Here is a 60,948-nt window from a genome sequence, read left to right on the forward strand (position 1 = left end):
GAGACCTAGCTTCCTCCAGGTTGGAAGGTTCTAACCATGGACCAATAGATGTGAGTATAGATCTAGGTGAACTTGACATCTTTGTCACACAAGTTGGATTGTATATATCAGATAACGCCATCGTTTGTCGTGTTTTCGCAACATCCTTGAATGGACTAGCTCTATGTTACTTCACTGATCTTCCTCCCAATTCCATAGATTGCTTTGAGACATTGGTCACACACTTTGGAATACAATTTGAAACTAGCAAGCCTTATCACCTTACCTATTTGCCCTTGGTCAAAATTCGCCAAGAGAAGAATGAATTGTTATGGGTGTTCATAGAACGCTTTGGCAAGGTAGCATTGAATATACACAATTTAATTCGAATGTAGCACTACATCATCTCATCACGCCTGTACATATTGCAGACAATTTATGCAAGAAGCATGTGGCTGACATGGATGAACTTAGAACTCGAGCTGCAAAGTTCGTGTAAAATGGAATAGCTAAAAGAGTTTCGCAATGCTACTAGAGCGGAAACTCGTGAATAAAGACCTTCGAAAAGGGAGAGACCATTATAGCCAAACAACAGGTTTAAAGAGGCAAAGCAACTGAGATATAGCCATTATACTCTGTTGACTTCTGTGACACCCCGACTACTATACTAAATAATTATTTCTTGATAAAAAGATATGGAATTAATAATTTTTTTTTCCATAAGATTATCCTTGAGAGAACATTAATAATAACATAACTTCATATTCATATATATAGTTTATATCTCTATAATTGTTCATGAAATATTACAAAAATATATATTTGTAAAATATTAAGAGTTCTACATCAGAATAGAAGATTATCTATATTTTTAATATCTCCTAAACATATTAATAGAAATTATCCATGAGTCAATCTTCAGAAGATCCACCAATAATATCCCGAACAACTCTCATTGAGCAGGTTCCTCTTCTGCTCATGCAACGGGTACATATGAAAGAAAAAAATATGAAAGGAGTGAGGTCTTTATAAGCCTTAAATATCAATCTTAATAAACTCAACAAACAATGCAGACACCGGGGGCCTAGATTTGGACCTATAACCACCAAACTTGATCTTGTTTTACCAGACATATGGATCCATATTCCACTTCTGATGATCCAATCTGAACATCAAAAGTTGCTTTGGGAAGTGATTAGGTAGTTGAGTATTTCTCATAAAATATTGGTACAATCATAATTATTTCTTTCTCGAGAATATTAGCCATTCATCGGCTCACAAAAGAGATATATACTCACTACCTAACCTTGGCGATGCCGAGCAGGTATCGGATAGTCCCAAGTTTGGCCTATGAATATCCTAGTCCAGGGCGCTATTCTGAACTATCCAGATATTCACCTACTTGGTAAAACTTCCTTAGACCCCACCATGGTCCCTGCCTTTCATCCCGTAGTGTACCAAACTGTGACTTCCCAAATACAAACACTTTGACACTGGTTTAATCTCAACTTATTGAAACCAGACTTAACTCTTACTTAACTGACATACTCTTGGATATTTTCAAAGGTCATTAAATGTGATGACTATCAATTCATGTCATTGTATAAACTATACAAAGAATATAAAACAACGATAAAATGTACATACAATTTTCTTACATCCAAGCTCACTGAATAAAATAATATATACTTTCACTTCACATTTATTTATTTTTAATTGTAAAAATAATGATAAAATAAGAATCAAAGCAAGAACTTTAAATAAATAATTAGATAAGGGTAAGAACGTTATAAATAAACAAAAATATAAATTAAACAGGACCAGTACGTAATTGGAGATTAAATAAAATAAATAAACAGGACCAATGCATAACTGGAGATAAATTAAATTAAATAAAATAAATAAATAGGACCAGTGCGTAACTGGAGATAAATAAAATAAACTAAATAAACAGGACCAGTGCGTAACTGGAGATAAATAAAATAAAATAAATAAACAGGACCAGTGCGTAACTGGAGATAAATAAAAAATAAAATAAATAAATAGGACCAGTGCGTAACTGGAGATAAAAATAAAATAAAATAAATAAATAGGACCAGTGCGTAACTGGAGATAAATAAAATAAACTAAATAAAAAGGACTAGTGCGTAACTGGAGATAAATAAAATAAAATAAATAAACAGGACCAGTGCGTAATTGGAGATAAATAAAAAATAAAATAAATAAATAGGACCAGTGCGTAACTGGAGATAAAAATAAAATAAAATAAATAAATAGGACCAGTGCGTAACTGGAGATAAATAAAAAATAAAATAAATAAATAGGACCAGTGCGTAACTGGAGATAAAAATAAAATAAAATAAATAAATAGGACCAATGCGTAACTGGAGATAAAAATAAAATAAAATAAATAAATAGGACCAATACATATTTGGAGATTAAATAAAATAAAATAAATAAATAGGATCAATACATATTTGGAGATTAAATAAAATAAATATAAGAGGATAATAAATGAAAATAAGTTAAATGAAAGTAAAAAGAATAATATATGAGTCAAAATAAATAAAAGATTAATATAAAACTCATGAGCTTATCAAGATTAATATATAAGAGCTTAACCTCACTCCCCCCTTACCTTATTGATCGAAGAGCACACTAATAATAGTTGTAGAAGACTAAGATCTCTTTGAATGTTGCTCTAAACTTTCTTTCCCTATTTTTCTCTTTCCCTCTCTCACTCCCCCCTTACCTTATTGATCGAAGAGCACACTAATAATAGTTGTAGAAGACTAAGATCTCTTTGAATGTTGCTCTAAACTTTCTTTCCCTATTTTTCTCTTTCCCTCTCTTCTTTCTCTTTCTCTTTCTCTCTCTTCTTTCTCTTTCTCTCTCCTTTCTTTCTCTCTCTCTTTTTCTTTCTCCTTCTTTCTTCTTTCTCTTTCACTTTTTACGTAACTTCTTCATCCATATTCATATATTTATATATGCCTATCCATGTGCTAAAGTCATCATTGCTTTTATTAATTAAAGATATAATGTTTATCTCTTTAGTTTTTTTTTTCTTCTTATCTTATCTTATCTTATCTTCTTTTTCTTCTTTTTTTTTTCTTTTCTTCTTATCTTTTCTTCTTATCTTCTTATCTCTTCTTCTTCTTTTCTTTTTTCTATATTTTTTTTTCTTTTAAAAGATTCTTCATATATTTTTTTTTTACACACACCTATTTAATTAAAATAATTTTTCCTAATATATATATATATATATATATATAATTTGTTTTGTTTTGTTTTTATTGTTATTTTTAATAAGTAAAAACTACATCATGATAAAATATATTTTTAATGTTTAAATTACATCATAATAAAATATAAAGCATTAGTAAAAATAGAATTTTTCTAAGTGTTTTATTTAAAATAAATAATACAGTTTAAAAATAGGGATGTTACATTTCTCCCCTCCTTTTAGGAATTTCGTCCCCGAAATTCACGTGGTTGTAAAAAGATGGGGATACATCTCTCTCATATTGCTTTCTAATTCCCAAGTTGCATCACCTTCATCTTGTTGACTCCACAATACCTTTACCAAAGGTATGTCCTTTCCTCGAAGTTGTTTAATCCTTCGATCTCCAATCCTTACAGGAAGCACATCATAAGTAAGGTTTTCTCGTATTTGTACTATATCAGGTTCTATCACATGAAAAGGGTCATGAATATATTTACGAAGTTGAGACACATGAAAAACATTATGAAGTTTTGAAAGGTTTGGAGATAAAGCAATTTGGTATGCGACAGAACCAATTCTTTTAAGGATTTGATAAGGACCTATGAATTTGGGTGTAAGTTTCCTAGATTTGATAGCTCTACCAACCCCAGTTACAGGTGTAACTTTCAAGAAAACATGATCTCCTTCTTCAAACTCAAGGGGTTTCCTTCGTTTATCATAGTAACTTTTCTGCCTATCTTGAGAAGTTTTCATCTTTTTCCTGATTATTTTAATTTTATCAGTTGCTTGTTGAATTACCTCTGGACCCAAAACTAAGGAATTTCCATTCTCATACCAACACAACGGGGTTCTACATCTTCTCCCATATAGAGCCTCATATGGAGCCATTCCTATGCTTGAGTGGAAACTGTTGTTATAAGTGAACTCTATAAGTGGTAGAAATTTCTCCCAACTTTCAGTTTGTTGTAAAACACAGGCTCTCAACAAGTCTTCTAAAGATTGGATAGTCCTTCTGATTGTCCATCAGTTTGAGGGTGATAAGCTGAACTAAGCCTAACTTTTGTTCCCAAGGCTTTTTGTAAGCTATCCCAAAATCTAGATGTGAAACGAGGGTCTCTATCAGAAATTATACTAAAAGGTACTCCATGTAGTTTGATAATTTCTTTTATGTACAAATGAGCTAACTTTTCTAAGGAAAATCTAATGTTAATAGGTAGAAAGTGAGCAGATTTTGTTAATCTATCTACAATGACCCAAATTGCATCATGACCTGACACAGTCTTTGGTAAACCTGTCACAAAATCCATGGATATGCTTTCCCATTTCCATTCCGGTACATCTAAGGATTGTAGTTCCCCATAAGGCTTTTTATGTTCAACTTTTGTTTTCTGACACACTAGACAACGTGCAACAAACTCCACCACTTCTTTCTTCATCCCAGACCACCAAAACATTTTCTTTAAGTCTTGATACATCTTTGTAGTACCCGGATGAATACTTAAGCTACTCTTATGAGCTTCCTCCATTATCAACTTTCTCAACTCTTCTTTTGCAGGTATGCAAATTCTATCTCTAAACTTGATGATTCCATTTGAATCTTTGTGGAATTCAGATTCTTTTCCTTCAACTTTTGCTATCAACTTTTCTTGCAAAAATTTATCTATTTCTTGAGTTCTTTTTATTTCTTCTAAGAATTCACTTGATATTTTTAACATTCCTAAGCATATGCTATTAGGTCTAAGTTTTACAGCTAAGTTCAAGTCTCTGAATGATTCTATCAAATCCAATTCCTTCATCATCATCATGGATGCATGTATAGACTTTCGACTCAAAGCATCTGCAACAACATTTGCTTTTCCAGGGTGATATTGCAACTCAAAGTCGTAATCCTTAAGAAATTCCATCCATCTACGTTGTCTCATGTTTAGCTCTTTTTGATCAAAAAGGTATTTCAAACTTTTATGGTCACTAAAAACTTCAAACCTTGCTCCATACAAGTAATGTCTCCATATTTTCAATGCAAACACCACTGCAGCTAATTCTAAATCATGTGTAGGATAATTAAGCTCATGTTGCTTGAGTTGTCGTGAAGCATAAGCTACAACTTTTCTTTCTTGCATCAACACACATCCTAATCCTTGTCCACATGCATCACAATATACCTCAAAATTTTTTGTAGGGTCAGGAAGGATTAAAACAGGTGCAGATGTTAATTTTTTCTTCAATTCTTGAAAACTAAACTCACATGCTTCATTCCATTCGAAAGGTTTTCCCTTACGTGTTAACTTAGTCAAAGGCAATGCTAATTTAGAAAATCCTTCAATGAATTTTCTATAGTAGCCTGCTAATCCTAAGAAACTACGTATTTCTGTGATATTCTTTGGTTGTTCCCAAAGCAATACTGCTTGAACCTTTGAGGGGTCAACTGCAATGCCATTTTGTGATATCACATGACCCAAAAATTGAACTTCTCTCAACCAGAATTCACACTTTGACCATTTTCCATACAATTGTCTTTCTCTTAGAATTTGTAACACAATCCTCAAATGCCTCTCATGTTCTTCATGATTTTTGGAATAAATTAAAATGTCGTCAATGAAAACAACCACAAATTTATCCAAAAATTCATGAAAAATACGGTTCATATAATCCATAAAAATGGCAGGAGCATTGGTCACACCAAAAGGCATTACCAAGTACTCATAATGACCGTATCTTGTCCTAAAAGTTGTCTTTTGAATATCTTCCGCCTTGACTCGAATCTGATGATAACCAGATTTTAAGTCAATTTTGGAATATACCACAGCACCTCTCAATTGATCCATCAAATCATCAATCCTTGGTAGAGGGTATTTGTTCTTAATGGTGATTTTGTTAAGCTGACGATAATCCACACACAACCTCATAGTGCCATCCTTTTTCTTGACTAACAATACTGGCGCACCCCAGGGAGAAACACTAGGTCTGATGAATTGTTTATCCAACAATTCTTCTATTTGTTTTTTTCAATTCTGCTAACTCTAGAGGTGACATCCTATAAGGGGCTATAGACACAGGTCTTGATCCTGGTACCACGTCTATAATGAATTCTATTTCTCTTTGTGGAGGTAACCCAGGAACATCTTCAGGGAAAACATCAAGATACTCACAAACAACAGGAAACTTATTAATGTCTGGAATTTCCTTGACTTTTAAAGAAGTTAAGATCATGTATACTTGAGATCCTTTTGGGATTTCATTGTGGTTGGTAGTACTCTCTTTTAATTCTTTTGAGTCAAAAACTTCACCTATGTGTGATTCAAAAATTAAAGTCTTATCGTGACAGTTTAGGAGAACATGGTTGGAAGATAACCAGTCCATTCCAAGAACAATATCCAAATGAGACAAGGGTAGACATATAAGATTTACAGAAAATTTTCTATTCCCTATAGAAATATTGCAATTTGTACATGCAAGTGAAGTCGTGACTGGAACATTGGTAGGAGTAGACACAGTTAAATCATATGGTAATAAAGAGATAGGTAACTTTAAATGTTTGACACACTCATGTGATATGAAAGAATGAGTAGCACCTGAATCATATAGTACATTAACGAGGTGACCATTTATGATGCATTTACCTTGGATTAGATCTTCAGATTGAACAGCTTCAGTACCATTCATCGTGAAGACTCTCCCAGTTGTCTTTGGTCTTCCAAGTTGATTATTTCCTTTGTTGTTGCTTCCCCCACTTCCTTGCTCCTTAATTAACTCTTTGCATTCATTACGATAATGACCCAACTTCCCACAATTGAAGCAAGTTATAGTCCTTATGGTGCAATTTCTTGACAGATGAGGTCCTCCACAGTGGAAACATTTGATAGGGTTGGTTATTCCTGAATTATTGGCAGGAGAGGAATGTCTTTGTCATGAAGAATTCCATGAAGCATGAGATGGACGTTGGTAGGGTTTCTTATTATTAAAATCATTTCTTTTGTGCCTCAAAGGCCCTCCTTGCCTCCATTGAGTTTGCCTTGCCTTAGTATCATCCTCATAAATCCTACAACGGTTTACAAGAGTGGGAAAGGAAGAAATCTCTAAATAACCAACTGCTTGTTTAATATCAGGTCTCAGTCCACTTTCAAACTTGGAACAACGGGAACGTTCATCAACTCTATCATGAAAGTAAAGACAAAACTTTGACAACTCGTCAAACTTTGCTGCATATTCTCCTACAGACATGATTCCTTGACGAAGATTAAGGAATTCAACTTCTTTCCTCCTCCGAAGATCCTCTGGAAAATATTTTTCCAGAAACTTTTGTTTGAAGGCTTCCCAAGTAATTTGTCTCCCTTCATCCTCCAATTGTTGTTTTGTAAATCTCCACCAGTTTTCAGCTTCTTCAACGAGCATAAATGTAGCAAATGTGACTCTATTTGCATCTGCACACGTTATTGCGATGAAAATTTTCTCAATTTCTGCTATCCATGACTGAGCACCTTCAGGATTAAATCCCCCTTTAAATTTTTGTGGATTATTCCTGCGAAAGGTTTCTAATCCTTGATTTTCCATGGGTTCAACATTTTGTTTTTGGCTCATATTTTCCAGGACAATTGTCATTCTTTCCAACAACTCATTGGTAATGTTTGGTCCATTATCCATCTTTTCCTGAAAGAATGAACAATTTCCTTAGTTTTCTTTAGATTTTTTTTTTAACTATTGTTAAAACTTATCCTTACTACAAGTATTAATTGTTGTTATTACTTACTTTTATTAGTCTACTTATCTTGCATTTCTCTTTTCCAAGAAAAATGTAAGAACAAACAACTTGCACCTCTACTTACTAGTAGAGACTACAAACATGGAAGACACCATACCCAAGGTCTTGACAGAAAGAACTGCTCTGATACCACTCAATGTGACACCCCGACTACTATACTAAATAATTATTTCTTGATAAAAAGATATGGAATTAATAATTTTTTTTCCATAAGATTATCCTTGAGAGAACATTAATAATAACATAACTTCATATTCATATATATAGTTTATATCTCTATAATTGTTCATGAAATATTACAAAAATATATATTTGTAAAATATTAAGAGTTCTACATCAGAATAGAAGATTATCTATATTTTTAATATCTCCTAAACATATTAATAGAAATTATCCATGAGTCAATCTTCAGAAGATCCACCAATAATATCCCGAACAACTCTCATTGAGCAGGTTCCTCTTCTGCTCATGCAACGGGTACATATGAAAGAAAAAAATATGAAAGGAGTGAGGTCTTTATAAGCCTTAAATATCAATCTTAATAAACTCAACAAACAATGCAGACACCGGGGGCCTAGATTTGGACCTATAACCACCAAACTTGATCTTGTTTTACCAGACATATGGATCCATATTCCACTTCTGATGATCCAATCTGAACATCAAAAGTTGCTTTGGGAAGTGATTAGGTAGTTGAGTATTTCTCATAAAATATTGGTACAATCATAATTATTTCTTTCTCGAGAATATTAGCCATTCATCGGCTCACAAAAGAGATATATACTCACTACCTAACCTTGGCGATGCCGAGCAGGTATCGGATAGTCCCAAGTTTGGCCTATGAATATCCTAGTCCAGGGCGCTATTCTGAACTATCCAGATATTCACCTACTTGGTAAAACTTCCTTAGACCCCACCATGGTCCCTGCCTTTCATCCCGTAGTGTACCAAACTGTGACTTCCCAAATACAAACACTTTGACACTGGTTTAATCTCAACTTATTGAAACCAGACTTAACTCTTACTTAACTGACATACTCTTGGATATTTTCAAAGGTCATTAAATGTGATGACTATCAATTCATGTCATTGTATAAACTATACAAAGAATATAAAACAACGATAAAATGTACATACAATTTTCTTACATCCAAGCTCACTGAATAAAATAATATATACTTTCACTTCACATTTATTTATTTTTAATTGTAAAAATAATGATAAAATAAGAATCAAAGCAAGAACTTTAAATAAATAATTAGATAAGGGTAAGAACGTTATAAATAAACAAAAATATAAATTAAACAGGACCAGTACGTAATTGGAGATTAAATAAAATAAATAAACAGGACCAATGCATAACTGGAGATAAATTAAATTAAATAAAATAAATAAATAGGACCAGTGCGTAACTGGAGATAAATAAAATAAAATAAATAAACAGGACCAGTGCGTAACTGGAGATAAATAAAAAATAAAATAAATAAATAGGACCAGTGCGTAACTGGAGATAAAAATAAAATAAAATAAATAAATATGACCAGTGCGTAACTGGAGATAAATAAAATAAACTAAATAAAAAGGACCAGTGCGTAACTGGAGATAAATAAAATAAAATAAATAAATAGGACCAGTGCGTAACTGGAGATAAATAAAAAATAAAATAAATAAATAGGACCAGTGCGTAACTGGAGATAAAAATAAAATAAAATAAATAAATAGGACCAGTGCGTAACTGGAGATAAATAAAAAATAAAATAAATAAATAGGACCAGTGCGTAACTGGAGATAAATAAAAAATAAAATAAATAAATAGGACCAGTGCGTAACTGGAGATAAAAATAAAATAAAATAAATAAATAGGACCAATGCGTAACTGGAGATAAATAAAATAAAATAAATAAATAGGATCAATACATATTTGGAGATTAAATAAAATAAATAAATAAACAGGATCAGTATATAATTGGAGATTAAATAAAATAAATATAAGAGGATAATAAATGAAAATAAGTTAAATGAAAGTAAAAAGAATAATATATGAGTCAAAATAAATAAAAGATTAATATAAAACCCATGAGCTTATCAAGATTAATATATAAGAGCTTAACCTCACTCCCCCCTTACCTTATTGATCGAAGAGCACACTAATAATAGTTGTAGAAGACTAAGATCTCTTTGAATGTTGCTCTAAACTTTCTTTCCCTATTTTTCTCTTTCCCTCTCTCACTCCCCCCTTACCTTATTGATCGAAGAGCACACTAATAATAGTTGTAGAAGACTAAGATCTCTTTGAATGTTGCTCTAAACTTTCTTTCCCTATTTTTCTCTTTCCCTCTCTTCTTTCTCTTTCTCTTTCTCTCTCTTCTTTCTCTTTCTCTCTCCTTTCTTTCTCTCTCTCTTTTTCTTTCTCCTTCTTTCTTCTTTCTCTTTCACTTTTTACGTAACTTCTTCATCCATATTCATATATTTATATATGCCTATCCATGTGCTAAAGTCATCATTGCTTTTATTAATTAAAGAGATAATGTTTATCTCTTTAGTTTTTTTTTCTTCTTATCTTATCTTCTTTTTCTTCTTTTTTTTCTTTTCTTCTTATCTTTTCTTCTTATCTTCTTATCTCTTCTTCTTCTTTTCTTTTTTCTATATTTTTTTTCTTTTAAAAGATTCTTCATATATTTTTTTTTACACACACCTATTTAATTAAAATAATTTTTCCTAATATATATATATATATATATATAATTTGTTTTGTTTTGTTTTTATTGTTATTTTTAATAAGTAAAAACTACATCATGATAAAATATATTTTTAATGTTTAAATTACATCATAATAAAATATAAAGCATTAGTAAAAATAGAATTTTTCTAAGTGTTTTATTTAAAATAAATAATACAGTTTAAAAATAGGGATGTTACAACTTCTAACATGGCTCGGATTTTGGAAGAGGCTCTAAGTGCCAGCCTCATCTCAACTCTCAGAAAACTGTCTACACTCAATATGGCGGATACTACAAAACATTGTACAAATCATTGCAATTATAGGCATACCATTGAGGATTCCCATGCCTTGAAAGATAATAAGATAGCGGAACTGATACAAGCTGGACATCTTCATCATTTTGTGAAATGAGATGACAAAAGTTATTCAAGAAGGAATGAACGAGAAGGTTGAGATGATGACAGGTCTTGTCAGGTAGCGTGGTATCGAGAAAATAGGGAGGAAAACTTAAGAAGAAGAGTTTTTGAGAAAGCCAAGGGTCGAGAACCTCATGAAACACCTCTCAAGGGTGTCATTAACATAATTATGGGATGTTTTTCAAGAGGGTGAAATAGTGGACACAAAAAGGTTATATAAACATTTTCCTAAAATAAGCCAATGTAATTAATAAGGATCATAAGTGTACCGTATGACCTATCAACACATCAGCCGGCCCCTCGGCCAGACAACCCAAGGATAAGCTGCCGAAGGCCACTCGCTACAGGTGGATTATCCAACAGTTGGGGTTCAAAGTTGTAAACTTTGTTGATGTGGCAATTTCTCCGGAGTGATTTTAGGGAGCTCACAACCGAATGGCCCCAAGGAAAATCACACTGAGATCCTTCTTAATGTGAGCATCGACAAACACTGGCCATGATTTGTCATTCTCATCCAACATTTGGGCACAAGAACATGGCCGATCGGTATGCGAATGCCTAACATTGTGAATCAAGCGGACCAAACAGGTAAAATCTGTAGTAAAAGTAAAGCAGGTCAGTAATCAAATTTCAAAAACAATTGGGTCGTGATTAAGAAAACCTTAATCACAGGCCCATATAAAAAAACTATAAATAAGATCCCAAAGTAAGTTGGTAAGGACTTTTGCCTCGCATTTATTACAACATTAATTGCATTCACCATAACGGACTTGAACTGACTTAAGCATTAGAACCTAATTGACATGTATCCCGATCGTCTAGACAACCGAACGAGAGGAAAGGAAAGCACACCGAACAGGAGAAGTGAGAAGAAGAAGAAGAAGAAGGAAAGTTTAGTGAAGACTAATTGAGTGTTTTAGATAGGTACTTGATCTCTATACCCAAAACAATAGGTATATAAAGGTGATTCATTTCCGTGTAAAGAGTATCTTAAAAATTTATCTTTGCTAAACTAGTTTACTTATATTACCTCAACTAACTTGAGTGTTGACAACTTAGTTCCACACGAGAACATATACAATTACTTAAATTTACTTAAAAAATAAAATAGTAAAAAATTATGTACGCCAAAAAAATTAATTAAAAAAAATTCTTGACAATTTTCATAGATAACGATAATTAAATTCCATAATCATATAAATACTAAAAATTAATAACTCATTGAAAATAATATAAAAATATTAAAAGTTTACATGACATCTAACTAATTTTAATCTTAAACTAATTGACATGAGAATGAGTTTGCATCAATTTGACTTGTTATGATCCATTTGGATAAGTGTGTATTAAATCTGAATACTTTCTACAACATCATTCTAACAATCATATTTAAAGGTCAAAATACGAAAAAAAATCCCAAATATCATGCAATATAGTATGATATCAGCGGTCTTGACTCCTAATAAAAAAATGTATTTATTTTCCGATTAGGATACTGGACCTGATTACATATATTTACTGTAATATAAAGATTTGATATAAAAACTAAAATCTGAATGCTCTTAAGGAGTATCGAATTTTTCTTTCTCTAAAATATTAATTATTTTTAAGTTTAATAATTTTTATTTTTTTCCTGATAATAATATATGTTCGAGTACATTGCATAGTTCCATAATATATTAATATATTTAGGGTTGGAAGATTAATGCTACCTATCATCATTATACCCAATAGTCTAATTTAAAAAGTTAAGATGAAGATAATTTAAATACATATTCATAATTCAATCCTTCAAAATGTCTTTAAAAATAAAATCATGAAATTCAAACTCCGAAAGGAATCTCAAATATAATTGATTTATCATAAGAATATTATTTCAACAAACTTAAAATCTAGAAGAATATATATTATTAAAAAGTTGTTTTAGTTATTTTAATTTTGGAAGAAAGATAATTTATATGGGTGGTATGGTTCCACAATCAGAAAACAAAGTTTTGCTTTTTGTCAAAAACCGAAAAAACGTGGCTGTTTCTTGAGACAGTTGTTGCATTCCGACCAGTGACTGAATGGACACAAAATGCGTATCATGCCCTCTAAACTTCAAGTCAACCTCGTCTTCTATTTCTATTTATTGAATTCTCACCACATTCGCCGTTCCCAACAACCAACCACCGCTTATGTTTTAACAGACACTTATATTTCTCATAACCCTTTCAGAACTAATCTCTGTTTAAGGTCGTTTTAAAAAATTAAGGAAATTGTTCAATCTTTCCGTTTTAATTGTAACTTTTGAGTAAGTTATATCTATCATATAGTAGTTTAATTATCATGACATGTGTTCAATATCTTCATATATTCTTATGTTTTGACGAAAATGTATAATTTTTGTATGGGCCCATTCTTTTGTCGTTTGTCTTCTGCGTGTAAATTCACGCGGTTAACGAGACTTGTTTTGGTTTTTCTTTGTACACTTTTGGTAGTACAAAACGTGATAATATTGATTTTAGTAAAATCTAAAGTAATAATACTACTACTCCATCCCATTCTGACTTATACGTTTAATCATAAAGTTTGGAATAAAAGTAGGGTAGGGATGATGATGAGGGTAACGGTTTCATTCTCTCATTTGAAACAAAATATTCATATTTGTATTTTGTATATTTAATGTTTATGATTTTTTTATATTTTTTATTTAACAGTTTCATTGTCTCATTTGAATAAAATATTCATATCCGTCTTTTTCTTTTACTATTTTAATTAAGTAATTTTTTATAAAATGAAAATCACATTAAAAAAATACATTTTTAATATTAAATATAAAAAATTATAATAATACAAATATTAAATAATTGTCTATTAATTATAGAAAAAAGTAATAAAAATAATCAAAGATAAAGATAAAGAGTATTGAGATAAAATAAATATGTATGTAGTTATTACTGTTCTCATACTTAATTTTAAAAAATAAGTATTATTTATACTTGTACTTAATTAATGTAATTTACTTTTATCAAAATTAGACGATTTCGAGAATACTCACCAATACAAAATTATTTGCTTGTGTCTTTTTTAACTTTTTTTTAAGTTTATAAGCAAAAGAATGCCATTGACTTTCACATATTTGAAGTTGCTTTCCATGTTGAATTAAATGTAACAAATTTGGGTTCATAAAATTTGCACATGTAAAGTGAACAAAAATAACTTTTCAAGTGAAATAATTTGATGAAAGAGTTTGAGGTTTAAAGAAATACTTAACAAGAGAGAAGGTGAATTAGCAGCAGCACGTGACGTTAACGAGGTGGTTTGAATAACACGGTACTTTGAAGCATTCTTCTGAGTCAGCATGCATTTTCCTCGAAATGTTAGGAACACGTCCACTGCTTATACTACATACCTTAATTTTCTCTCACTCTTTCCACTTGGGTCAACCATATGTTTCTTTACTTCTCACTCCTCCTCCTTCCAAGTCCACCATTCTGTCTCCTACTTCCAATTTTCCTTCTCTCCTCTTTTTTCTTTTCTCACAACACCACAATTCTCTCTTTTCCAAAATAGCACACATCTTCTGAGGCCTTATTTCTGTGTTTTTCCATCATGGGGTTCTCATATTTCCCTCCTTTCAAAATGGGCTTTCCGCAAAAAGGATTCTTTTGAGATGAGTTGGTGAGTTCTGTGCTGTATTTACTTCGGGTTTGGCCTCAATTTGGACTGCATGAAATGGCTTCTCTTCTGAGAAAGTTAAGGCCTTCTTCTGCGCCTGTTGCTGCCGTGAAAACTGAAGACAGCATAAACAGCAGCTATGAGTACTCCATTGCCATGGTCTACAATGGCCCTCCTCTCTGTTACTCCATTCCTGAAATTCCTGCTTTCAAAATCGACCAAATTCCAGTTGCAACCATTGCTTCTCTCTCTCACGATGACTTCTCTGTCCCAGTAATCCAACCTCTCAGCAAAAGCCTTAACAAGAGGAAGCAGAACCCGTGCTCACCAGATTCTGCTGTTCCTCAAAACTTGGATTCTCGTACGATTGATTCACCCGCACTTCTGTCTGGTACTGATGGTGATGATGATATGCACGAGAGTTTGGAGACTTTGAAAGTTCCCTGTGCTAGAGATGGCGCCATTCTTAACATAACTTTGGACACCACAGAATCAGGTCCAGGTTCAGGTTCAGGTTCAACCTCTCTTTTTGCTTCCTCTGATGGGATTTGTTCTTTGGGAGAAGAGGAGCAAGCAACAAGTCCGAAGCATGTGAAGCGTGTTTCTGCCGTGACCTTCTGTGATCCTGAGTCAAACTACATGGAGAGCGATAGTGATGAGTTTGGTGATTCTCAGGTTGAGAGTGTTCCTGTGATGGAACGCGCAGTGAGACCTGGGAAGAAGGGTTCTTGCTATAAGTGCCTAAAGGGGAACCGATTCACACCGAAGGAGGTTTGCATTGTTTGCAGTGCAAAGTATTGTCGCAGCTGTGTGGTGAGGGCCATGGGGTCCATGCCACAGGGACGAAAATGTGTGACTTGCATTGGATACAGAATTGATGAAAGAAAAAGGAGGAAACTGGGGAAATCTTCGCGGATGATGAAGCAGTTGCTTTCTGAGTTGATTGTGTCTGAAGTCATGGATAATGAAAAGTCTTGTGAAGAAAATCAAATACCACCAGAGCTTGTTTTTGTCAACTCACAACCTCTGGATCGGGAACAGCTTTTGTTGCTTCTGAATTGTCGAAATCCACCAAAACATCTTAAACCAGGATCCTATTGGTATGATAAAGCATCTGGATTTTGGGGAAAGGTGAAAACTTTATCTCAACAAATACTTACTTTACTTCACTCTGTTTAGGTCGTGTATGGGTGAAAACTTTATTAAACTCATGTTCAACAAGCTCTTATTATAATCTGAAAGGTTATGTCTTAAATTTGAACATAACTTTATTAAATTTGACTGTGCAGGAAGGTCAACCACCCAGTGAGGTTATCAGCCCCCAGCTGGTTGTTGGAGGTCGCTTGGACAAGTATGCAAGCAATGGAGACACAAATGTGATTATAAACGATCGCCTGATTACAAAAAAGGAGTTATGGGTACTGAAGGTTGTTGTCTTGAACAATATCCTATTCTATTGCTGCTTGCACATATATTTTTTATAGTATTAATCAAACTTTTGCACTGCATTGATTGTTGCAGTTGGCTGGAGTGCCGTGTGAGGGAACACCAAACTTTTGGGTGAACGCTGATGGATCATACAGGGAAGAGGGACAGAAGAATGATAGGGGGTGTATATGGGAAAAGGTGATCATTATTGAGATGCATGCTTCCTTTCCTTGTTTGGTTTTTTATAGCAATAACACCGCTCACTAATATTTTTGGATTTCCCTTTTGCAGCGCACAGCAAGGTTGGCTTGTGCAGTTCTGTCTTTGCCAGTTCCTTCTAAGTCTGCAACTCTTTCTTGTGAAGGTGAAACACCAAACAAAGACAGTCTTCCTCGGAAAATACTTCACAAATTTCTACTTGTTGGTTCTGTCAATTCTGGTGCATGTACTATATTTAAACAGGTAGATTTCTCCTTGAGAGAACTCATTTTTTCTTTTATTCATGCGCTGTACTATACTTTTTCTTTATGCTTTTAATCAAAACCTTCATTTTGAGTGACATTAAAGACTTGATTTTTAGGCCAAGCTTCTGTATAATGTGCCTTTCTCTGAAAATGAGCTCGAAAATATCAAGTTGGTGATCCAAAGCAACCTGTTTTCCTACCTTGGTATTCTGCTGGAGGGGCGTGCAAATTTTGAAACTGAGTTTTTGTTGAAGAATAGGAGAGAAAGGCCTGTGGCTGAATCCACTTCATCAGGTAATCAGTTCTCCCTTCTATAAAAGGTTAACCAGAAGGCCATTTCTATCTGGACTTTGGATGAAGTAGGGGGCAACAATTTTTTGAATATCTTCCTTTGTCTAAATTTTCTGGATAGTGTAGACTGTTGAGGAAGTTCTTAATTAGATGATAGAAGAAGCTTGTCTGCTATTAGTTGGATTGGGGATACGTGTTATGCAGAGAATTCATTAGTTTTAATTTGCAGCAGAGAATATCAGCAGTGATGAAGTTGAAACAACTCCCTATTCCATTGGCCCACGACTGAAAGCTTTCTCAGATTGGCTACTGAAATACATGGTGTCAGGTAACCTTGATGCAATATTTCCTGCTGCTATACGTGAATATGGACCACTTGTGGAAGGTGTGTGGAAGGACAAAGCCATTCAAGCAACGTATGACAGGCGAAATGAACTAGAAATGCTACCTAGAAGTGCAAACTATTTTCTGGACCGGGTAAGTTAATACTAGACAATAAATTGGCATGGTGTTTGCATCGTTGATTAGTTGACACATAATCAGATGATAAAACTAGACAATAAATTTGGATAAGATCTCAATGAAGCTTTATCCTTGTATTATTAGTACAGTTATAGTCTTGTTTTTTTCTTTTTCTCATTCAATCCCTTTTGAATGCCATGTGTTTCAATGAGGTTCATGTCGGTTAAGTTGATTGATTACTAGAGATTTTGTGAATTTAAGCAGAGGTGAAATTTTCTTGAACTGATAAACTTTAGCTATAATGATCTGATGAACAATTTATTGTCTCAACTCAACAGTAGATGAATAAATTTGGTTATGAATGTGGTAGGTGCATCACATCAATGAACACCAGCTAGGTTCATCAGAGTCTCATTATCTCTCACATGCAGGCTGTTGAAATTTCCAAGACAGACTACAAGCCATCTGATATGGACATCTTGTACGCTGAGGGCATATCGTTACCCAAAAGCCTCACTTCAATGGAATTTTCTTTTCCTAAATTAAGCACTGAGGACTCTTTGCATGCTGATTATCAACATGACTCTTCTCTCAGGTTCGAGCAGTTCTTATCACAGGAGCTTGTTACTTCTTATTTGAGTTTGCAGCCACTAATGTTTTTAAGTTTCTGGGTGATGTGTTAAAAGCTTTAAGTTGTTAACTGATTTCTTACTCCACTTTTTGTTCCATTTATAGATACCAATTGATCAGATTACATCCTAAAAGCCTTGGACCGAAGTGCAAGTGGTTGGAGATGTTCGAAGACACGGATGTTGTAATATTCTCAGTTGCTTTATCTGACTATGATGAGTACATTACAGACAGTGAAGGTGTTTCTACAAACAAAATGATGGTAGCTAAGGCTCTCTTTGAAAACATCATTGCACACCCAGCCTTTCATAACAAAAAATTTCTCCTAGTACTGACCAAATTTGATCTACTTGAGGAAAAGATTGAAGACGTTCCTCTACGGAAATGTGAATGGTTTAGTGATTTCAAACCATTTATCAGTCCCAATATGAAGAAAGGTTGTAGCAATGGCAATAACCCTTTGTTAGCTCAATCTGCTTTTCAATACATTGCTGTCAAGTTCAAGAGATTGTTCCACTCTCTCACTCACCGAATTCTCTTTGTTTCACTGGTTAATGGGTTGGAACCTGATACTGTTGATGAAGCTCTCAGAAATGGAAGGGAGGTCATGGAGTGGGAAAAATGGGACCCCTCTATTGTAACAGATCCAAAGTCAGAGATTACATCAACAAGCATTGAGGAGCCAAGTTACACATAATTTTAATTTTCTCCAAAATATTTGTACAGAGTTCATGGTTTTTCATGTGGGGATGAAAAGTGATAACAAAGTAAAATTTTGACTAGATTCATTAGGCTGGACCCAGATTATCTAGATATGATCTTGTTCACATGGGTCTCAGTCTTGCAAAATTCTATGTATAGATGTACTTGTACACCACGATACATAAAGGGAAGAACACAGAAAAGGGTTGGCATTTTGGCATCTGTAATGTGGATTGAAGATAATTTGTCTTCTATTTTTTTTGTGAAGAGAAGAGAACGATGTTCACTTGTTTGCACTTAATTGTCTAAGAGGATCAAAATCCATAAGCTAACCTTAAAATAGTAGGACTGTGAAAGAATAGTATAAGTTGAACTCTAAACCAAAGGAAAACAGAGAATATATAAACAACAAATAATCAAATAGAAACGAACTGTGACATGCGTCTATAAAAATATTCTTCAACTCTTGAAGGATTTCTTTCATAAAAGATAAACGAAAAATATATTTTCTGGATACATTCTACCTTTCAACATATGTTTCGTTTACATTTATGCAGTAAATGATGGTAATGACATAAAGAATTTTAAATTGGAAATTGAGTTTTGGAAAAGGAAGTATGAGAGAAAGAAATGATGGAAAGATTGGCACTCAAATACCAAATGACATGTTAATAATAAATTCAAGCGACTCTATTGTTACTGTTGTTCATAACACTTGTACATCATCGCTAGAGAGTATTAATGATCTTTCAGTTTTTCCAACACATTTATTTTAGCAAAATAATACTAAGATTCCCATAATTATATATATCTATTAGTATATATATAAAAATTAATATCTATTAGTATATTATGAAGGAACATCGAAGAAAACACAAAAAAAAATTCAAAAGAAAATGCAAATTCAAAATTATCTTGTAAAATCCTAACTTTTTGCTATCCAATATAATTTTTTTCAAGCGTTGAATATTGCTTCTTTATTTTGTTTAACATCAATAATTGAAATCGCGAATACACTTTCTTTTTTTAATCTTTGATACACGCATCCCAAATATATTCTTTCAGAACTAAAAAATGGATTCATTGATATTATCGTAAAATTGTTACTGAAGGAGAAACAAGTTTCCCAACCACTAACCCTTTTTAAAAACCTTTAATAATCAATGATATGCTACAACTTTTGAACTAGAGATTCTTGAATTTAAGGTTTCCATAAGCACTTTTATATATATCCTCCAACTTTCAGCATTGCAACAAAAAACCAGCAACTATAGACCAAACAGTTCTTCATTCTGGCAACCACAAACATCTATGAACTAAATCATACAACAAGATGAACAAAGAAACAACACTATTTCTGAGAACAAAAAGCAGAAATCATCAGCATGGCACAAATCTATCCAAAAGAAGACACAGTGTTGCCTCTGAGATATTAGTGTCTTTCTGAACAGCCATGATCCCCTTCTGAAGAACCTCATTTTCCACTGCAGATTCGTCTTCTTCTACCTTTTTCCCTTTGAAAAAGAGACTCTTGCTGGCCATAACTTTGTCTCCCAGCTTTGTCAGCTCCCCCTTCCACACCTCTACCATGGCAGCCATTTTTCCCTCACCACTCAACTCTCAGTCACTCACAAATAAAAGTGTGTAATGTGTTTATATAGTAATTAGAAAGAAGAATGAAGCAGGAGGTTTCGTGAGAGAAGGTAAGTTGCAAAGAGATGTTTTGGCAGTTGGTGGATGCAGTGTCACATATCAATTGGATATACTGGTATTATGGGATATTCTTTGCAAGATTTCATGGCTGCTTCGTTGCAAAAGAGTGGTGCATATTTCACTTCGTACTTTTCTCTTTTCGTTACTTTGACTCCGCGTCTATCACTTTATTTTATTATATAATAATGAATATAATAAAAATCAATTAATAATTACCAGTGAACACACATTTGAGATCAATAATATTCACTTTTAAAATTTAAAGAATATACGATTAACTTTAAAATAATTTTTAAATATAAAATTAAAAAAATAAAATATGTACATAAAATAGGTTTTTAAAATAATTGTTAAAAAACAAAAGAGATTTTTAGAATTACCGTTAAAAATAATTTATTTATAAAATAATTAATTTTAAAAATAATAATTAAGAGTAAAATTGAAAAAAAGGATTGTGAATACAAAAGAGAATCTCTTTATATATAGTCATAGATTCACTAAAATTTTAAAAATATATTAATGACAATTATACATTTTTTTTCTTTTAGACTATTTCGTTCAAATGATCATGATAATTTTTATTTTTTATAAATTTTTTTATATTTTGTTTTCATGTGAAATTTTTTTTACTGTTAATTGGAAATGTTCAATAGTGTATTTTTAATTTGTTAATAAACTTATCAATTTTATTTTCTAATTATTCTCATGTTATCAACATTACAAAAAAAATTTCATATTTTATGACAATTTTGTTTTAAATTTTGTGTAGGAAATACTTATAAATTTTGTTAACAAAAACCTTTTGTAGAAAGTTACTCTCAATATTTTTACAAAATATTTTGTATAAAATACTTTTCATAATAAATTTTATAGAAAATACTTACAAGTTTTATAATTTTGTAGAAAATAATTATCAACAAAGAAATTATTTGTCGATTAAGATTCTTAATAAAAATATCAGAAAATTCTTACAAATACTTACAAAGTCTTTTTTTATAAATTTTTTTAACAAATTTGTAAGAAAAATCTTATGTAATATGAGAATTTTTTGTAATGTAAATAATATATTTAAGATCGATGTATTTCAAGAAAAAAAATGTGTCTTTTGATTTGAATTTTCAACAATATCATTTTTATAAATTTGGGATAAAATGGGATTGAATTGAATATAAATGTATCCACTACCGGATATGTTATAGCAGCTGAATATGAAATGTTAGTTTTTATTTTAGAAACTATATAAGAGGATATGTAGTGACGCACTCTCCCACTGTTCCTAAATTATTTATTAATTAAACATTTTAAAGTAAATTAAATTTAATTATTACTAAATTAATTTTTAGAATAATAATAGTCAATAACCATTGGTGAATATTTTTGTTTTAACATAATTGGAAAATAGAAAAATATTTGTTTCTAAAGACGATTATAACAAACCTATATATAGACCATATATATAAGAAAAAATAAGAGATAGTAAGAATGCTAATAGAACTAACATGTTTGAAATTTATAAGTTTTATTACCAAAGGTTAATAAATAATTTTGTAATTTTCAAATAAATATAAAAATTTAATAAACTCATTCGATTATAAATTATAATTATTTATAATTTTCAAAGTGATAATAAGATGCAATTACTTAATTATTCCTTATAATTTATCAAACTTTTTTAATTATTTTAGCACTGTCACCTTAAACCGGAAACTAAAGAATTAAAAATGATCAACATAAATGTAATATTCCAATTTTAGCAGCTTAGGATCTACTAAAAATAAAACATTTTATTATGAAGATTCAGAAAGTAGATAGTCCAATGTATATGGTATATTAGTATAATCATATTATATGGGACTATAATAATATCACACACATACATTTCTCAAGCTACTACTATTTCTTCTGTTTCCAAACTATACTTAACGGGATCTAATCTCGCTTGAATGCCCAAACTGATAGCACCTCAACCACAACAGGCATCACTACACCTGCATCTTCATCTGCTCACACCAATAAGGTGATCATTGCAAAAGAAAACAAACAACACAAAGGAGAGAACACATAAGAAGGTAAGCTAACTGAATAAGAGACTACAATTGCATTATAAAATAGTCCATATGCATACAAATTTCCATATTCAACAAATATAGCACCACCATACAACATATTATATTATAAATCAAACTCTTCTAAACTCAATATTATCAGGATACTTGCTCTTGTGTCAGACTAGTGAAGTCATGCACCTGTGGTGAAATAATGAAATAACCTACTCTCCCCGAGCTACCACGCACAAGGTTAATCCCTTTTATAGTCATAAGAAAAATGGAACCATCCTTATGATAGGACTTCCTGCTACTCTCACCACCTAACCATTCTTCTCTACTTGAGTATGAATAGCTAGTAGAGTTCATGATAGCTTCACAAAAATGGAACAATATTGACTGTCAAGGCACACTCTAATGAAACACATCACCAATGGGATTTCCTCCCCAGGAAATACCTTACAATAGTTCACTAGATACCTTTATTTCATAATATAAACCAATCATATACATATATAAAGTACATCAAAACGGTGAAAATCATTTCTCTAACCCCAGACTTCAAAACAAAGATCACACCAGTCAAAATGAAGAATCACGTGCCTAGGATCAACTGTCAAAATTTCAGCTTAATCTGACGGTTAACGAAGCGGGAATCTTCATTTTACCAAGAGGATGTAGTGTTAAAAAACTGGGTAGCGCCCTACGCCAAAAAGTGGCACCTAGCGCTGATCAGTTTGCAAAAACCAACTCTCAACGCCACCTGGTCAACGCTCAACGTCAATCGATTCGCAAATCGAGCACACAATACCCACGTGAGGCTTAGCATTGTATCAGATATCAACAACATCAATTTTGCAACTTTTGGCAATCTAGTCCTATTTCATAGCTCAAATTGGTACTTCTCTATTAGATATTGTTTTAAAATAGTCTTTAAACCATGGAGTTGATACCAATTTGATCAATGACTCAAATCCTAAAATTCCCAATTACTACCAATTCAAGCAACAACATAGAAATCAAGAATCACACCTCAATTTAAACACAAAGACAATCAATCAAAATCATATCAATTTATAACACCAACAATCCAAGGAGAATTTCACAAATTTAAGATATACTTAGTTAAACACAAACTTAAAGTTAGCTTCCTTTACCTGTTATCCAGCTTAAACAACTTTAAAAACGCCAAACATAACTAATTCCACAAAATTTTTTATCTACACATAGAAACATCACAAGAACGATTAGGACATACCGTTATGATCACTGATCAGCAAATACACATACAGATGATTAAAAGAACACATGCAAGCAGTAAAACTTTACATGTGACATAAACTAGAATAAGACCAAGGAAAAATATTTGAAACTTAACTTATACGAGTGGAGAAACCGATCAGTCCATTGGAGGAGAATCCTTAGAGAGAAGTCAGAGAACCCTAGAAAAGTGGTTTTTAGAGAGATAGTGTGTTTTAAAATAATGAAACTCGTTTATAGCAATTTTATTTATACTAAAACCTTTTAATATTAAAATAATAGTCTCACTATTTTTAAACCACTATCACTTTTAAAATGCCATTTTCTAGAGCCTTACAATAAACACTAAAATAGATTAAAGAAGTTATTGTATAATATACTTAAAACATATATTTTAAGTATATAGGATTAAATTGAAGAATTTTGTTTAATATGTGAAATAAATGAGTGATTAAACCTAATAATAATAACATTATAAAAGAAAAACCATTAGAAAAAAATAAATGATACTCTAGTATTGTATTTATCACAAATTAAAAATACAAATATATATATAAATAAAGGAACATATTGTTAAAAGAAAATTAAATAATATTATTTATACACGCTTGGACCCCTAGAATAATGAAATTTGTTTTTAGTCTTAAGCCTCAGAAGATATCAACAAGTTGAGAGGATCCTTCCCATTTATTCGCATTTTTTTTATTAGGGTTTGTCTTGCTGCATTGGTCCAGCAAGGAGTCAAGAATGGCATACATATTATTCTGTAACGTTGTTATGAGAGCCACAAAAATGTTATAAAACAGACAACACAGTGGTCCTAATTATACTATTTGATTTTCAGAGCAAACGTGCTTTTACATACTACAACCATATAATTTATTTTTTAGCACCATCCACCTTCTTTCTCGCGTTTATGTGTATGGGAAAATTCTCACCCGTGTGGTTATGTCTATTCACATTTTAAGTTATTTTGAAAAAAAAAATTGATTCGAAAGAAAATGCTTTATCTTATATAAAAAGCCTTTTAGGTATAAAAGATCACCTTTTAAAAAATATAACTACCATGTTTTCAGTATTTTTAAATTAAATGTTTTAATCATATATTACATTTATATATTGACTTACCTTTTTCTATTACTAAAATGTTATCAATAAAAAAAAAGTTAAACTTATATAATTATTGAGAAAAAAAGTAAATAAATAATTTATTATATTATATTTTATATGTGATTATTGACTTTAAAATGTGTTTAGTAGATGATTTGATGAAAATTTTGATCAAATGATTAAGGCGTTTGATGAAAGGAGTAGAAGATTGTAAACAAGAGATCCTTTAATAGCCTTAAGACTTATAACTATCTTAATGATTTTTTTGTTTTTCTCTTAGCTTAGATTTTATATATTGTTATGGACATAGGGAGTATATTGTATTGTGATAGAATCTCTATGTATAAAACTATTAAGGCAAAATCAACGTTATATAATTTTGATTAAGTGTTAAAAAGAATAAAGCATACATGGTTGTGCTTTGTATGTAAAATGATCATGTAAGACGTGAGTGTTTCGTCTAATAGAAGATATAACATTGTGCAATCTTGTTGCTATGTCTGATAAACAATTATATGCTTAGAGGGTATTCTCATAATTTTAAACTATCATTGTGTCAACACCCAATTTCGTCTGGATGAATGCATTTGTTTTGTTAAATAAATAATAAAAAGTAAAATAAAATAAAAATATGTTAGGTTTTTAACTTTAAGTCTACCAAAAAAAGAGAAAAAATAAAGAAAAAAACAAAAAAAAAGGAAAAAGAAGGGAGAATCTAATTCGTTTTTAATTATCACACCCTTTTCATGAGCCCAAATGTTTTATACATATTTTCACCTCCACTGATGACATGTCAGAAAATGACATTTTATAATTTCTGTTTTTAGATAAGGGTATAATATTAGGAGCAATGTTTTTTATAATAATCTGAATAAATATCTTGTATTTACTTTTATGTGATGTGTCTCATTCATTGATTTGTCAATCAGGAAAGATATTATTTTAATTATTAGAAGCAAATGCAAATGTTCCTGATAATAATGCTTTCTAAAGAATGGTACGATTTTAATAGTTAGAAGAAAATATTCCTAGTAATAATTAGAATCAATTATACCAATAATATGTTATGGTTTGATCAAGATCTTATGTGATGAAAAATATTATGATTCTAGTAATTACAAGCAATATTTCGTTAATAATTATAATCAATACCGTGGATATTATGTGAACATTTAATTTCTCTAATATATTTCATCAGGACCAATTCCTTCCTCATATATTTTATTATAATATTATAATATTAAAGACTAGGATTTCAGTAGTACCCAAGGTGCTCTATAAACACAAAACTTCTCCAATACAAGACAGAAAAAAAAATCGAAAACCCCCTTTTTTTTATTACCAGAACACACATGCAAAAGGGGGTCACCTTACTATCCTTTCAGTCAGTTTTCCTCTGTTTGTGTCCCTAAAAGGTAAATTCTCCTTGCTCCTAATGTTATTCATGATTCTCTTATATATCAAATGTATGATCGATTGACTTGTTGTATGATTAAATGTGTTTAGGGTTCGCACGTTAGATGATTTTGGGTTTGTCATTGATATGCTCAACCATTCTCTTTCCTTTTATTTGGAATGCCATATATTTGATAATTAAAAAGGTTTCTTTTGTAGGCTTTAATTCTCCTTAAACAAATAATAATATATAAATTAAAAAAATTAAAAAAATTATATTAGTGCTTTTATATAAGTATTGAATATCATGTCAAGTCTTGGACTTGCTTGATAATCAAAACACTCCTTCATAGATTTTTAATTCTTTTTTTATTAAAAAACAATAATAATAAAAAATAAAAATTATAAAATTGTTTTTGAATATCATGTTAAGTTCCGGATTTGTTTGATAATTAAATCTTTTATCAGGTTGAATCTCGGATTCTCTTGATATTAATACAAAAAATATATATTAAAATCTAAAAATTAAAATCTCGGATTCTCTGTTTTTTTTTTAAATTATTTTTGTCATCCTGCCGCGATTTCGGTTGCGACACATTGTATTATACAGATTTGTCTATGCGTATATTGCAAGGAATGTTTGCCTTCTACAAATGACTAAGAGAGTCTACTTTGATGATTACGTTACATCAATGATCTCTTGAAACTTAAGTTAAAATTGTTTTGCTTCACCAAATTCTTAAAGTTGTCAACACTAGAAAGGACTATCTACTTATTATGGATATTATTTTTACATTATTTCAAGTAAAGGCTCTCTAATCAAGACTTAATAAATCCAATCTACTACAAGGATGTTGTTTGATGAACATTAAATGCATTTAACACATCTTCCACTACAAAGCTCATCATATGCAGGACAAACACTCAAGTCAATCTAAGTTGAATTTATAGTTTAAAAGGGATTTGCAACGTTTCTTGTCTTTCATATCTATATAAAGTCATCCCAGAAGAAAAAGAGTAAGAGAGTTTATTTGAAAAATGTTCTAAATTATTGAAAATATATTTGAGCCCAAAATAAATTTTATAAAAGACATTGTTTGTGGTAATTTTAGCTAACTAGTAGAGAAAGCTTAGCTTTGTAAATGTTGAAAGATGCAACCCCTCTCTAGTGAACAAAACTTGCGTTTTGTAGATCACTAAGACATTTGTTTTTGGTTAAATATGTTTTTGGTCCCTCAAGTTTCAGTGAAATTTGGAATTAACCCCTCTTTAAAACTTTTAACCAATTTAGTCCTTCATCTTTAGAAATGCGTGGATTTACTCCTTTTAACCAAATTTTGTTAAATTTATCTAACGTTTCAAGCACATTTCATGATAGTATTTGAATTGTTTATACCGTTTGACACATTTTCACTTCAATGTTAATTCAAATATTATCGTAAAGCATGTTTGAAACGTCAAATAAACTTAACAAAATTTGGTTAAAAAGACTAAATTCACTCAGTTCTAAAGTTTGAAGACTAAATTAGACTAAAGTTTCGAAGAGGGACTAATTACAATTTTCACTGAAAGTTAAGGGACCAAAAACATATTTAACCCGTTGATTAACTTAAGAGAGGTTTGTTATTGAAAGATACTTATACATGTTACTCAGGAGCGACTACGATATATAAAAGAATACTTATGTTGAGTTAGAAGTGACTTGTTGTTGAAAGAATACTCAACGGGGCTAGCCATGAGTAGCTACAATCCAAATGAATACACATTTGTACTTCACAACTATAATTTCCCTACTAAAACTTAATTAGTTTGTCAAGAATTGAATAATACGTGCTATCACGCAAACTAATTTTAAAATAGTGAGTAATCCTTCTTTTCTTATCTTTCTTGTTGCATGTTATTTAATATAAACTAATTGAAGAAAGAGAGTTTTCCAAACCAAGATTTTTGAAGGTCTTGGCAAATCATTTGTCAAATGTAAAACTATCCTCTAGTAGTGTATCATCAGAATATATTTACAAAGCGTTTTTAAAAACACAATTCAACATTCCCTTCTTCTTCTTCTTTTTTACCTATCTTCTACAATTTGTGCCGTAGCTCAGCCTATAAGGGGTTAAGTGTTTGACAATGTCTACAAGAAAATATCTAACATTTCAAGAATGGAGCCACAACAATTGATTGTGAAATGAACCTCTCTTTCCTAACCTTTGACATTCCTAGGAGAAGCATTCCTTATTGGAAAGATAGAATAAAAATGTACATCAAGTCCACACATATCAACAATGGCATATCATCAAACATGGAGACACAAAGATTTCATCCCTGAAAGAAGACTAGGAAGAACAAAAGTTCAACCAAATACAGTTGTTCAATAAAGCAAGATACATTCTTATTTGTGTCTTACTATAATATTTAACATTTACACAATATATAAAAATATAAAATAAATAAATAAATAAAATAGAACTCCTCTTATTAGTGGTGATAGAAAGAACGAGACTTAGGGGTGCTTGTTGTAACACAAATTCTTGCATGTAAGTGGTGACACAATAATTTGAAGGTGATAGTATGACAAAAGTAAGTTCTTAAAGGTAGTAGAGACACACAACTTACAAGCAATGGCAAATCTTGACCAATGATTTTGGGAGAACCAAAATAATATACTCAAAATTTATATATTCAATTATTGTCGTTAATACAACAAAAATGAGTATATTTAAAATAAATAGGATGACAAACAATAAGCTTCATCATTAGTCAGGGAATACTCTAGCCAAGAAGGAAACATTTTAAACCAATTAGATTAAAATCTCCTTGATGTTTCTCCTTATAAAAAAGGATAGTTTTGAAGTTATATTTGATATAGACCCCATTTTAAATAAAATTTTATGATTTCATCTCTTTGACTCATTGGATATTCCTATATTAGAGTAGGATGTTTTCCTAGATCACGTTCCAAAGAATTAATATAAAATTCCTCACATGTAATTTTTGAATCTTAAGGAAAGGCTCCTCTAATTGAACAATTGAATCATTAGTATCATGTTTCAGAATATGTGAAGAAGTTGAATTTGCGTTGTTTTCATCTTTACGAGTAACTTTTCTTTTATCACATTTAAAAATGAATCTATTTTTTTTCTATTTTTCATCAATATGCCTTTTTTAAATAAAAAACATAGTTTAAGACTAAAAATAATTTATCAAATCCAATAAAAAATGAGAGACAATTACTAAAAGAAAAATTAATGATAATCAAGTCATAATTAAAATCTAATTTATGAAAAACACATAGTAACTTTTCATTTTGTGTTCATAAAAAATAAATATATAAAAGGTTTAAGAGATAAAAAAAAATGCTAACTATAAAACTAATATTTCATTACACTACAAAAAAATCCCTAAATAATGACCAATTTTAGTGACAAAAAATAATTAGTTATAATACTGATCAATTTAGATACTAATTTATAAACTAAAAATTATTGGTAACTAAAATAATTTCTAAATTAGTCACTATTGTGAGTTGGTCTCTAAATTGGTCACTAGCATTAGCTACCAAAGTTTTGGCTACCAAAGGAATGGTCTCGAAATCGATCACTATTAGAGGCCAATATAGAGACCAATTTCTTTGGTAACCAAAACATTGGTAGCTAACTTTAGTGACCAATTTAAAGACATATTCATTGTAGTGACCAATTTGGAAACTAATTTAAAAATTATTTTAGTTACGAATAATTTTTAATTTATAAATTAATATTTAAATTGGTTATTATAGCGACTAATTATTTTATCACTAAAATTGTTTATTATTAAAGATTTTCTTGTAATGATGTCAACTGAGACAATAGAAAGTGAGAAGAGAAAATGAGAGAGAAAAGAGTTTTTTTTTATTGCGGGTGGTGAGAAGAGAAGGGACTACACGAAAATGAAAAAGGGAGAAGAAGTATTAGATCGGTTGTTTTTAACCGATCTAATAAGAACATTTTTTATCGTTTTCCTTTATAACTGATTTAATATGTACATATTATATTGTTTCTTGCTACAACCGATCTAATATAGTTTCCAATATTTACAAAATTGTCATCGTATTTTGTATTACATTGGTTCCTCTACAACCAATTTAATAACTTGTTCTAGTATGTCTATTTTTCACTAATAATAAAAAGAGTGAAATGATGGTGAAAAGAGAATAACGCTCTACGAAAAAGAATGAAAGGAATACATCCTAATAATGAAACCTATTATATCAATTGCTTTAAAACTGATGTAGTATGTAACTTATTACACTTTTGTTAAATGAACCAATATAGTATTTGAAAATCATATTCTATGTACTAGAATACTTTTTCATACTAGATTTGAATATATATATATATATATATATATATATATATATATATATATATATATATATATATATATATATATATATATATATAATTTTAGTTCTCATATATCTTGAAGGCATCTAAGTTTTCTTGTTCTAGTTTGTATATTTTTAATTAAATATGGGAAAAATAATGCATATAATGAAAATTAAAAACAACATTAAAGGACGTTAATTAATAATGAATAGTAAATATGTGAAATAATTATCCATATAATAGAAATAAAGGTTATATTAGTGATAGTTAATTAGTCCTCTATTGTGTGTAGTGTTAATATTTTTGTTAAAATTGAATATTAAAACAGTGCCAATATTTTTTCAAATTTGGAGTTTCTGCTAGATTTTGTTGTACTCTTCCTTATTGTACTTTTAAAATATAATGATTACACTAATTTTGATGTTTTAAAATATATTAAAAGTCTTTTTAATATATCAAGAGTAGTGTACTTTGAAGACACATCAAAGAATATTACTAGAAAATTTAATAGAGAAATTGAACTTCATTTTTTCATGAGTTGGTATAGAGTTTCAACTCTTGATATTTAGTAAGATTTTTTTTATATACTTTTGATTTTTGGACCTATTTATGGAAAATTAATGTTAAAAGTTCTCTTCAACTAATGCATATCACATGATTTGTTGATGGTTTTATCTTGAAAAAATGGAGATGAAATTGAAAGAGAATTTTAAGGACAGGGAAGCAAAGAGCAAAAATATATAATGGTAAATAGAAATTATTTGATGAATATTGAAAAATGCATTATCTAATCGTGATGAAAGAGAGATCTGGGGGAAAATTGGAGAGTAGAAGTTGAGAGAAAAAAAAATTAAAGAAAAGGAGTTGAAAAATGTAACATCTCATTTAATAGACTTTTCAGCTACTAAACAAAATATCATATTATGATAGAGCAAAGCAGTTAGACAGAAAAGCCATACAAAAGTTTAATACAGTCATCCCAAATAACCTGTTTTTAAACCTTTGTACTACTCTCAGAAGCAAACTTAAGGAAAGTTATAACTTATACATCCCAAAATGCTCTATTCTAAAAGCACGAGTCCAAAATCAAGATGAACACCAAGAGCCATAAATCAGGTTCGGTCCGAAGGAGGAGTACCATCACCTGGATTCTTCTCTGCTCACACCAAGTCGTAGGTGGTCATCGCAAAAGAAGACATTCAAGGAAAAACATGCCAGGCAAGAAGGGTAAGCTAACACTTCATAAAATAAGAGGAAGTCATGAATAACACATATAAACAATTTCACACATATCATAGATTAATTCAAGTCATCTCTACAAGACACATAAGTACCCGACACTAACTCAATATCCGAATTATGTAAGCATATTGGATCTCTTGGTAGCTTGCACCTGTGAAGGTTCCTAAACTCTGCAGAGTTTAGGCTCAAGGGGTTATCACCCAACCACTCCCAAGGTAAGTCCCCTTCACGTCTATGACTAATCGGGTCCATAGACTAGGACCTCCTGCTACTCCTCACGACATAACCCATCACACTCTACATGAGTCTTAGTGGATTATTGGAGCGTCAGGATGCCAACCAAAACTGAGTCCTTAAATGCTTACACACACTAAGTACTTTTCCTAGGAATTCCTATGAAATCCTAGTCCATCTCATCCCTTCACAATTCTCATTCCACCAACTTTCATCATACAATTATATGCATACACTAAGAATCATCATCATCCAACATATTATAAGCAAACATCATCTTATCTCAATCAATACAACTGTTGTTCATTTAAAATAGAGAAGAAAACATAACCCTGCAGTGAAATTCGCCTAAGCTAGCGAATCTCACCTAGGCTAGAGGGTAATCTAGCTTAGGCGGACTACCCTCGCCTTGGCGAGACCCCTTACAGTGGGCAACTCGAACACCTGAGCGAGTTCTCACTCAGGCCAGGCTGGTTCGCTTAGACGAGAAGATATCTCGCTCAGGCGACCCCAGCTCGCCTAGGCGAGACCTCGCACAACAATCAGAGGCAACTCCCTGATACTTTCGCTTAGGCGAGAGCCACTCGCCTAGGCGAAATTATCAGGTTTTCCACACTGTTCTTCACATGCAATGTTACGAAATTCACACCACAATCCAATTACACATCACAGGTAGTTCAAAAAGGAAATTAAGCTAAGAATCATCCCATCCAAACATACAAGGACCCTAATTACTCAAAATTTAAGTGAAGGTTAGCTCCCCTTACCTCTTTTGCTAAGATTTGAGCTTGGTGAAGTTTGAAATGGGCACCAAGGAGGCAGAGGTCTCAAATAAACCTAGAATTTCATCACCAAGACATAGAGAAGAGGGAATCTCATAATTAACTCAGAATTCAGAGACGAACATATGAACTCTAGCTGGAATTGAACTGAAACGAAGAAAATGGAACCTACCGAGGAGGAAGGGAGCTGAGGGATGAAGCACCAGAGAGTTCAGCTGAGTCTGATCTTCCAAAATCTGGTCACAGAATGCAAGGAATTGGTGAGGAAATTAAGCAAATGGGAGAAACAGAAGAGGAGAATTTGAGAGCATAGAGGGAGAGTGGAAGTTGTGTTTCTGAATGCTTAGAGAGAGAGAGAAAGGATGGTTTAATTAAGGGGTTTCACAAAAAACAAAATAAAAACTCAAGAAAAAAATAGAGAAGAAAAGAGGAAGGTAAAATAAATAAAATAAGTGAAAAAAAGGATGAAAAATAATAAAATAATGAGAATAATAATAATAATGAAGATGATTTTTTTATTTTTATGTTTGTGTAGTTATATTGATATTTTGTCCATTCATTTAACAATGTGAGAAAGAATTTTTCATGAGATATCACAATAACACATCATTTGGTATCCGTGTGTATGCATGGATTCTGAATTGGAAACCAAATAAAAGGATAACCTTTTACTCTAATATTATGGTTTTCTGGAGAAAGTGTGATTATTTAAGGAGGGACTGATATGATCTTAATCTTGAGGGTCAATGTAATTTTGAGTGTTTTCTTTCTAATTTATATTTTTTTTAATTAAATATGAAATAAAGTTATCCGCATAGTGAGAATTTTAGAGAAAATTAATGAAATTTAATTACCAATAAATATTAAATATGAAAAATATAGTCCATATAATGGAAGATGGTATTAGTGGGAGTTAATTACTTCTGGATATTAAATACTATTTATTAAGAATTAATGCAAAAAATGAAAGGATCTCCATAATTCAAAAAGAAATTTGATTTTTTTCTTCATAAATTTTAAAATTTTTATTATCAAGTTGGATCTTATCATAATAATACGAAGGCTTAATTACTAGTTTAGTCATTTAATTTGATAGTTTGATTTATTTTGATCCTTTTTTATGTTTGTATAGTTCAATTTAGTTCTCTAATCTTTTAAAAATGTTTGATTTGTTATTTAATTATTTAAAAATATTCACTTTTTAGACATTTTCAATTTAGTCCTCTTATCCTTTAAAACGGTGCAATTTTTTTTCTCTTCAATTTAAGACTAAATTAGTAATTAAAATTAATTACAACTTGTGTTAAAATAATGTTTTAGAATTTATACATCAAATCAATTCTCTTAAATGTTAAAATTATTTTATTTTTTTATACTCCACTTAAGTATTCAAAATTTTTATATTTAGGTGGGGTAATTTGACATATAAATTATAAAAACATATTTTAAAATATATATATATATATATATATATATATATATATGGATAATGATACTTTAACCCATTTTTTTTGACCTACTTTTAACCCACCACTCTCATCACCCTTAGATCATCATATCAAATCACATCACTACAAAAAATTAAAATAGATGATCTAAGGGTGATGAGAGTGATGGGTTAAAAGTGGGTTAAAATATCATTATCCTATATATATACTACACATATGCGGCCTAATCTGACTACAACCATGAGATTCACCTACATAGCCCCTCAAGGACGCAAACTATGATAATGTATGTCGAACAATCAATAGTAAGCGGCCTAAGCTGCCAACTTGAGCAAATGGAACGAGAGCTTGATAAACCTAACACACTACAAACCAAGATCCTAGGACCCTCAATAACCAAACTGTGGGACCTAGGCTTGGCCTAGGCCCAGCTACGGCCCACTCAAAAGCCCAGTCTATGACGTGACTAGACATAATTAATAATTTATAAATATGCATGGACCCCACGAATTAAAGGTACGCATTCATTAATCCCCTAATAACGAGATTTGACTTTTTGAGAATTCTTAGCTGACTTAAGCGTCGGAGTCTCTTTCGCAGGTAACCCCTCCCGGGTCCAAATCGATCCAAACCGAGACACCAGCAGATAGCACATACATACCGGAAGAAAGCTTGCTAGGGAGATTGCGGATTGAGGTAAGGTGATACTCGTGTCTAGTCTCTCTTATTTGTTCTCCGCACACAAAAAATATATATTATAATTAAACTTAATTATTAATTTAATTTCAATCGAAGAAAATAAAATTAAATCCATTTAAAAGTTAAAAAAACTAAATTAAGTTAAAATTTTAAATAGAAGATAAAATTAATTTTTTTTAAATTAAATATTTTTAAACAATTGAAGAACCAAATTAAATAATTTTAGAAAAAAAACTCAAAAACTAAATTGAATCCAAAATTTATAAAAAAAAATCAAAATAAATTAAACCAAAAAATTAAAAAATTAAATCACTAATTAAACCTAATATATATATATATATATATATATATATATATATATATATATATATATATATATATATATATATATATTGGCGGAACTTGCTCGATATTTATGGGGGTGCCAAAATATACTTAAAATTTATATATTTAATTATGGATCCGTAAGATTATTTAACTTAATAATAATTGAATCAATACTAAAATTTTTAGTTATATTTTTTTTTAATGTAAATAATCATATCGTCAGCAAAAAAAAATCATCTTCCGTTTTATTTTGCAGTCTTATTTTGATAATTTTCATTGTAGAAAATTATCTTTTTGATATAGTTGTAGAAACAAGAAGAGTTAAAATAAGACGAGACGGATAAAAAAATCAATCAAGTAGATGTAATTGACTTTCTATTTTTGTCAAAGATTGATTTTTTCTATTTTCTTCCTCACAGTAGCTTCCATTTTATCACTTTTAAATAATTAATTTATTCTTTTATTTCTTCATCAATATACTTATGTTTTAAAAAAAATACTAAAAGATAATTTATCATAATCTAAATAAAAATTGTGATATGTAATTAATAAAAGAAAAATATATGATAATCAAGTCACAATTAAAAACCAGTTATTAAAAAACACTTAGTGCATTGCTTTTTCTTCAATATTTATAAAAATGAATGTACCAAATGTGACACCCTGACTATTACACTAAATAATTATTATTTGATAAAAAGATATGGAATCAAATTTTTTTTTTAGAGATTATCCTTGAAAGAAAATTAATAATAACATAACTTCATATTCATATATGTAGTTTGCATCTATGTAATTGTTCATAAAATGTTACAAAAATATATATTTGTTAAATATTAAGAGTCCTACATCAGAATAGAAGATTTTCTATATTTTTAACATCTCCTAAAGATATTAATAGAAATTATCCATGAGTCAATCTTCAGAAGATCCACCAATAATATCCCGAACAACTCTCACTGAGCAGGTTCCTCTTCTGCTCATGCAACAGGTACATATGAAAGAAAAATATGAAAGGAGTGAGGTCTTTATAAGCCTTAAATATCAATCTTAATAAACTCAACAAACAATGCAGACACCGGGGGCCTAGATTTGGACCTACAACCAAAACACTTGATCTTGTTTTACCAGACATATGGATCCATATTTCACTTTTGATGATCCAATTTGAACATCAAAAGTTACTTTGGGAAGTGATTAGGTAGTTGAGTATTTCTCATAAAACATACCTACAATCATAATTATTTCTTTCTCGAGAATATTAGCCATTCATCGGCTCACAAAAGAGATATATACTCACTACCTAACCTTGGCGATGCCGAGCAGGTATCGGATAGTTCCAAGTTTGGCCTATGAATATCCTAGTCCAGGGCGCTATTCTGAACTATCCAGATATTCACCTACTTGGTAAAACTTCCTTAGACCCCACCATGGTCCCTGCTTTTCATCCCGTAGTGTACCAAACTGTGACTTCCCAAATACAAACACTTTGACACTGGTTTAATCTCAACTTATTGAAACCAGACTTAACTCTTACTTAACCGACATACTCTTGGATATTTTCAAAGGTCATTAAATGTGATGACTATCAATTCATGTCATCGTATAAACTATACAAAGAATATAAAACAACAATAAAATGTACATACAATTTTCTTATATCCAAGCTCACTAAATAAAATAATATATACTTTCACTTCACATTTATTTATTTTTAATTGTAAAAATAATGATAAAATAAGAATCAAAGCAAGAACTTTAAATAAATAATTAGATAAGGGTAAGAACGTTATAAATAAACAAAAATATAAATTAAATAGGAGCAGTACGTAATTGGAGATTAAATAAAATAAATAAATAGGACCAGTGCATAACTGGAGATAAATAAAATAAAATAAAATAAATAAATAGGACCAGTGCGTAACTGGAGATAAATAAAATAAACTAAATAAATAGGACCAGTGCGTAACTGGAGATAAATAAAATAAAATAAATAAACAGGACCAGTGCATAACTGGAGATAAATAAAATAAAATAAATAAACAGGACCAGTGCGTAACTGGAGATAAATAAAATAAAATAAATAAATAGGATCAGTGCGTAACTGGAGATAAATAAAATAAAATAAATAAATAAGACCAGTGCGTAACTGGAGATAAATAAAATAAAATAAATAAATAGGACCAGTGCGTAACTGGAGATAAATAAAATAAAATAAATAAACAGGACCAGTGCGTAACTGGAGATAAATAAAATAAAATAAATAAATAGGACCAGTGCGTAACTGGAGATAAATAAAATAAACTAAATAAATAGGACCAGTGCGTAACTAGAGATAAATAAAATAAAATAAATAAATAGGATCAGTGCGTAACTTGAGATAAATAAAATAAATAAACAGGATCAATACATATTTGGAGATTAAATAAAATAAATAAATAAACAGGATCAGTATATAATTGGAGATTAAATAAAATAAATATAAGAGGATAATAAATGAAAATAAGTTAAATGAAAGTAAAAAGAATAATATATGAGTCAAAATAAATAAAAGATTAATATAAAACCCATGAGCTTATCAAGATTAATATATAAGAGCTTAACCTGACTCCCCCTTACCTTATTGATTGAAGAGCACGATAATATTTGAAAAGGACTAGGATCTCTTTGAATCTTTGCTCTAAACTTTCTTACCCTATTTTCTCTTTCTCTCTCTTCTTTCTCTTTCTCTCTCTTCTCTCTTCTTTCTCTTTCTCTCTCTTCTTTCTCTCTCTCCTTTCTTTCTCTTTCTCTTTTTCTTTTTCCTTCTTTCTTCTCTCTTTTTCTCACTTTCTTACCTTCTCCCGTAACTTCTTCTTCCATCTACATATATATAAGCCTTTCCATGTGCCAAAATCATCATTGCTTTGCTTTCATTAATTAAGAGATAATGTTTATCTCTTTTCTTTTTTTTTTCTTTTCCTTCTTATCTTTTCTTCTTACCTTTTCTTCTTTTCTCTTCTTCTTCTTTTTTTTTCTTTCTTTTTTCTATATTATTATTATTATTATTTTTTATCTCTTTTAGAAAATTCTTCATATATTTTTTTTACACACACCTATTTAATTAAATATTTTTACCTAGTATTTATATATATATATATATATATATACATATTTTATTAGTTTTGTTTTCTTCTTATAATTATTTTTAATAAGTAAAAAGTATATCATGATAAAATATATTTTTACTGTTTAAACTACATTTAGATAAAATATGAAACGTTAGTAAAAATAGAAGATTTTCTAATTGTTTTATTTAAAATAAATAATACAGTTTAAAAAAAATGATGTTACATTTCTCCCCTCCTTTTAGGAATTTCGTCCCCGAAATTCACGTGGTTGTAAAAAGATGGGGATACATCTCTCTCATATTACTTTCTAATTCCCAAGTTGCATCACCTTCATCTTGTTGACTCCACAATACCTTTACCAAAGGTATGTCCTTTCCCCGAAGTTGTTTAATCCTTCGATCTCCAATCCTTACAGGAAGCACATCATAAGTAAGGTTTTCTCGTATTTGTACTATATCAGGTTCTATCACATGAAAAGGGTCATTAATATATTTACGAAGTTGAGACACATGAAAAACATTGTGAAGTTTTGAAAGGTTTGGAGGTAAAGCAATTTGGTATGCGACAGAACCAATTCTTTTAAGGATTTGATAAGGACCTATGAATTTGGGTGTAAGTTTTCTAGATTTGAGAGCTCTACCAACCTCAGTTACAGGCGTAACTTTCAAGAAAACATGATCTCCTTCTTCAAACTCAAGGGGTTTTCTTCGTTTGTCATAGTAACTTTTCTGCCTATCTTGAGAAGTTTTCATCTTTTCCCTGATCATTTTAATCTTCTCAGTTGCTTGTTGAATTACCTCTGGACCCAAAACAAAGGAATTTCCATTCTCATACCAACACAACGGGGTTCTACATCTTCTCCCATATAAAGCCTCATATGGGGCCATTCCTATGCTCGAGTGGAAACTGTTGTTATAAGTGAACTCTATAAGTGGTAGAAATTTCTCCCAACTTTCAGTTTGTTCTAAAACACAGGCTCTCAACAAGTCTTCTAAAGATTGAATGGTCCTTTCTGATTGTCCATCAGTTTGAGGGTGATAGGCTGAACTAAGCCTAACTTTTGTTCCCAAGGATTTTTGTAAGCTATCCCAAAATCTAGATGTGAAACGAGGGTCTCTATCAGAAATTATACTAGAAGGTACTCCATGCAGCTTGATAATTTCTTTTATGTACAAATGAGCTAACTTTTCTAAAGAAAATCTAATATTAATAGGTAGAAAGTGAGCAGATTTTGTTAATCTATCTACAATGACCCAAATTGCATCATGACCAGACACAGTCTTTGGTAAACCTGTCACAAAATCCATGGATATGCTTTCCCATTTCCATTTTGGGACATCTAAGGACTGTAGTTCCCCATAAGGCTTTCTATGTTCAACTTTTGTTTTCTGACACACTAGACAACGTGCAACAAACTCCACCACTTCTTTCTTCATCCCAGACCACCAAAACATTTTCTTCAAGTCTTGATACATCTTAGTAGTACCCGGATGAATACTTAAGCTACTCTTATGAGCTTCCTCCATTATCAACTTTCTCAACTCTTCTTTTGTGGGTATGCAAATTCTATCTCTAAATTTGATGATTCCATTTGAATCCTTGTGGAATTCAGATTCCTTTCCTTCAACTTTTGCTATCAACTTTTCTTGCAAAAATTGATCTCTTTCTTGGGCTCTCTTTATTTCTTCTAAGAATTCACTTGATATTTTTAACATTCCTAAGCATATGCTATTGGGTCTAAGTTTTACAGCTAAGTTCAAGTCTCTGAATGATTCTATCAAATCCAATTCTTTCACCATCATCATGGATGCATGTATAGACTTTCGACTCAAAGCATCTGCAACAACATTTGCTTTCCCAGGGTGGTATTGCAGCTCAAAGTCGTAATCCTTAAGAAATTCCATCCATCTACGTTGTCTCATGTTTAGTTCTTTCTGATCAAAAAGGTACTTTAAACTTTTATGGTCACTGAAAACTTCAAACCTTGCTCCATACAAGTAATGTCTCCATATTTTTAATGCAAACACCACTGCAGCTAATTCTAAATCATGTGTAGGATAATTAAGCTCATGTTGCTTGAGTTGTCGTGAAGCATAAGCTGCAACTTTTTTTTCTTGCATCAACACATATCCTAATCCTTGTCCACATGCATCACAATATACCTCAAAATTTTTTGTAGGGTCAGGAAGGATTAAAACAGGCGCAGATGTTAATTTTTTCTTCAATTCTTGAAAACTAAACTCACATGCTTCATTCCATTCGAAAGGTTTTCCCTTACGTGTTAACTTAGTTAAAGGCAATGCTAATTTAGAAAATCCTTCAATGAATTTTCTATAGTAGCCTGCTAATTCTAAGAAACTACGTATTTCTGTGATATTCTTTGGTTGTTCCCAAAGCAATACCGCTTGAACCTTTGAGGGGTCAACTGCAATGCCATTTTGTGATATCACATGACCCAAAAATTGAACTTCTCTCAACCAGAATTCACACTTTGACCATTTTCCATACAATTGTCTCTCTCTTAGAATTTGTAACACAATCCTCAAATGTCTCTCATGTTCTTCATGATTTTTGGAATAAATTAAAATGTCGTCAATGAAAACAACCACAAATTTATCCAAAAATTCATGAAAAATACGGTTCATATAATCCATAAAAATGGCAGGAGCATTGGTCACACCAAAAGGCATTACCAAGTACTCATAATGACCGTATCTTGTCCTAAATGCTGTCTTTTGAATATCTTCTGCCTTGACTCGAATCTGGTGATAGCCAGATTTTAAGTCAATTTTGGAATATACCACAACTCCTCTCAATTGATCCATCAAATCATCAATCCTTGGTAGGGGGTATTTGTTCTTAATGGTGATTTTGTTAAGCTGGCGATAATCCACACACAACCTCATCGTGCCATCCTTTTTTTTGACTAACAATACGGGTGCACCCCAAGGAGAAACACTAGGTCTGATGAATTGTTTATCCAATAACTCTTCTATTTGTTTTTTCAACTCTGCTAACTCTAGAGGTGACATCCTATAAGGGGCTATAGACACAGGTCTTGATCCTGGTACCAAGTCTATAGTGAATTCTATTTCTCTTTGTGGAGGTAACCCAGGGACATCCTCAGGGAAAACATCAAGATACTCACAAACAACAGGAAACTTATTAATGTCTGGAATTTCCTTGACTTTTAAAGAAGTTAAGATCATGTATACTTGAGATCCTTTTGGGATTTCATTGTGGTTGGTAGTACTCTCTTTTAATTCTTTTGAGTCAAAAACTTCACCTATGTGTGATTCAAAAATTAAAGTCTTATCGTGACAGTTTAGGAGAACATGGTTGGAAGATAACCAGTCCATTCCAAGAACAATATCCAAATGAGACAAGGGTAGACATATAAGATTTACAGAAAATTTTCTATTCCCTATAGAAATAATGCAATTTGTACATGCAAGCGAAGTCGTGACTGGAACATTGGTAGGTGTAGACACAGTTAAATCATATGGCAATAAAGAGACATGTAACTTTATATGTTTGACACATTCATGTGATATGAAAGAATGAGTAGCACCTGAATCATATAGTACATTAACGAGGTGACCATTTATGATGCATTTACCTTGGATTAGATCTTCAGATTGAATAGCTTCAGTACCATTCATTGTGAAGACTCTTCCGGTTGTCTTTGGTCTTCTAAGTTGATTATTTCCTCTGTTGCTGCTTCCCCCACTTCCTTGCTCCTTAATTAACTCTTTGCATTCATTACGATAATGACCCAACTTCCCACAATTGAAGCAAGTTATAGTCCTTGTGGTGTAGTTTCTTGACAGATGAGGTCCTCCACAGTGGAAACATTTGATATGGTTGGTTATACCTGAATTATTGGCAGCAGAGGAATGTCTTTGTCCTGAAGAATTCCATGAAGCATGAGATGGACGTTGGTAAGGTTTTTTATTATTAAAATCATTTCTTTTGTGCCTCAAAGGCCCTCCTTGTCTCCACTGAATTTGTCTTGCCTTAGTATCATCCTCATAAATCCTACAACGATTTACAAGAGTGGGAAAAGAAGAAATCTCTAAATAACCAACTGCTTGTTTAATATCAGGTCTTAGTCCGCTTTCAAACTTGGAACAACGAGAACGTTCATCAACTCTATCATGAAAGTAAGGACAAAATTTGGACAATTCGTCAAACTTTGCTGCATATTCTCCTACAGACATGATTCCTTGACGAAGATTAAGGAATTCAACTTCTTTCCTCCTTCGAAGATCCTCTGGAAAATATTTTTCCAGAAACTTTTGTTTGAAGGCTTCCCAAGTAATTTGTCTCCCTTCATCCTCCAATTGTTGTTTTGTAAATCTCCACCAGTTTTCAGCTTCTTCAACGAGCATAAATGTAACAAATGTGACTCTATTTGCATCTGCACACGTCATTGCGATGAAAATTTTCTCAATTTCTGCTATCCATGATTGAGCACCTTAAGGATTAAATCCCCCTTTAAATTTTTGTGGATTATTCCTACGAAAAGTTTCTAATCCTTGATTTTCCATAGGTTCAACATTTTGTTTTTGGCTCATATTTTCCAGGACAATTGTCATTCTTTCCAACAACTCATTGGTAATGTTTGGTCCGTTATCCATCTTTTCCTGAAAGAATGAACAATTTCCTTAGTTTTCTTTAGATTTTTTTTTTTTAACTATTGTTAAAACTTATCCTTACTACAAGTATTAATTGTTGTTATTACTTACTTTTATTAGTCTACTTATCTTGCATTTCTCTTTTACAAGAAAAATGTAAGAACAAACAACTTACACCTTTACTTACTAGTAGAGACTACAAACATGGAAGACACCATACCCAAGGTCTTGACAGAAGGAACCTGGCTCTGATACCACTCAATGTGACACCCTGACTATTACACTAAATAATTATTATTTGATAAAAAGATATGGAATCATTTTTTTTTTTTAGAGATTATCCTTGAGAGAACATTAATAATAACATAACTTCATATTCATATATGTAGTTTGCATCTATGTAATTGTTCATAAAATATTACAAAAATATATATTTGTTAAATATTAAGAGTCCTACATCAGAATAGAAGATTTTCTATATTTTTAACATCTCCTAAAGATATTAATAGAAATTATCCATGAGTCAATCTTCAGAAGATCCACCAATAATATCCCGAACAACTCTCACTGAGCAGGTTCCTCTTCTGCTCATGCAACAGGTACATATGAAAGAAAAATATGAAAGGAGTGAGGTCTTTATAAGCCTTAAATATCAATCTTAATAAACTCAACAAACAATGCAGACACCGGGGGCCTAGATTTGGACCTACAACCACAACACTTGATCTTGTTTTACCAGACATATGGATCCATATTTCACTTTTGATGATCCAATCTGAACATCAAAAGTTACTTTGGGAAGTGATTAGGTAGTTGAGTATTTCTCATAAAACATTGGTACAATCATAATTATTTCTTTCTCGAGAATATTAGCCATTCATCGGCTCACAAAAGAGATATATACTCACTACCTAACCTTGGCGATACCGAGCAGGTATCGGATAGTTCCAAGTTTGGCCTATGAATATCCTAGTCCAGGGCGCTATTCTGAACTATCCAGATATTCACCTACTTGGTAAAACTTCCTTAGACCCCACCATGGTTTCTGCCTTTCATCCCGCAGTCTACCAAACTGTGACTTCCCAAATACAAACACTTTGACACTGGTTTAATCTCAACTTATTGAAACCAGACTTAACTCTTACTTAACCGACATACTCTTGGATATTTTCAAAGGTCATTAAATGTGATGAATATCAATTCATGTCATCGTATAAACTATACAAAGAATATAAAACAACGATAAAATGTACATACAATTTTCTTATATCCAAGCTCACTAAATAAAATAATATATACTTTCACTTCACATTTATTTATTTTTAATTGTAAAAATAATGATAAAATAAGAATCAAAGCAAGAACTTTAAATAAATAATTAGATAAGGGTAAGAACGTTATAAATAAACAAAAATATAAATTAAACAGGAGCAGTACGTAATTGGAGATTAAATAAAATAAATAAATAGGACCAGTGCATAACTGGAGATAAATAAAATAAAATAAAATAAATAAATAGGACCAGTGCGTAACTGGAGATAAATAAAATAAACTAAATAAATAGGACCCGTGCGTAACTAGAGATAAATAAAATAAAATAAATAAACACGACCAGTGCGTAACTGGAGATAAATAAAATAAAATAAATAAATAGGATCAGTGCGTAACTGGAGATAAATAAAATAAATAAACAGGATCAATACATATTTGGAGATTAAATAAAATAAATAAATAAACAGGATCAGTATATAATTGGAGATTAAATAAAATAAATATAAGAGGATAATAAATGAAAATAAGTTAAATGAAAGTAAAAAGAATAATATATGAGTCAAAATAAATAAAAGATTAATATAAAACCCATGAGCTTAGATTAATATATAAGAGCTTAATCTCACTCCCCCTTACCTTATTGATTGAAGGGAAGGGCACGATAATATTTGAAGAGGACTAGGATCTCTTTAAATCTTTGCTCTAAACTTTCTTACCCTATTTTCTCTTTCTCTCTCTTCTTTCTCTTTCTCTCTCTTCTCTCTTCTTTCTCTTTCTCTCTCTTCTTTCTCTCTCTCCTTTCTTTCTCTTTCTCTTTTTCTTTTTCCTTCTTTCTTCTCTCTTTTTCTCACTTTCTTACCTTCTCCCGTAACTTCTTCTTCCATCTACATATATATATAAGCCTTTCCATGTGCCAAAATCATCATTGCTTTGCTTTCATTAATTAAGAGATAATGTTTATCTTTTTTTTTCTTTTTCTTCTTACCTTTTCTTCTTATCTCTTCTTCTTCTTTTTTTTTTCTTTTTTTTTCTATATTATTATTATTATTATTTTTTATCTCTTTTAGAAAATTCTTCATATATTTTTCATTTACACACACCTATTTAATTAAATATTTTTACCTAGTATTTATATATATATATATATATATACATATTTTATTAGTTTTGTTTTCTTCTTATAATTATTTTTAATAAGTAAAAAGTATATCATGATAAAATATATTTTTACTGTTTAAACTACATTTAGATAAAATATGAAACGTTAGTAAAAATAGAAGATTTTCTAATTGTTTTATTTAAAATAAATAATACAGTTTAAAAAAAATGATGTTACACCAAATGCTCGTGAGATAAAAAATAATATTAATTATTAAACTAATATTTCACTATCAATTGAGAAAAAAAGAATTACTTTTCTCTTCAATAATAGAAGAAAGCATATAAAAATTAGAGCACAAAATAATGAATTTGTGTTCAACTTTCTTTTTTTCTTCATAAACAAAAGAAAACAAAACAAGTAAAAGTCTAAAGTGGATACAATATGTGAGAAACTCAACAAACAGTGAGAGAGAAAATAAAAAATATCTTAATAAATTTATTTATTTTTTATTAAATTTAATTTTATGCTTTATTATTTATTAGCATTAAATGTTATATTTTATAAAATAAATAAAAAGATACCTATTTTAATTCTTATCAATTCCCAATATATACTTTTATTATTTAAAAAATTCCAAAACATTAAATTTCTTATACATAATTTAAAAAATTAAAAACAAAAAAAATTTTATATAACATAAATAAAAAAAAATCAAAAACGTTGGGAGAACCACGGCTCCCCTTATCCCTTCCTTAGTCCGCCTATATATATATATATATATATATATATATATATATATATATATATATATATATATATATATATATATATATATATATATATATATATATATATATATATATATATATATATATATATATATATATATATATATATATATATATATATATAAATCGATCTCATTACTTATTGTTTGCGTACTTTTTTCTTTTTAACTAAATATTTTCTTCTATCAATAATTAATATATAATATATAATACAATTCGAATCATTATTGTCTATAATAGGTTTAATTATATGGAAGGTTCCTTTTTCACTAAAAAATCTTAATTGGGTTCTTAAGTTCAAAATTGTCTCAATTGGATCATATTTTTTAAAATTTGATTTTTTAGAGTTTTAGTTTTTTTTTAAACCTTTTCTTAAAAAGCAATTGAAATGTGTTAAATTAAAATCTTATCACGTGTCAGTCTGTGGTTTTTATTTATTTTTTAATTTTTTTAAAAAATAAAAAAACTACAACGTGTCAAATTTAAATTATGCTATATGTTAATTATTCATGTAAAAAATCTCGATTTTGTCATGTATTTGTTATTTTGTCTTAATTTAGTCATAATCTCTTTGTAAATTAAATTAATTTCATCACTTTCAAATTATGACTAAATTTCACTTTTAGATAAATATTGTAATAATACTTTTGTGATGATAGATAATTTTAACTAAATTAAATTTATTTAAATTTAATTTTTTTATTTAACTATTTAATTTTAATAATTTCTAAACAATTTTATAAATTTAAATATAAAATTTTAAAATAGTTTTATATAAGTTATAAAATTCAAATGTAAAATTTAAATGTTTATAATTGTTATAAAAGTTTTGAAAAGATTTACATTTGAATTTATAAAGTTGTCTAAAAATTATAAAAATATTTTTTAAATAAAATTTATTATAAAATTTAAATTTAAATAAATTTAATTTGGTTAAAAATATCTATTATAATAAAAATATTATTATAAATTTAAATAAATTTAATTTGGTTAAAAATATTTATTATAATAAAAATATCATTATAATATTTATTATAATATTTATATAAAAGTTAAATTTAATTTCAAATAGATGAAATTATGTCAATTTAAAAAGAGAATAGAACTAAATTGAAATAAAATAACAAATACAAAAATTAAATAAAAAATTTTTTACACAAACAATTAATATGTGACAAAATTTGTTTTTTAAATTTTAAAAAAATTAAAAGAAAATAAATAAATAAAATTCAAGCTAACACATGACAAAACACTAATTTAACATATATCAACTATTTTTTTTACTATTTTTTTAAATTAAAAAATATTTAAAAAATTCATTAACTGACAAGTGAATTTAGACACAATTAATATTGTCGATACATAGTAAAAAAAAGGTTTAATTATGCCTTTGGTCCCCATTTTGGAGTCAAAATTTCAAAATGGTACCCAAATTTTTAAAAGTTTCAAAATGGTCCCCTTTTTTGTTGAAACGTCTCACGTTTGCCTTTTCCCGTTAAGTCAAGGTTGACGCCGTTAGAGGGAGTGCCACGTGTCAGTTCCTCGTTTTTTTGAATTTTTTTATTAATTTTGTTTTTCACTTTTTTATTAATTTTTTTTTTAATTTTTTTAAAAAAATCAAAAAATTGCCACGTGTCAATCTGTCATCGTGCCACGTGGCAGTGACAGAGTGATGTGATAGTGACAGTGACACGTGTCAGTATTACGCCACATGTCATTTTCTTAGTCTCAATTTGGTCCCTTTATTTTAATTTGTCTCAATTTAGTCCTAATTTTTGTAAAAATTAGCAATTTGATCCCTCTCCAAATTGAAATCAAATTTAATTTCTATATAAATGTACACAAATATTTCCATCAAAATTGATATTTCAAGTAAATATTTTTAACCAAATTAAGTTCATTTAATTCATATTTTACATTGAATTTTATTTAAAATGGTTTAAAAGTTGTTAATAGAAAATAATGTGAATAGAAAAAAAATTCATAAATTAACTAGTTCATGTTACAATAAAACACATATAAATTTAAAATTTGAAAACAATTTTAAATAAAGTTGAATATGAAACATAATTTTAAATAAACTTAGCCATGTTAAAAATATATAATAAAAATATCAATTTGAATAAAAATATCAAATTTAAATATTTGTATAACATTTATATCAAATTAAATTTTGTTTCAATTTGAAGAGGGACAAAATTGCTTATTTTTACAAAAATTAGGACTAAATTGAGACAAATTAAAATAAAGGGACTAAATTGAGACTAAGAAAATTACACCTGGCATAATACTAACACGTGTCACTGTCACTGCCACGTGACACGGTGACATCTTGACACGTGACAATTTTTTGATTTTTTAAAAAAATTCAAAAAAAAAATAAAAAAATTAATAAAAAAAATTAATAAAAAAAATTCAAAAAATCAAGGAACTGACACGTGGCACTCCCTCTAACGGCGTCAACCTTAACTTAACGGAAAGGGTAAACGGCGTCAACGTTAACTTAACGGAAAGGGCAAACATGAGACGTTTCAACAAAAAAAGGGACTATTTTGAGACTTTTAAAAATTTGAGTACCATTTTGAGATTTTGACTCCAAAATGAGGACCAAATTTTAAACCTAAAAAAAACTAAATTGAAACAAATTTTTAAAAGATAAAACTCAATTGAAACGATTGAAATTAAGAATCCGATTAAAATTTATAATTAAAATTATTATCTTTTAAAGGAATTTAAAATTTAAAATTAAAATTAAAAAAAATAAAAGAAAAATAACAAAAATTATAAAATCATATATGACAAATCTTTATCTTATTAATACCACACTACTAACTAAAAAGCCCTATATAATATTTTTCTACAAAAATAAAATTCTTCTAAAAATAGGAACCTTCCATAAAATAAGAACGGAAGGACTAATTTAAACGTACTTTAACTTGATGGCAATAAATATATATATATATATATATATATATATATATATATATATATATATATATATATATATATATATATATATGTGTGTGTATAAACTCTGGTAGCATAGACAACTTTATTTTACTCAAAAACCACTTGTATTTATGGTTCGTACACATAATATATTTTAACTATTTATTAGTCTATTTACATACATATATCACCTCTTCCGCAGAGAAAACTTGATCACAGTGAAAAATGAACACAAGATCAAAACACACACACGTTCAAGCTAAACTAAGAACTTAAACGCAAACCAAGCACATGATTATTCTTTTATCCATCAAGCACTGAAGCAGTCCACAAGCATGGACAGTGAAGCCTCAGAACACGTCAACCAAGGTGTGTGAACTTGCATGCGTTGCCTCGAAGACACCATAGGCAACCCAGTTGAAGAACTCTTCTCCTTTTCTTGAATCCCATGGAAGCCAGGTTCACGGCTAGATGGGTTCCGGCCAGCACCCGAGAAAATGGTCTCACCCTTTTCCTTCAGCTTCGTCCACATGTCCCTTGGCTCAAACATCTTCTCCTAGAACCCTAAACAGATGATTGTTTAAACATCTCACCTTTTGTTTGTGGTATTTGAAACTTCCCAAGTACAAATGAAGATGAATGAGGTGAGGTTTTATGTAGAGTGTGACGGTGAATGATGAAGAGATTTTGATAAGTGAATGGAAGTGGCTCCCACCTTTAGGATTTGAAGTTGAGCTTATCTGAACTCTTTAAAATATTATAAGATATACAAAAACCATGGATGCAGGGACTCTGGAATTTTCTTTCTGTATAACCAATCATTACACTGTTAAGTACCTACCCTGGTGCATTATTAACCACCACACTCAATCCACCCACATACCCATGTTTAGATATGCCAAAAGTATCACTTTCCTAAGTTGAGGTTAAAATATAGTTTAGTCCACCAAAATCACAAAACAATATGGTAAAGTATTAAACTTTGATATTGTAACATTGACATCATGTACAAATAATGTAGAAAGAAAGAGGAGGATTCCAAGCTAATTATGATATCTTAACCAAACCATTTTCTCTTATGAATTTAAAGCAATTTAGCTTTTTGAAAAATCATAGTAAAAAAATTTATAAAAATGTGTACAAGTTGGTTATAGTTTTATAAGGATACTTACCTCTTTTAAGTTCTTAAAGAATTTTATTTGCTATTATCAATATGGAGTTCAAAATAAGAGTGTATTCTTTTCTACAGAATTTTTACTATTTGAGCATATTTGATAAAGAACTTTAGTATTTTACCACTCTCTCCATGTACTTCACTTTCATGTGATGTTTGATGTACTCTACTTTCCTTTCCTTCGTATGTTTGATGTTCTAAGCTTTGCAACATTCCATCATCGTTGCTCCTTCATGGAAATAACAGTCGCATGTGTGATTATGAAGAAGTAATATGGAAATGATACATTATACTTGTATCTGATTCCAACTTCTTAGCTTTTTCTTTATTTATCCGGTTCCTTTTGTAATTTATCCAATTCCATTTGTCATGTACCTGATTCCAATGTACTTTATTTTTTATCCAAGTCCCTTAAAGGTGTATTTGATTCCAACATTTTTTCAATTAATAAATATCATTAATATTTTTTTCACGAAAAAAATAATTCAAAATTAATTACAACATATTTAATTATCATTTCATACTACATTTAACACCAAGGACAATTTTATAATCTAACTTTTTCATAAATTAAACTTTATTTTTTATTAGTCACATTAGTCAAATCGTACACAAAATTTTACAAAATTTACTTTCAAATTCACTCTACTATTACCACCAAATTCCTTAAAAAAAACAACATAAATTTCACTTTCAAATTCATTCAAATCAATCATATCTCTCTCATTCAAGTCCTTCCACTCAAAAGAACATATCTTAAGTGAGCTATTCATGGTGCAAGATTTCTTGATGAAGTTGAATTTGTAAGAGAGAAAAAAAAAGTGTTGTGTATAGCTGGGAACTGATGCGAGCAGGTTTGGTTTGAATGTGATTAGTTATTAACTTCACAGGTTATTCATGAAAAAGTATTGTTTATTAGAATTTGAGATTAAGGAAAAGAAAATCCACGTTTTAAGTCCAAATTTTAAATCCTCTTACTCTCCTACTTTTAGAGAGGATAATGTCTCTAGTGATAAATTGGCAAATTTTTGCTCTTAATCATGACTGCCATGAAATTTGATAGGATTCTACGTCCTCCTTTATTAGTTATGATTTTTTTTTTTTTATATATATGGAAATGGACTTCTAAATCTTAGATTTAGTAATTTTGACTTTTGTTGGGGTCTTGGCCTAATTTCCTCTTGGTTTTTGTATTTTATTAAATACATTTTTATAATGGTTTAATAAATAAAAACTTAATGAGAATGAACATACCTATCATTTATTCAAGAATAGATCTAGTAATTTTTTACAATGTTATTCCTAGCATCATTCAAGGCGTTAAAACTCAACCACCTGATAGTAAATGTCATTAAAATGATCCACTAGAAAGTCAGGAATAATATAGATTTGTTCCACAATACCAAAATACTCTTCAGAAAAAGCTTCAAGATGAATGATGTTGTGGAAACCTTTTTCATATTACAAATCCAAATACTTCAAAGATCATTCTGGAGATATTACAAGTGATCCTGATGTGCAACTCCAGAAACTTGTTTAGATTGAAGCTGAAAAGGCACATGTAGAAATTCTAATGCATCAAATTAAGAAGATTGTTGTTTCTATCTAGAGTAAAAATATTGGTGGATTCTTCTGACTTCAATTCAAACATTCACTTGGAATTTAAATGAAGTTCTTATTCTTTCTGTTTTAGTTCACTGTCAATGATATTGGTTTATATATGTATATATAACATGCATTTTTTACTATGGATTCCTGCATAGTGAGTGATAATGACAAGACTGAGCCGTTACAGTGGCTCTAATGAGGCTGATTTTCAGGCAAGGAAATTGGTCAATTTACAATGCAGTTAAATCTCTTCAGCAATTTAATATTTGAAGAACCTTTTAGACTCAAATCAGAAAAATTGTTTCATCACAAAAGGGTTGATTGAGTACGAGGAGGCTTCACAGAGAGTTTCATTTCACACACTCTAACCAATGAAGGTTTCAAGCAGGCCAATTCGTACTTACCAGAGTTAAAGTGGCAGGATATGTCTGCATTCTCTTAAGGCCTAATAATGGTTTAGAAGAGACCTCAAATTGATGCAAGTTGTGATACTATCTTCAACAAAATGATCAGCTATATAATATGGCAGTTTCTTTCAATAATACAACAAGCATACAATGATGCAAGCTCCTTTCCTAAAATTGGTTTATTTCAATTCAAGAGGAATACTGATCTCGAACCTCTTTCAATCATCAGAAATGGAAACAAATGCAACGTTTTTGCTTCTGTATAGTCATTGATAACAAACTGGAGGTGCTAACTTCTGATTTCTAGCAAACAAATTATTTTCCAGTTTTCAGTACTAACAGAAAACTTTACTTTTTCATCATAATTATGAAACCAAAATTTTAAGAAACGAATTCAAATCTAACCCAATCCTAAAAAATCATGAGATTTGTACCAATTTATCTTATCTCTTTACGATACAGCATCTTCAACACAATTAAAATGGATTTCTTATTTAGGCAACAAACTGTAACAAGTTACAATGTAACAAGCCAGATCACGTTGTGTACAACTCTTCTCTCCAAATAAAAATTCATAGGTACTGCTAAGCCCAAGAGTAATTTATTTAGTTCTACATCATATCAAGAATCAAAGAAATACACAATTTTTTCCCTTTCTGCTGATAGAGATATATATATATGAAAACAGTGATCAAAAGTTTATGAAATTCTCACTCAGTCTCTTCCACATATGCTTCAATTCGAAGAAGCACAAATCCTACAGCAACCCCAACAAGAACAAGGCCACTCATGATGCCAGCAATTTGGAAAATCTCAGCAGCAGCATTGCAGGTTGAGGAGGCAGCACCTCCTCTTCTGCCCTTAGATGGATATTTCAATGAGCTCACCACCTTTGCAAAGCACTGCTCAGTGCACACAGGAAACCCTAATGATGTCACACTGTTCTGAGCCTTCAACCCTCCAAAAGAATTCATCCCTCCGATGAACTGCACACTCCTCTCCCTTCTCCTTCTGCTGCCAACACCGGAGCTTCCCACAACAGTGATTGTGGCTGGAGTTGCTGCACTGGCCATGGCCATTCTCTTCTGAAATGATAAAACATTGTCAAAAATGAAGATTGGTAAGTTAGTTAGACACCCTTTATTGTATTGAAGATTGCTTGAACAACATAAACAGGAAAAAGTGATATGAGTAAATTAACCTTTGGTGGTGAAGCTGGAATGGCTTTTCTATATCCTGTGGTGGTTCTTGAAGTAGAGTTCACAGTGGCATGGAAGGGACTTTGTATGTTTTTGGATCCAGAGGAAGCAAAGGATAAGGTAGAAAGAGTGTGGTTGGTTCAAAAGAAAATGCGATAGCTTAGTCATTTTGTGGCGTACATTTTTACTTAGATGCTCACCAACTAACAATTGAAAAGAGGTATTTGTGTGATTTTAAAATCTAGAATTTGGAATTATATTGTTAAATTCAGTATTATGTAAATGGTTTATTACTTAAAAAAATATATTTTGAATTATATAATGTGTCATTATTTTAGTTGACTGCTTTTTCATTATATTAATCTAAAACTTTTCTCGTTTTAACTACAAATTATATCATTAGGAAGGATAGGTTTAGTATTTAATAAGATACCATCCATAACTACATTGAACCTTAAATTACTATTTCAAATTGTACCATTCAAAAATTAATTTAAAAATCAGGGTTGTTGTAAAATAAAATAGAAAATATGAAGTGATTATTTTGAAATAATAAAGTGCGGAAAAAATTCATAGGAGTAAAAAAGAAAGTAAAAACCTTTCTTCAATAAAACACCTTTTTAGATTTACATGATTTGTTTGAAAGAACTGAAAGAAATAATGGGATACAAATTGGGTTAATAAGAAAAGAAAAAGAGATATATGAAAAATGAAGTAAATTTAAAAAAAATGTCATGGAAAAAGAATAATTGAAAAACAAATAAATGGACAATAAAATAACATGAATTGATTTTTATAGATAATCGGTTATATATTTATACAATTGATTATATAACACAACCTATTTATAGGTAATCATTTAAAGTAATTAACACCTTTTTTATTATTTTTCTCAGATATATTGAAAATCAAACTAAAATCTATCTTTATTTGAGAATTTTTCACTATAAAATATGTATCTATCTGCTTTTGTAAGAAGTGTGTAACGTTATACACTGCAACAATAATTTTTCTATATTCTCAGCCAGATATAAAATAATCTTAGTGTTGAGAGAGGGAAGAAGACATGTTCCTTCATTTTTGGATAACTACTTCATTATAGTAACCTAGCTTCAGACAGTAGAACATTTTGTCAGAATATGTCTTTGAGCAATTGCTTTGAACAATCAGTTTCAAAATGCCGCATTATAAATGAAAAATATGAACACAGAATGAAGAAAACTACAACTGATGTTATACCTAATATCAATATCATAATAAAATCCGACCCAAACACTGTGTCATGAAAGTACAACAAAATCTTAAAAAGATTAAAGTTAAGAAAAATCACTCTAGAAAATAATTTTAAGCAGTCTACAGAAACATGCAGTAGAATGAAATCATTTTAAGCAGGTGAAGCTACAAATCAATAAAATTTCAAAATAAAATAAAACAACAACAGCTGAAGCTCAAGCATTTCAACTCAGTTTTTGATCAACTAGATTGAACAATCTATTTACAACCCAAGTCAAAACCAAAATATATTTGTATCAGAACTAGGACAACTAAGTTCAAATGTTTATGAACATGTAAAGCATCAAAGTTCCAAGTGAAGAATTAGATGAACAACAGATCACTCAGAAGCAAGGTCTATTTATCACAGACTGGCTATCAGGAATTAACTGTCCCCGCTAATTTCTAATCAATTTCACTGTACTGCTAACGCGATGCTGCAAATGAGGGTTCAAGAGTTTGGTGTGGCTCATATTTTGGCTCAGCTGCTGCACAGAAGGGGGAGAGTTCAACAAGCCTGCATCCTCAGTTACACGAAAGACGGTAACTTGCAGCACAACTTCCTTTGTTCTTAGGAGCTCAAACACACAGACATCACCCTCCCCGAGATTGTTCTCCACGGTGAATTCAAACCATCCCTGACTTAACTTAGCTCGACCTCCTCTGTAGAGACAGCGAACGGACCACTGTCTTCCATTGGACAACTGAAGTTTAATGAATCCTGATACCCCATTCAGATTCTTCTCAGCAAAGCACGAAGGCAAGTACTGGAAAACAAAAAAGATGAATTTTGAGTATGCAAGATAACATCTGGAGAAGAGTAATGATAAATATCAAGTTGAAAAACATTTCACCATTATGCATCCTCTGTATAAATAGGAGGGTCGGAGGACAACTCTGCAGAAAGGATTTGTGGGTTCAAATGCTTTTGATGCATTAATTGCCCTTTCTCTTTCTTCTGCTGTCACTGTTCTTTTCCTTGCAGATGCACTTTCATAAAACCTATAGCGCATTTCTGCCTCCTCTTCATTTTCACCTGAGGGTTCCTCGCCCTCTATAGTTCCAAACAAGTTGAATTAGTAATAAAAAGAAAAATGTCATCTTTGGGTTACTACACAGAAAAAGAACTGGGATAAAAACTTACGGGACTCTGATTTCCGCTTCTTTTTTGCAGTTTTATTAAGTGCTTCCTCGTTAGAATAACGCAATTTCAATTCATCAGTGGACCTTTTAAACTCAACAGCATTAAACTGAACACCTATGTCTCTGGTTGACTGGCTACCTAGTGAATTGGCACTCTTAGAAGAGTAAGAACTCCCACCATCACCCCAGTTTACGCGATTGAGTTTTGAGCCACCATTGAACAAATTCTGCAGAGCCGGAGTATGACTCTTCCCAGGTGTCAGTTGATCTACAGATCCTGCAAAACCCTTGTTTTGCATGGCACCAGATGTAAGATACGGAGGTGACAAATCTGACAAATCAATGGAATCTATGTCTTCCATTTCCTCGAAAATATGATTGTAATTGACAAAGCAGGGTCCTTCCATATGGTTTCTCATAGCCGATTGATAATTTATCTCAGAGGTACTCAAATTAAAAATATGAACAATAAAGGACGAATTCCCTTCATACATGAACACCAAAAAGTATCCAACACCAATGGAGTACCGTTGGATAAAATCTTGCCAACCATCAACAAACCAAATTTTGCTGTCAGCTTTCTTCAATCCTATACGCCAAATACTACCATCAGGAACAGTGAGGGTAGCAACTGTAGAAAGCTGGGTCCCATATTTCCTCAGAAAAATATCCGGAATCCTCTGAAATGCAAATATACAGGTTAGGCTTCAAATACTAGTAATTACTCACAATACAATACTAAAGATGTTATGATAATACTAACTATAAGATTGGAAAATTCAACAATGAAGTGAATAATGGGCAGATCCTGCCCTTCCATCACCTCCTAAACAGGACCTCATCATCATCCCCACCTTCATGGACAGTGCTTGGATACTATGTCTCCAATCAAGGGGAAATATGGCCTATTTAGCCGCAGTACTATTCTTGTTCTTATTCGTACAGCTGCCCTATACCTGTGTTTCCTGGTTTACTTCATTTCCTATTATCATTGATTAATTATCTCTTGCAATTTTTTTGTCATAGAAATAATTATATAAGCAAGACTTTATTTAAAGTGTGTGCAATGTTTTTAGTGGCAGCAGGCATAAAATCCACAACAAAAAATTAATATGGATGGGATTGGGATCACAGTGGAGGCAGACAAAATACAAAACTTACATAATGAAGCAGAAAAATACAATCAATATATAGATGAAATATTAGAAACATATAAAAATCCCCAAATGTACACCAAGTTACAAATTAGCGGGATAATACCAGAAGTAGCATAGCATAAGTTCGCTAAAAAATATTGATTTTATTTGTCTTGAAATTTATTTGTAAATAAAAAAAACAAAATTTATTAAACTAAAATAGAGGAAGAAAGCAAGATTGGAAAATAAAAGAGAACACAAGAATTTTTTTAAATTCTATTGTTAAAAGAACAATAATTGAATTTCTTTATTGTTTGTTTAAAAGATAAAGAGCATGGTTAGAATTTCTGAAGACCCAAAAGGGATGGGAATTAGAAAGAGAGAAAAAGAGAGCAGAGGATGGATGGAAACAAAAACTAAAACAACAACATAAGAGTATCACTATCTGAGTCGCAGATTCCCTGGAGAGTTTCTGATGATGTCTAGAGGATAGTTCCCATTTAGTGTGGACAAGCCAAACCCGAAACTGCTATATCAGGATAAAAGCTATTCTGACATTCTTTTTATTACTACTGTCATTTACTTTATTATATTTTTAATTGCTATACACAGTGGGCAAGTTTCAAAAACCCTACTATGAGATGGAGTATAGCAGGATAACCACAGTATTATGAAAACTTTTATAGTTTATATAATGTATACTGTAGGCATATAAATTTTCAAAATAATAAAAATTACTCAAATTAATGACATTCATAATTGACGATAAAAAGTCATAGGTGTCAAACAAAACACAAAAGTGAACACCAACAGAAGTCAAATACATGTTCCTAGATAAGAAGTATCAGCCATCATCTACTAAATTAAAGTCTTCTTTAACACTTTCACAAGTATTACGTATATAGATTTCAACTTTGGAAACTAAAATCCCAAAAATAGCCCTCCAGACAAGCCCTGCTATGGCACCAACTACTGATATGCTACAGCCTCTACATTGTTATAGAGAACTATTTATAATCCTGATTACGTCCTATGATTTTAATCACTATTACTGTTTACTATATTATTTTTAGATTATTATAGTATATGCTATGCTTTAAATAAAATAAAACAAAAACAAAGAAATTGAGACACTAAACTAGGCCTAACTTGATGAACGACAAACCAAAACAAAAATGAAGAGTTAAGAAAACAAAAACATTTGAACCACATGGCCTAATTCCCCCTGAAAACCTAACACCCTGGGACTGCACAGATGCTAGATAAGTGTCACCCTGTCATTATAAAATCCTAACTCCCTAAGGCAGACGTTGCAGACGGAGGAGGGGGAGTTGGTGAGGGTAGGTGGTATAGGCTGTCCAAAATTGGTAGGGATAACAAAGCCTTTGTTGGAGCAGCCAAATCATCACCATCCATCCTCCCCCATCATTATTGTCAATGAAAAACCATATGCACTGACATTTAGAGTGGCTGCTCTTTGTCATGATGAGAAGCACAATTTGTGTTGCAATTTGGGCTCCAGCAACTGCAACAACAAACTGCAAAATGATGACATTAGGAGAAGCAAGAGGTATATGCAACAGTACAATAGCGACATTTTGCACACAATTAACTACTATGATCAAGAAGAGGACGGTGTGACTGGGAAGGAAGAGGAGGCCCTTGATCTCTTGAGAGGCCCTTGATCTCGAGAATGAAAGAATCTTGTTTACACAAAAGTGGAAGTCTATTTTCACTCTGGAATGGGAAGTAAGAGTCACATTAGCGAGGAGTTCAGTAAACAAAAGGCCACATGAGGGCAAGGCTGTGATTTTTCAGGGGTTGAAAAGTAAAATACAGTAGTTAGCATCTTTCTCCATTTAATAACATTTTAAAGATGTGTCTTCCACCATGGCTGTCAAGCCAATTGCAGAAACCATAAGCCACCACACAAAATTCAACACTCCATGCTCTACTAATGCCTCTTTACCAAGAAACCACAACACTATTCCACCATTTGAAAGCATTGAGTGTATAAAAGAGCAAAACAAAGATTATATGGGCATTTTGTCCCATAGCAACATGTAATAAGAGTAATCGGTATCTCGAATAGAGGTTACTACAGATCTCAGTTTGCAAGAATTTTTATGTTACAAACAATGTATCACTATTCACAGACAAAATCTTTCCATTTTTTATGCTGATCACACCACTATTGCATTATGGATTTTCATTATATATTTTCATTTTCAATGTATCTGGATGACTAAGTTGACATTTACTCTATGTATCTGCTAAATACCTTCCCCATTCTCTTGCTCTCTGTTCTGAGGCTGCCTCTATTTGTGCAAATAGAGAGCCACCCATCATACCTGGCAATTTTCAGAAACACCCGCCCTTCACTTTTCGCTCTGTTATTCCCCTGCTAGGGATTTTATTAAATGCTTGAAACTTTAAGAATTGAGATATATTATTTCCTTGAATTTTGTTGTTGCTTACTTGTATGTTTTGTTTTAGACCTATGACTTCTTATTGTCAATTATGAATGTATCATGAAATCATGAATTTTGAGTACTTTTGAGCTTTTATATGTTCATAGCAAAATATAAATTATAAAAAAAAAATAATAACAATTACAGTCATCTACACCGTTATAATAATTTTGGATCAATCACTATGCACCAAGATTGATAACTATGCTAAAAATCTCCTTACTTGTTCCACGACTAAAGATACAGGAGTTCAGTTCCTCTATCTCATGAATTAATTCAACAGACAGTAACAAAGAATTATAAAGAACGTTCAACCAAATGAAAGAAAATTGTAAAGTTTATATATATTATATCGTGTTAAGTAAACTAACCAAACCCACTATCAATTCTAGGAACATTTCAACTCTTGAAGAAATCATAAAACCGTCGAGAGATTCTTCTCTAAACTCACAAAACTTACTAAAATCACCCTCCTCCTTCTATCAGAATCTCTACCGATAATCACCCCAACACAAATGCAAAGGGTAAAGAATCCCATCATTGGTGAAAGGAGTGTCAATAAAAGTGGCAAAGACGCATAAAGCTTTTTTCATGCAACACTCACCAACACCCCAAACCTAAAAGTCAATCATATAGTATAATCAATTCCACACCAAAAAAAATTAAGAAACACTTGAATGAGAGTAAAAAAAAAAAAAAGTACCAGTTGTCTGGATTGAAGAGTGGTGGAGAGAACAAGCTTGTGGAAACAAGGACGAGCCATTCTCTGAGAGTGATAGGGGTGACAGAAGAGAAGAAGAAGAAAGAGGATGATTCAGAGCATTATTTGAAGACCCTTTAATTGAAAGATGAAAACTTTGGGAGGATTTTTTCTTCACACTCAGATCTACTCACTCTTCACCTTCTTCTCCACCCTTCCCTGCTTTTGAGTCAAACAAGGATTTTTAAACCTTAAAAAAACCCCAACCCTGTGACCTAATTAAAAGCAACGAGTGCACCACTCGCCCGAGTCAACTCAGAACCTTTATTAACATTTCTTATAAGTGTCAAATGACTACAAATATTCATCATTTCCTTTTTCTGCTTTATGTATACATGATAATAATTATATTATTTCTTGAAATAATTAATTTATGCATACAAGGTGTTAAATTTTGAAATGCAAAAACTGTTTATTCGAAAGGAAATGAGTGTTAAAAGTAAATAAAACTGTCTTAAAAGATAAATACACTAATACAAAAGGAAAATGTGTATATGCTCAATCATGTTGAAGTAAAGTACTAAACTTTCAAGAAAATATAAAATAAACAAAAACTATACGAAAG

The 60,948-nt window shown here is 30.8% G+C and overlaps 4 protein-coding genes across 8 annotated transcripts; 1 reads left to right on the forward strand and 3 right to left on the reverse strand.

Moving 5' to 3' along the window:
• Positions 1 to 14,503: 14,503 nt before the first annotated feature.
• Positions 14,504 to 19,032, forward strand: LOC114173520 (extra-large guanine nucleotide-binding protein 1-like). 2 transcript variants are annotated; one of them, XM_028057977.1, is made up of 8 exons: positions 14,504 to 15,890; positions 16,049 to 16,186; positions 16,281 to 16,385; positions 16,479 to 16,649; positions 16,768 to 16,945; positions 17,172 to 17,419; positions 17,836 to 17,999; positions 18,140 to 19,032. In XM_028057977.1, exons 1-8 carry the CDS (start codon positions 14,817 to 14,819, stop codon positions 18,729 to 18,731), a joined length of 2,670 nt encoding a protein of 889 aa, XP_027913778.1. In that variant the 5' UTR covers positions 14,504 to 14,816; the 3' UTR covers positions 18,732 to 19,032. The 2 variants fall into 2 exon arrangements, with proteins under 2 accessions (XP_027913778.1, XP_027913779.1); XM_028057978.1 differs by having other exon boundaries at positions 17,175 to 17,419.
• A 22,154-nt stretch (positions 19,033 to 41,186) lies between these two features.
• Positions 41,187 to 42,685, reverse strand: LOC114174393. Its single transcript, XM_028059233.1, has 2 exons — positions 42,085 to 42,685; positions 41,187 to 41,227 (listed from the first exon to the last, which is right to left on the reverse strand). Exons 1-2 carry the CDS (start codon positions 42,683 to 42,685, stop codon positions 41,187 to 41,189), a joined length of 642 nt encoding a protein of 213 aa, XP_027915034.1.
• Positions 42,686 to 51,681: 8,996 nt separating this feature from the next.
• Positions 51,682 to 53,808, reverse strand: LOC114173048. Its single transcript, XM_028057244.1, has 3 exons — positions 53,604 to 53,808; positions 53,117 to 53,487; positions 51,682 to 51,934 (listed from the first exon to the last, which is right to left on the reverse strand). The coding sequence occupies exons 2-3, from the start codon at positions 53,479 to 53,481 to the stop codon at positions 51,844 to 51,846; spliced, it is 456 nt and encodes a 151-aa protein (XP_027913045.1). The 5' UTR covers positions 53,482 to 53,487; positions 53,604 to 53,808; the 3' UTR covers positions 51,682 to 51,843.
• Positions 53,809 to 54,994: 1,186 nt separating this feature from the next.
• LOC114173598 (B3 domain-containing transcription factor VRN1-like) lies at positions 54,995 to 60,587 on the reverse strand. Of its 4 annotated transcripts, none has more exons than XM_028058086.1 (5): positions 60,327 to 60,581; positions 56,780 to 56,989; positions 56,018 to 56,696; positions 55,728 to 55,927; positions 54,995 to 55,640 (listed from the first exon to the last, which is right to left on the reverse strand). In XM_028058086.1, the coding sequence occupies exons 2-5, from the start codon at positions 56,834 to 56,836 to the stop codon at positions 55,272 to 55,274; spliced, it is 1,305 nt and encodes a 434-aa protein (XP_027913887.1). In that variant the 5' UTR covers positions 56,837 to 56,989; positions 60,327 to 60,581; the 3' UTR covers positions 54,995 to 55,271. The 4 variants fall into 4 exon arrangements, with proteins under 4 accessions (XP_027913887.1, XP_027913886.1, XP_027913888.1 ...); XM_028058085.1 differs by having other exon boundaries at positions 56,780 to 56,998; XM_028058087.1 differs by having other exon boundaries at positions 56,840 to 56,998; positions 60,327 to 60,579.
• Positions 60,588 to 60,948: the final 361 nt, after the last annotated feature.

This window comes from Vigna unguiculata, chromosome 2 (assembly GCF_004118075.2).
Source record: "Vigna unguiculata cultivar IT97K-499-35 chromosome 2, ASM411807v1, whole genome shotgun sequence".
Taxonomy (NCBI): Eukaryota; Viridiplantae; Streptophyta; class Magnoliopsida; order Fabales; family Fabaceae; genus Vigna; species Vigna unguiculata.

Bases quoted from the DNA above. Each gene is read 5' to 3' on its own strand.
- LOC114174393 (XM_028059233.1), bottom strand. From the start codon at position 42,685: ATGTCTGTAGGAGAATATGCAGCAAAGTTTGACGAATTGTCCAAATTT. The intron at 41,228-42,084 runs GTAAATGCATCA...GGCTATCACCAG, and splicing joins ATCTGAAGATCTAATCCAAG to ATTCGAGTCAAGGCAGAAGA.
- LOC114173520 (XM_028057977.1), top strand. From the start codon at position 14,817: ATGGCTTCTCTTCTGAGAAAGTTAAGGCCTTCTTCTGCGCCTGTTGCT. The intron at 15,891-16,048 runs GTGAAAACTTTA...TTGACTGTGCAG, and splicing joins CATCTGGATTTTGGGGAAAG to GAAGGTCAACCACCCAGTGA. The intron at 16,650-16,767 runs GTAGATTTCTCC...CTTGATTTTTAG, and splicing joins CATGTACTATATTTAAACAG to GCCAAGCTTCTGTATAATGT.
- LOC114173598 (XM_028058084.1), bottom strand. From the start codon at position 60,386: ATGGCTCGTCCTTGTTTCCACAAGCTTGTTCTCTCCACCACTCTTCAA. The intron at 56,697-60,326 runs GTACTTTTTTTT...TTTGCATTTCAG, and splicing joins CTCTTCAATCCAGACAACTG to AGGATTCCGGATATTTTTCT. The intron at 55,641-55,727 runs GTGAAATGTTTT...TTTGTTTTCCAG, and splicing joins TATACAGAGGATGCATAATG to TACTTGCCTTCGTGCTTTGC.
- LOC114173048 (XM_028057244.1), bottom strand. From the start codon at position 53,481: ATGGCCATGGCCAGTGCAGCAACTCCAGCCACAATCACTGTTGTGGGA. The intron at 51,935-53,116 runs GTGAGAATTTCA...GTGCCTTTTCAG, and splicing joins GCATATGTGGAAGAGACTGA to CTTCAATCTAAACAAGTTTC.